Consider the following 72,089-nt stretch of genomic DNA (forward strand, 5'->3'; position numbering starts at 1 on the left):
CTTTGCACAACTTTGCTTTTAGAGGGAAAGTTTCAAAATATGTTTGTTCCTGCTATTTCAGAAGAACTTGCGTTTTTCTTATGCTAGGAATAATTGCTCAAAAAAAAAAAAGGAAGAAAAAAAAACACTGTCAGAAAGCCAAAAACTTTGCTAGTTATTCTTTGAATATAACCCCCACCCCAAATTATTCACACAGTTCTATTTCTAGACAGAATTTTAAAGCCTTGACTACTTCAAAAGGAGAATACTGCAAATTTCTGCTAATAGGTTATCTCCGTGAAAGGGAAGAGACTGGTAATGAGTAACCTTTCTCTTTTTCTTTTGCTTCAGAACATTTTAATTGTGTTCCAATTACTTCAACATATTTAATATACTTCCAGTATGTATTTGTACAGTATGCAGGCAAATGATTTTCCAAAGCCTTATACAATATAGTGAGTCATAAATGATTGCTGTTCCCACTCCCCCCGATTGCGCGTGAGTCACAAAGTGGTAAAGTCTGTCTCCCTGGAGCTCTGAGTGAAATCCACCTGATTTCAGGCAGTCGCTACAAAGCTGACAGATGAGTGGCATGTGGAGATCCCTCGGCTGAATGGTGCATGTCTGCCTACACATATCTTACCTGCTGTGAAAAAGGGGCATATTGCAGCCTTTTGGGGTGTGCCATGTCACAGCGATTTGCTGATCCCAGCATGTCGCGCAGCCTCTACGGGGACGCTCTGGCCACGGCTGTGCTCCAGCTGTGCACCCTGTCCCTGGGTTCCGGGGGTGGATTTCCTAACCGCTCTTCATCTGGCACTGAAGTTTCCAAGTTTTTGGGCTGTGCACGGGGACAGATTCCAGTTTGACTCAGTACCTCTGCATGGCAGTCACCCCCTCAGCTGCGTCAGTGGGGTGGCAGCAGCCGCCGAGTGGGTTTTGGCAAGTTGCTTATAGCTGTGCACACACAAAGCCTCTGCTCCCCACAAACACGTGACGTGAAAAGAAGTCCCTTGAAATCAGATGCCTCAATGTGGGTGGGATTTGCTTCCTTCCGTCCCTGGAAAATTAAAGCTATTTTCTTTCCACAAAGGAAGAAAATATTCTGTGATTTGGTGGTGTAGAGAAAAATATACCTTTGAATGTTTATTTCAGAATCCTTGTTAACCAGGCCACAAAATTGTCTTTGGGCATACGAGACTAACAAGTCCTTATCTTCAGTTGATAGAGTTTACCAAAGTATTCTCAAGGAAACTTTTTTATCTCTTAATGTATTCAATACATGTTACTGTCAATAACCAACTATTTGAATATTATCCTGGCAGTCAGGCAACATCACAGCTATTCCTGCCTGAAGTTTCAAGGGTGCAGATGTATCATTATTCATTTTTGCTGGTATATGAGAATGACAAGTTCTTCTTAATTTTGATATCTCCAAACATCTCCATAAGACAGTTTTAATAGATGATCTTTTTTCTGCTGATTTTGGTGAATATTGCCTTTCAGAAGCTGATTGATGAGCTCTAACAACAAATGAAGGATCAGGTAGGGTAGCAAAAGTTATCTTTTAAAATGCTTTGTAATGTACCTTTAAATAATTTTCTTTCTTCATTTGAGCTTTCTGACTTGCATCCCTTAATAATTTTAACAAAGAAATACCAGTCGGGGATCAAAACTGTATGCCTCTAAACAGATAGCAAATAACCTTTTCCATTAAGAACTTCATAGTGTAAAAATGTTATTATACAAATATTTTAACATTTTTATAACTTTCTTCAGATGAATAGTTGCACTGTTTTCAGCATACTCTTTGGGCACTTCAAATGGGATTTAGGTCACTTAGTTTTGATCATTTTAATGTTAGATGTCTGGTCTAAGAAACTTTCCTAGGTTCCCTCTACAGTCAGTGGAGAGAGATATTTGCCTCCGGAGGGGTGATTCATACCTCCTATCTTAGACTTCTGTCTCTCTCAGTTGACAACAGAAATGTAGCCTAGACAACTGTAGAACAGATTCCAATCTCTTAGATTAGGTGAGATAAATCATATTCTTGGCCAGCTTTGTGCATGCAAATTTACAGGATTGGAGCTAAGTTGTTTAAACACCTAAAGTAATTGTGGGGGCTGATAGACTAATTGATTTATTCAGAAGCTTTCTAAACCATGAGCCTGGAACAAAGAAAAATCATCTAGTTCTTTTATGAAAAAAAAAAAAAAAGGAAAACTATAGAAAATATTTTAATACTTGCCTCTCAAGTGTAACATGGATGGTAACAATAAAGAATCACAATGAAAAATGCCTATAGTGCATAAATTAGTGATAGCAAATGACAGTTAAGAAGTAAATTTGCTAAGTGTCTTTAGGTAATGCCCCAAACATAGCCTTGAGTTTTCAGCAGCTTTACATGGCTTTAGCTACGTGTTCTAATACAGTGGGGCAGAATTCACATCTGAGCCATTCCTGCTTCTTTGTCCCCAGTTTTCCCTTTCTGGTGAGTCAGCTGGCTCCCTCCAGGCACTCCCTTCAGTGTACAAACCAACAGGGTGACCAACCTTCCACATATCAAGAATCATGAAAATACAATTTAGTGCCAAGGGCAACAGGCTTCAAAATGTGCTCCTTTAGAATTTTGTAGATTTTTTCCACTGTGAATGCTAACTGAATAACCTAACCAAAGTTCTGGTCTATGTATCAGCAGTCTGCTTGACAACAGGCCAATAAAAGAGAAATGAATAAAGATTAGAGAAAGAGAGACCTCAAATTTAAATTATTATTCTTTCTAATACCTCTTTTTTTTCGAGCCTTAGAACTTCTTTCTTCTTTTTTTCCTTAGGTATCTCCCTCTTTCCTTTCTGACTCTCACTCCTTGGCTTTCCTAGTTTTACCTACAGTTTCTAAGAGCAGAGTTCATGCATTTGGGCTGGCTGAACGAAAGATCTACCAACTCAGAAATTGTCTGGATGAGTAGCCACTGTTATTGCTTGGGAAGAAGGGTGCTGCAGCTGCTGCTCTTTCTCTTTCACCTGTGTCTCTATCTATTTAGCTGAAAAAAAAAAAACCTACTAATGAGAAGTCTTTGCAAAAAGCATGTCTTCAATGTAAATGAGAAACCTTGGCTTGCAAGATGCCATTTGACTACCACAGAACAGCATGACCATGAGGTTTAGACTTGGATGCATATACATAGACTTAACCTGGAAATATCATAAAAAATGCATTTATAAGGCTCCTGATCTGTGGACCCAAGTCAACTCAAAATGTCACAGATTTATTCTTCAAATTCTGATGTGTTTTCCTAGCACCATACAGCCTGAATGATCATATCATGTGTACAGACATCACCTACAATATGCTGGCAGTTGCAGGGAAAAGCAAGAAATTTATAGTTTTAGTTTCATACACATCAATTCAGAACAGCTCTTTTAGCTATACAATGTGACTGAAGGCCTTGGCAAAAGGACAAGTGAGAATGGGTTTTGTGGTATCAATGTAAAATGTGCAAATAAGGTGTGATTAACTCACTGTGATTATTCAGACCTTTACTGCAAGGGTTCTGTGTATATCTATTGCACGTACAAATAATTTTGTAAATGAGGAAATACACTAGATTTAGTGCTTGAGACATTTCAACTCTGCCATGTAACCCAACACTGAAGAAAGAGGCCACTGAAAAGTTATTTTATACAGAATGTAAAGTGGATATAGTTTATATTGCGATAAACTGGTTAACTTAATCTTGACACTCACATTGCATTCAGGTCCCAGGCCTTGGCTTTTGTGCACATGCAGTTTCTTAGTCAATCTTCACTCAGGCAAACCTTTAATTTACTCAAAAATGGTGAAAGAAACTCTGAGTATTGTCCAGACGTGAGATGAAAACCTCTTTTCTGAAATGAATTATCATCCTAAAAGATGCATTAATTGCACATACAGTATTTTCAAATTTTCCTGGGAATCAAAATCCTTAGACTGCACTTCCCACAGACTTTTTGTGAATGCGATATGTTTTCCTTTCCTTTCACAGTTAAAATCTAAAAGGTGGCATGTGACAAGGTTAGGAGTGTACTTCATTTCTGATTGTTTTGTGGCACAACTGTATAACTGGAATAATTTGGAAAACAAGGCAGAGACTTGATGCCAGCTGGAGAGGCAGCTGACATGGGTCAGGAAGTCACTGCACGTTAGTGCTCCTGCTTACTCCTTGCAGGGTCTCCATTGACAATCTCAGGAGCTCAGTCTCCTCACGTGGGCACCTGGAGCCCTGTGGTAAAAATATGGAGGTATGTGGATATGCCAGGACACAGTTACCTGGGTTGCCTTCCTACATCAAATCTCATTAGACTTGTCTCCTGTCCACAAAAGTATTATTTTTTTTTTTTATTCCTGCCACAGATAATTGTTAGGCCTATAGGGAGTAGTTGGTGCACATTTGTGTGCCACGAGTCTCAGCTAGTTGTCTTTGAGTCATGCTATTTCTCACCCAGAAGAGAGGGTGGGTCTCTCCTCTGCTGATGAAAGAGCTGTACCTGGAGTGTGGAAAGAACCTCAACTTGAGGTGACATGTCTTTTGCCTGTATTTCTGCTTTAACTCTCGAGTTGTTAAACTTCCTGAAAAAAAAAAACACCCAGGTAAGTGAAGAGGAAGGACTGTGAGCGATTTAGGCATAAATTGTGGAATTTGGGAGACACGCTCATTTGCCACCGATCTGGTGACACAGCTCTCAAGCATTTTGTCAGGACACAAGCCTAGGTTTTCTGTAGTATCTTAAGCTGGTTGTGCATCAGAAACGGAATAACTGTATTAACACAAGCAAATAAATCCTGCTTCTTGCTGAGCAAATTGCCTGGGTGGGAGGAGCTTGGATTAAATGTAGGTATTTTGCTTTTGGTAGTCTGGTTAGCTCTTTCAGAGATAATTTAGGTATTTCCACATTGTAGTGTGAGAATAAGAAATATAAATATATATATTATTCATATACATATATAAAAATAAATACATATAATTGTGTGTTGATGGGTATCTATAATTGTTGATGAATGTGTTGCTATATATGTAATTGTTGATGTGTCCCTGCTGGTATCAAGACAATAATAGTGCTTGCCTCTCTCGCAAGGGGCTGCAGGATGTACTAAAAATTGTGAAAGACTGTCATGGTGATTGTAACCATGTAAATGTATATAACTGTGATGTGAAATTTATGATTTTTTTTCATCATTATTTTCTCTGCATGTACTGAATAACTTTTCTTCTAAAAGGCCTAAGGCAGAGACAGAATACTTCTTATATTAACATTGTATTAACGTTGTATTTTTGCTCATCATTTTTTCTTTAGTAAATAGTTTTTTTCAAAAGTAAGAGACTACTTCAGCAAAAGCTAGTAAAAGTGCTGAGAAATAAGAGCGTGAATACATGTTAAAGAAACATATGCACAGTTGGAGACATTCCAGAAGAAATCAGCAGGAATGATCAGAGATCTAGAAAACGTGACTTTTATTTTTTCTTTTTTTAGGAAACACTGAAGAAACAGTTTTTAGTGTAGATAATCCACAAGAATGTAAAATGTAACTGCAAAGGGGAAGGTGGTAGACCATTTTCTGCTAGGGAAAACACCCAGAAAAGTAGTTTAAACTCAAACAAGGAAAATCTTAAAAACAGTTTAGAGAACACGTTTTTCGGGAACGATTTCCAAATCTGTATTTCTACCCTGCTGAAGGTAAAAATCTTAAGAAAGAAAGAGAGAAAAAAAGAAAGAGAGAAAGAAGGGAGAAAAGAAAGAAGAAAGGAGAGAAGGAAAGAAGGAAAGAAAGAAAAAGGAGCTTTCTCTTTAGAGACTTAAATATTCTAGTTTTTGAAATGTAAAAGCTTTAAAACACAAAATTTCAGTTGCTGTCTCTGAGTAATCTTCACTGAGGTTGGTGCTGAATAGGCCAGACCGTTAGAGGCATTTCTTTACCTACTTCTTATGGATGCCAAGTGGGTATGTGTCTGTACGTCTGTGCAACCCAACACTTCTTTTCTTTAGTGCTTATTTTTTTAATGCTGACTTTTCTTGATGTAAATTTTACATTATTTATGAGAACATTTCTATTTTCATGACCATTTAATCTTCAGACCATTCTGTTAAGATCTGACCACCAAAAAACCGTTATGAGCATTCATTACTGCTCTGCATAGATGTTTGCTTAGAAATGGAAGTTTATAGTGTTTCTGCCCTTCAGCTTTCTGCTGGTTTCTCTGAAATTTTCACAACTGCCTGTCTCTGTCGTTGATGACATAGTAACCTATAGATCTATTTGTGTACTGATACAGGCATATTTTCTATGTACATAACAATATAAATAGATTGCCTTGGACTAGTTATCTCTTATCTAAAATGTCAATAGTGAGGTGACCAAAGGTACCACAGACTATTTCCTTTTTCATTTTTCTCTACAAATTTACCTCTTATTACACGACAGGAGCAAAGTACATACAGAAACAAATATATTTCAGTGTGTTGAAAGGTTTTATCCACACTTTGGGAGCATATATGCAGATGTCTCTAATAATTACCTACCCTTTGTTTATATTAAAAATAGAAAAGTCAGTCCAGAACTAATAAGTGACATAGCCAGTATAATTTAATGGTAAAACAGCTAAGGCATTATGACAGATTTTTCTTGCACTTATGATTAATCATTTTTCTATTAAGGCTGCTGAGAGCAGCATAAAAGCAATTCTCATCCTTTGTCACTGCTGATGTCACCAGTTTCATCTTAGCATTTTCAACAGACATCGTGCCATACACTTAGATTGAAAATGCAGCCCAAAGGCTGCTAGCAAAACTGATGCAAACCTGTTGTTAAGCTCTCCTCTGGAAAGATGTCACAGTTTGTCATATTGATTTTAATAAAATCTCTTGGGTGCTGGGCAAAGCTCCCCTGAAATACCTGTTTCAAGTTGGAAAGTGCAGTTGTCAGCATGGTGTCAAAGCAGAGCAGGGCTGGGAAAGGTTTAATGTTCTAGCTCCTGATATCCAGCATGCCCGTCTGCTCACGGGAATATATTTCTTAACATGCTAATGCTTCCCGTGCACAGCCTGTCTCCCACCCTGGCAAGGGAAAGTCTATCTCTGCCATTCCTGGCCTCATGGAAGGTACCGCTCATGGGCTGCAGAGCTCCTCTCTCCCAGCTGAGTCCTCGCCTTCCGCTCCCCTCCTGCTCAGCCAGCGTGCCTCTTACCGGGGTTTTGGCTCATCAGCCATCTTCAACAAAGCCATGTTCACAGCCTGCTCTTTTTGAAATCGTGTCCTCCCTGGGCTTTCAACATGTCTGAGGGATTGCTGTCCTCATTCTCCCTCTGTGTTTCTTGATAGGTTCCAGATCTGATGTTGCACTCCAGATCTGTCTCAACTAAAGTCTCATCCTGGCCTTTTTTTCCCCAGTCACATCATTTTCATGCTGCTATGACAAGCTACTGTCTGCTGTCTTTTCTCTGTCTGTGGTACCCAGATCTCTTGTCTGTTTCTTAATTTTTTAGAGAAACCCTTTTGGACTACTGCCCATGCTGCTCCTCATGCTTGCTTTATAAAGCTCTCCAAAGCTGATTTGTTCTTTTCAGGTCTTCCATGAAAACTCTTCTGTTTTAAGATTTCTATCAGAGTTTGCCAGAGACCACAAGGCCACACATGGAGAACTGTACTGTCTTATTGCACTGTCTTCTGCATCTCTCTCCAACAGTTGCCTCTTCTAGTCAGACCTAGTAGGTCCTGGGCTGACACTACATCCAGTTAATGTTTGGTGTATTGCTAAGCATCACCATAACAATACTGATGATATTCTTTGTGTGCTGGTCAGCATATATTCACATAGCACTTTCTTTGTCTAGCTGGATGTGAATTCAGGGTGGGCAACATAAAATGTTGGAAAAAATTCCCATTGGTAGAAGTGATGCCTTACTGACAGGGAATGTGTTCTCTTAATCTGACTATGACATAGGCGTTAATAATGTTTTCCCTCTTTCTGTGCTGCTGAGAGGAGGAAGGAATAGGAGAATGAATGTGCTTTTTGTTGCTTGCCTCAGACAGCCAGAGGCAAATGAAGCTGACTTTCCTAATCACATAGATACAAAGCGGGTAGTTTCCCACACAAGAAAACCACCTACATGACTCAAAACTCCTTTCTGTTCAAAAGCTTCTATTATTGCTTGTTTGGATAACTGGGAATTTCAGCAACACTGGATATGATTCACCCTCGACAGGGAGAAGGGCAGAAACATTGTGGCCAGCTTTGTACCACGGTAGGGACGGTCGAGTCACACTGTGAGGCATGTGGGTTACAGCAGATCCAGCTGCGATTCCCCAGCTGGCATGACCAACAAGGAGGTTTGTGGGAGGCTTTATTCTCTCTGCAATCTACCTCTTACTATTAGTTCAGTTAGGAAACGAAGGTCTTGATACTGGTTAAGTGCTGAGATCCCTGGCTCTAGTCCAGGCTTGTACTAGGCATGTGTGAGTCAGACTATTTCTTTGGAATTGATGATGTGCTTAAAACTTAAGCACATGCTTAAGTAATTTACTGAATTGGGACCAGAAATCTTGGCAGCTTGCAGGATTGAGCCCTAAATTAATCCAAGCATGTTTTTATTTTTAGTAAAAGTTCTCTCCCACCACTCCTAGCCCCATCGTCTTTAATAATAATTTCAGCTTTTTTTTTTTTTTTAATAATTATCTAAAATAAAAATTTCCCTTTAGGGTGATAATTCAAATTTTATCTACTTTTTACTTGGTTATAGATATCCTGCACAATTTTTTTTTTTTCTGACGGTTTACAAAAGGGCCATATTATGGGCATAACTCATAACATAGATTGGTAACATATGTAACTCAATCCAAAAGACAGCAGACTCAGAGCATGGACTGAGGTGCAGCTACCAAATTCAAAGAAATCTTCCATCGTGGCACCATGTACTATATCTGGGGTTTTTTTTCTGTTTACCTCTGGTTTCCATGCCCCTGTTGACAAGCTGTGAAATGTAACTAAGCTACCTTACATTATTGCAATTAAAGCACAAGTTATTAGGCTGACAGTAGTTTAACATTTAGGAATTCTGACAAAACAGTGTCTGGTGCAAAGTGTTTCAATGAGGAAGATTTGCATTCAAGTACAGAGATGGTTTAGCTGTTACACATCAAATTCAGAATGTTTAACTGAGAATTAGTAAAATACTGGCGTATTAATCAAAGTTGCTGTAGATTATGCTAAAAAATTCCCTGAGAATAAAATTCCCCACTTTGAAACTTATTTGTGATGTAGGAAGAGAACCACAAGTGAAATGTCCTCTGCTTACAGCGTTATGCCTACTAGTCAGTAGCTCTTTGCCCGACTCCCTTAATTCCCATGGTATCCTGAATTATCTGCATTGGCATTTCAGTTGGAAATTCAAAGGATAACAGACATTATGGAAGGCTGGGAAAATTTTCATATCAAAACCTAAGGACAGCCTTGTATAAAGTACTATGACCTAGAAGTAGAGTCTATATTTTTTTCCTTGAGTAAGGTGTAGGATGAAATGTTAAGAAAGGGCTTCTTTTACCAGAAAAAGAAAGTTCTCTTTGTTGCCTAGAGATAACATAAATTTTCAAGAATGTACATCATTGAGTAGTCTCGTGATATTATCTGACCCATTCTGTTGTCATAGTGTAATGACTCTGTATTGCTACACCTTTGAAGACAACACGCAGGCCTGGGAGTCAGTGCGGTACAGAGCACCCTCTTACTCATAAGAAACATCTTCTAAGGCATAGGTTTCAGAATCTTTTTGCTTTAGGTATCAGAATAATAAACACTGTACTCTGAAGTAGTTGGTTAGGTTTCATTTCGTTGCAGAGCTACATATATCACCTGAGTAAGTATGCAGGAAATCTGTCCTAAAGCCAGACTCCTTTGGATCTGTTTATTCGGTTTGAGTTAAAATGAAAACAACAGTATTGAGCAAGAGTTTTCCTGTCATACTTCAGAGCTGAACTTTTCTCAAATTGTGCAAGTGAAGTCTTCCATTTAGCTGTCCTGGAACACTTGAATTTCGTAAGGTTATGGGCTCTCTTGTGTTAGCCTGTCATGATTTGCAAACTACTGTGGCAATCAAAGGCCCTCGCCTAGATTTTTTTTCTGGTTCTAAACATTTTCTAATTCTTGCAGACTGATTCACACAGTCATACAAATAAAATGACAGAATGGAGTCTTGGTTGCTCAGCTTCTTGCTTATGCAGCCCAGAAAGATTTGGATGATTCTCTAAGGGGACCTAGCAGACCTCAACATGTATATAAGGACTGCTGAATTGCAGTGTCAATGAAAAGTTGTACAATCAGAACATGGGGTTCTCTTGCCCTGGAGGCTCATGAAGCCAAGCAGGTTTACTTCACATAGCATCCATCCTCTACTGGAAGCTGTCTCATATCTATTTGGCTCAGTGCCACACTTCCTTCTGCACCTCGTTGGCCATGCAAGTTAGAAACAAGCACCTCTAGAAAGGGAACTCCTAGTTTTTTTTTTTCCCTAGGCCATCTCTCCAGACTTCTGGCACACACTGAAACCCTGATTTCTGAGACAAGTCTATGTATAGAATCCACATGTTTATCCATAGGGAAAAACAGAGCAACCTTTTTTGTTTTGAAATACAAGTGACAAATTATACTAGTGCTAATGGGCTGGAAGAAGGAGATGTGAAGGATTGCCACCTTTTCAAAGGATGCTTCCTTTGTTAGGTATGTGGTAGTTGCCTTCATGGGATTTTATGGAGTTCTTGACCATCAAAGTCAGTGGTGCCTCTTTGATTCCTCGGGTCAACATACAAGACATGAAGAGAAAGAAATAATGCCCCCTTCGTGTTTTTTTTTTCTTTTTTTTTTCTTTTTTTTTTCTGGAAATATCCCCTAAAAAGCCCAAACACTGATTCTTCTAGAAACTTCACCACTTTTTAGAGTTTTGGGGCAACAATGATCTTCAGTCTCAACTATGACTGGTAGTTTAAGAAACTTCTTTACAGCTTCACTCTTCTTTGTGTTTAATACTTCTCAAGGACAAATATTACTGAAAAGATACTGTGTCATTTTGGCTTTTCATATGAATTTCTGCATACATAATACCTATAAACTGACAAGTCTGGACATTTTTACTGTACTGCATGCTGAAATTTGCGGGCTGCACGGACCAATACTCTTTCAATATACTGGTTAAGATTTTATGGTTATAACATCAGATACCTGTAGTCTTTTGACATATACGGAGTTATACCGCTTCACACTAACTAATAATCATCTGTGCCAGTTCCTTTTGCAAATGCATGCTGCCAAATAAAATTCAGAAGAAATCTGTATTCACAAATATGATTGTCACTAAATATTGACAAATGTATGCAAAGTTTTGGGATGGTAAAAAGTGGTCTGTAGTCTGCATGAAGGGTGTGTGTACTGATTTAGGAGTTGAGACTTCAGTGCATGGCTTCAAAAGGGCTGGTGCTCAAAGGCGATTTCCCTTCTTACCCTTTCCTTTGAAGCTTGCTATTGTTGCAAAGGAAAAAACCACATCCTGCAATACCTACAAAGAGCCTGGTTGTACCATCCACTGCTCATGTTAAGTAGTGTCTTATGTAAGAAGTTCCATTCTCTTCAGTTTAAATACTGATGTAAGTGAAGATTATCCAAAGCAAGCAAAGTTTGCAAGAGCAGGCCATAAAAACACATACACGCGCGGAAGCGTATTACAGAAACCAAAAGCTTGGTATTCGCACCTGGCTATGTTCTTTGAGAGCATTTTAAAGGGAAGAAAAAAGTTTTCTCTGAACAACAAGTGAATAAAAAATACCCTTAAATCAAAAAAAGCTCTGGCCCTCTTTATGAAATATGAGCTCATATTTACAATAGAATTAAGGGATAGGAATATTTTGAACCTATGGTGGAAGAAAAGGAGAGACAGGGAAAAAAGCTTCAGTGAGGAGCTTTAGATTTTTAGGCATTCTTGAAAATATTGGAAATGGCAGTTTGGAGATTTTTTTAAGCTAAGTGGATCTTGGCTTTCCTTGGAACAGAGACTTAACAAATTCCTTTTTGACTGTCATCTGCAAATCATTTGACCGCTGTTAAACAGAACACTCTATGTTGTCCTGATAACAGGGGGAAGGTTGGAAATAAGGAATTCCACCCTCAAAGCTGTTAAGGTAAGTCTAAAATTGATGTGTGTTGGATCAAAGGGTGGAATATTTTCCAGATGATCCTCTGTTTCTTCTGAGAAAAAGAAAAAAAAACCCAACAAAACAAACCCAAAAATAATTTCCAAGGTGTTAAGCTTCAACTGCTGAACATGGGGATTCAATTTACAATTTTGTGTCCTGCTAGGATGAAACCTAAATTTGCCAGTAAAAACCACGTTATATTGCTTGCTTGTTCTTTTACTACAAATGAAAAGTTACAGTCCATCAACAGCTATAGATGTCTGGTTTAGAAGGAAAAATCAAATGAGAATACCAATTGAAATTATTTTTCTGTAATGTTTGTTTTATAACATCCTTATGTATGAAAATGACAAGGCCAGAGGATGTTCCTAATTTAAATGAATTCTTAAATTTTATTGTCGAGGAAAGTGGAATCTTTTAGTATAGTCAGAGATTATACTTCTACGGAAGTATTAGTCATTACAGCCTTGGAAAGTAAATAGAAATGTCAGCACAAATCAACATCCATTTAAATTTCGATATATGCAAGCCACAGAGGGACATGCTTCTGGTATTTTATCTTCAGCCACCTAAGAACTTATTGTAAATGTGGTGAGTTTGTTGGCTTGTGTAAAGTGAATGTTATGCTCTCAGATCCGTTCCTAGGAAGCAGTGACCACACCAAACAAACAACAAAAACATCACCATTACCACCACCGTTAACTTTTCTTCTGCCTCAGTAAAACAGGATTATGGTGGGGAATGAACTGTGTTCTCAACTTCTGTGTATCACCTCCACAACTGACTTAAATGTAACTTATTACATGAAAGCTTCTTCTCTTGTCATCAGTGTTTCAAGTCTGGGATTATTTTGGGGGTGACAGGGAGTGCTGGTCACAGCCTAGGATGGTGTGCGTGTCCCTGGGTGTGTGACATGGGGAGAGAAGGTGCGCTGCGAGTACGGCTGCATGTCCCCCTGGTCCTTGATCACTGTGGCATTGCAGAAACTTCTTCATGCATGCTTGGCAGGGTTTTTAAATTAAAAATAAGCTTTTGACCTGTACATTTAACCTCTGTAGGTGCCTAATTTTCTATTATCAATAGATTTTCTGTTGTGGTTCTGTGTAAACCTCCAGCTCTAGTCCCCCCAGCCAGTCCTCTTTCCTAATATGCTTGTCTCCCGTCCATCTCTCTGTCCCTAACATGCTCATCCTTTCCCATGCAGCCATTTCCTCTCCCTCAACATTTGGCTCCAGCAGGGGAGAATGCTGAAGGCACAAGAAAGGCAGCTGCCCTGCTTTTTGGAGAACGTATTGACTTTCCTCAAAGGCTGACTTATGAGTTACAGTGGGGCATGGCTTTTTTTATGGTGGAAACAGAGAGGGGAAAAAGGTGCCTTTTCATCCCATTTCAATTCTATGCTGCAAAAAAATAGGGAGCTAGAGTTTATCAAAGAAAAAATCACCAAAATTTTTTTTTTGTGTAGGTCAAATGCCATTTCACATAGGCTCACCATTATTTTTGGAAGGGCACTCACAGATTTTTGGTTGAAATACATGAATCCTCAAAACCATACATCCACTGAGTTATACAGACTGCAGTGAAAATGGTTAATCAAGAATAATGGCAAAATAGGGCCTTTACAGGGAGAGTGTTGTTGAACAGTTACTATGTTTTGCTACCATTGAGAAAAGAGCCTTCTGTTAGTGACCTTACATCTAATTATATTAACAAAATAATAATTAAAAAAACCACCCCCCCCTAAACATCTAGTAAACAGTTGGCACTGCAACATACAGCACAATACTTCATGAATGCAGAGAAAAAGGGCTTCTCAAGATGGTGATATTATCATTCATTCTGTTAAGTTCACTCTTCACTGAAAAATGTGGGAAAAAATGAATTAAGAGCTCTAATAACCAGCCATCAGGAAATACAAAAATAAATCTAAATTGATGGCTATGCTCTGAGTCTATATGGCTTCCTTTGCAGAGAGTATCTCAGCCTGCAAAATCTCCAAACTCATTAGTATGGAATCCTAAATTCCAGTAAAATTCCCCCCTCCTGTTTTGCTTGATCTTCTGCTACTACTGACCTACTGTACAGCTCATCTCAGGGCTAATTCTGAGCCAGATATAAGTGGGACAGTTATTCCTGAAATCTGCTACAACCAGTGTCACCTTTTCCAATTTTAAGTTGAAACTGCCAGTACAGACAGCTGCAGATCTGTAGTTTCAAAATGAGCGTAGGGCATGCTCTTTCTCCTTATTCTCCTCAAGAGAGTAACGGTTATTTTCATAGTTATTCCCAAGAGTCCATTAGTAAATCTGAAAATCTCTGTGTTGGGGTCATAGGAAAGATTCAAACTGACATTCCTGACAAATGTGTCACTAGTAAGATTCAGTCTTTAAAAAAAATAATATTGACAAGTATTTAAAGTTGGCATTTCAGGACATTAGGTGTTGATTAAACATAGTGTGTTATCATGGCATTCTTTATCTGATTAAAGGAAAGACCTATGCACTTTCTAACTGGAGTGGAGACAGTTTCTAAGACTGTATTCTGTATTACTACCTATTGTTTTGCAGGAGGTTTGCTGAGGTTCATATAATCAGATAGCTATATTGGTGCATTATACGCCCAGGCTCTGAAAATGCTGCTTACAGCAGTGATATCATTCCATTCCCACTCCCAGTCTCTTGATGCTCTCAGTATGCACTTATATTCTCTCTAAAGTCTATGAACCTTTTTAATGAACACATCTGAATTTGTTTTCTTCTTCAGGAGGAGGTCAACTCATGGATTTCTGCTCAAATCTCAGTTTGCTTGATTCAAATTTGAACTTGGTAGTTTCAGGCAGCTATAGTTCTTTACATTTCCTCTTTAATTGGTGACATTATTTTCAAGAGGTGTTGTGTTCTATAGTGTGTTTACATTAAAGAGAAATATTCATCCTATGACAGGAGTCTCTTGTGATACTTAACATTGTACAAATTGTTGCAGCTATTTTAAATGCCGTCCTCTGTAGAATCAGTAAATGTAGTTTCAAATTGTGATTTTTTTTTTTTTAAACTCCACTATGGTAATGATTATAAAGAATCTTTTTTCCCCTTTAGAAAACATTCTGAGTCTAAAACAGGCTAACGGTTTATTAGTAATTGATTTACTGTCCTCATTACTGTATGGCATGTGGCAGTCGTTTTCTTGGCTGCTCAAACATTCAGGAGGATTAAGTACTGAAAAAATTCCCTTTCTAAAACACTAATGGTGATAAAAATCACTAATGTTTTATAAAGCATTCTTTTTCTGGCAGGTCTTCACATTCAGGCATTGGGAGTAAATCATATAAAATTAACAAATTGCAGTTGACAGTTTATTTCAATCAATCATGATTTACAAAAGGGAGCTGTAAGGAATCCAAAATAATATTTTATAGCTATTGCTCTACGTCCTTCTGAAAAAACCCCATCTGACTACATGCTTCTGCGAGGCTTGCAATCGGGTGTCTGTGTCTACATGTGTGCGTACAAGTGCATCCTGGGTCTGATTGTCTGCTTTCTTATTTCAGTTTTACCTCCTGCACCCAAGCCTATTGCTGATTGACTATAAGGGGTTACAGGGGGAGGTAAATTTTAATAGTAGATGAAGATTTGGAAGAACATCCGAATGGTATGTTTTATCCTACTGTGTGAGCAAATGCTTTTGGCATATAAAGTACCTCACCAAGCTGCAGCCACATATCGCATCTGGTTGATCAGGGTTCACGTTGTTTTCTCATATCATAAGACACCATCTCTCTCACTTCAGCTGATAGAAGATTTAAGGCCAGTAAGCCTCGTCTTTCTCTGCAGAAGCATAATTTCCTTCTCTGCTGAATAGTTCCCCTTTGGTTCCTTACGCTTACGGAAGATCATGTCCTTCTGCTGCGGCACTGGGGGAGAAACTGAATGGGGAAGAGGTTGTAATGGATATAGAGGGAGCTCTACAGATGTGGATATTATTGATTTTTGGAGGCTGCACATGAGACAGAGGATATTGCAGAAAGGTGATGAGACCCTGAAACACCTCAGGGCCAGAAGGTGCCAGGTGCCAGGCTTGGGCAGACATGGGATCATGCAGAGGGGGGCTCATGAAGCTGCAAGCATGGGCACAGAAAGGTTAAAGAAATTTTAATGCCTGTCTGAGAAAAATACTTGTGTACCCAGAAGCCAGCCAGGCGGTTGCTTAAGAATAAAGGCAGCAAAAGAGAGTTTTAAGACATTAAGGTAAGTCAGAGGTGGACAGACCACCAGTACGCTGACACCATAGTTTCCCTTGGAAGACCAGAAACCTAATATTTCTGGCAGAAGCCTGAATTTTGTCACCCAATTTCCTGGTTGTGGGGTTTTGCCTATAAGCAAGAAAGGAAGAGGAAAGTAACCACCACATAGTCATACTTCATTTCTAACAAAAGTGAATTAACTTTAAAATGGGATGCATATTTATATGAGCCAGAAGAAATAGAAACATCTAAACAGTATTATCCAAATATTTCAGCATTCTCAAAGCACTTTTGTTCCTTAGTTAACATCTGCAGTATCCTGACAGGCTACCCATCATTTATTTTCATTATTTGTTAATTGTCTCATCCAGCATTACCTACTTAAAAGTTATCTGCCTATTTTAATCTCTTTGTCTAGACTCCTGTTGTAGTCAGTGAGGAAAGACAGGTCAATTGCCCTCACTGTCTCTCTCCACTGATAGGGAGAGTTTAGATGGCTAATTTTGATTAACCCTCTAGCTTTTTGATGTAGAAAATTCAGTGACGGAAATTTCACCCTTAGCAATTGGTGACACATAAGATGCTGAAAGGGAAGGTAAGAAAGCATGCTGAAAATAAGATTGGAGAACACAGACACCGTTGTTCAAGTTAAAAAATATCTGTTAGTTTCTAAGGGATATTAAAAAAATCAAATCAATCCAACTGATAAGTAAATAAACAATCTAAGAGGTAGAAAAAATTATGGAGACCAGAAAAAAAATGAGTCGCTGTCTTATTTTGGCTGTCAAAAATTTACATTCTACTAAGTGTCAAAGGAGAAGTGACTGAAATCTTAGCATCTTAGATCAAACTCTGCTGTGAACTGAATTCATATAGCACTACTGAAGTTATGAGTACTGCATAGGTGTGAAGAAAAAATTTGAATCTTATGTAGTGTGGTGTGAGATCATATACTATCATTACCTGGGAACTGATATGATGGGAATAAAATACAGTTTAATGATGTGATTCTTAAAATTACTGGAAAATCTGGAACATGGCTTTTCTTCAAGAGTTGTGCAATGTTTGCTTACTGGTAAATGAGAAAAAATACATGCTGAAATTCTCAAAATTTCGATCTGCAAACAGCTTTATTGCATTTGGCAAAGGCTGTCTTTAGCTGTTTAAAATAGAGCATGCATCCTTCTGTTCTGGCATATGGAAAGGCCAAAACTGGGGAATGGAGCTTTGCATCCCGGCTGGGACTCCTTGGATCGCCAAGCGCAGAAGCATCTTCTCCAGCAATTGTAATTCATAAGGAAATTAATTGCTAGACTAAGCTCTGCTCTTCTTTCCAATAAGTTGGCATGAACTTAGATAATTTCACCAGGAGCAGGTTTGGGCCCTTTGGCATTACTGGCAGGCTATGATCCTTTACATTCTTTCTAGATCTTACTTTCCCATTTTTAATCTTCCTCAAAATTTAGCAGTTCTACTTTAAATGCTGGAATCCTGCTACCCATTACTATGGTTACAGTTCCTGAATCTTGACCCATTTCACTTTCTTTTGAACATAGAAGTAATAACATTAGCAAATACGACTGTGCTGAGCTCTCATCAAACAGGATACAACATGCTAATGCTAGCTGGCCTGTAGTAGATATCTGTGCAATACCAGTAATTACTCTCATTTAGTGTATCTACAGTTACTAGACTTGTCCTTCATGGTGCAATAAATGAAAAAAATTATTTATTCAAACTGGGATGCAAAGCGTATTTCAGCTAACAAAATCTACAAGTTAGGTTAGCAAAAGATTACCATAAAGACATTTATTTTTCATTAGGTATTATTTCTTCACAAAAGAAACTGCAGACTTTTAAATAGTTTTGTTAGTATTAACAACAGACATTCGTTAGAAAGCAACAAGATATTTATATGAAAATGCACACAATATTCACAGACTAGAGGTGCACTATACTGAGCAGGAGAACATGCATTTGTTATCATATGTTACTATATATGATACGTTTATAATTATTTTCGCCAGAAGATCCGAGGACATGTGTCAAGTGAAATGCACTTAAGTGTGGTGAGATAAATTAGACTCCTTCTCCATGGGTTCCCGTTTCCCTTTATAGCCACAGAAAGAGCAGCAGGGTAGTTTGTAGGGCAACTGTGTGCAGTGCTGTGACTCAAATGTTATCAGACAAAAGCAGTGCATTTTCTGCTGTTAAATGGTAACACATTGAGGGTCACCTCCTTCATCCCATGCATGCCCTCCTCTCCTTCTTAGTCTGTGCTGTTCACTGGGCGCTGTGCGGCCGGTATTTCTTGCTGGAAGGGCCTCAGGTTTGTGTGGCAAGTCAGCTCCATTCAGGAGCATCATGCACCAAAGAGAAGTCTGACAGCTGGGTGGAAAACTGGATGACTCTTTTTTGATGAGATTATGGAAAAAGACAAAAAAATCTTTTTTTAAATCTGAAGCTCACATTGTATATGTTGGTAGAGCACCCTGTTGTGTTTTCTTCTCTAAAGCACTTCCATCACATTATAAAATAGTAGTTTTTTGATGGAAAAAAGTGGTTAAGCGAACACATGCAGCAAAGTGCACTAAAGACCCTTATGTTTTACTTGCATTTAACATGTAGTCAGTTCTAGATTTTCGGTGCAACAGGATACGTGTTTGTGTTGTCATGGTGGTGAAGGGACTATGGAGTTGTTTTTGATAAAATCTACCCACATGCTCCTAAAATATGTTGGCAGTCCAGGATTCCTGCTCTGATAGCTTCTGTGCCAAAGTTTACCACGTTCTCATGGTTTGCATGACTTTCTTAGTTTGGTAGGTGCACATTTCCATGCCACAGTTGTCATCTTCCTCTCTGTTCACTTATGTGCACCTCAGGGACTTTGCCAAGAGAGCCTGGGGGAATGTGTGCACACATAAGGGATGGATTAAATCAGGGGTGCAAAGCTATTAAACCAAACATGCGATATGACTGCTGCCAGCAGCAAGATCTGGAAATGGGTCGATGAGAAGAAGCACAACAGGAAGATTGGTCTGAAAACGCTTTGGCTATAGCTGTGAGAAAAGTGTTGCACATCTGCCCCACAGATGGCCAGTGCTGGAAGACCATTTCTGAGTGGGAAGTATGCATTGCTGCTTCAATTTAGGATATTTGGAGGCCTCAGATTGAAGTCTGATTGTAACACATGTAGCACATACCAAGCTAGTTTTAATATAAAACTGCATACCTTAGGATCGAGCTGCCAAGTGAGTATTCAGGTTTATGTGCAAGCATACTTTGCTCACAGCAAAACCAACGTTTTGGTGGGTTTTCTGCCATCAATACGGGAACAAAGCAGATGATCAGAAGATTAGAACTAGCTGAGTTATGCCTGTATGTGCACCAAACCTACGTCCCGATTGCAGCGTAAACAGAGTTTTCCTGTCTGCCAGCACACAACGTTGGGTATTGCTAACCTGAATTTACAGAGAATATCCTTCAACGTGTAGCAGTAGGACATATATGTTTATGTTCAGTGAACTCCAAGGAAGAAACCCCAAATACTATTCCACAATAGGCTATTTCACAGAATGTTTTCCAATCTACATGCATATAAAAAAAAAAGAGGAAAAAAATCACAATGAAACTTTTGGATTGTGATATTCTTTCATGTTACAAATACCGGAGTAGACATCAGCAACCATAAAATGATGGACTAGGACACACCATACATATTAGCAAAACAAAAGGTTGTCTTTACTGTGAAAATCACACAGATGTTGTCCTAAGGAAATGAGGGAGCACTTTATGCATGAAAACTTTGGGGAAGGGTAGGAGAGACAATACTCATAACTTTTTACTTTGCTCCTGACAAACATGGGTTTCATGGATTTTTACTTTTGAGCTACTTAAAAGCATTTTCTATGCAACTCAGTATTTGATAGCCACATGTTAAACCAAGCACTGACAGCAGAAATGTTCTTATGGTACAGATTTAATGTGCTTTTTCTCTAAAGCTATCCTGCTGAGATTTAGGGCTCCCTTTCTCTTATCAGCATGCACATCATGGTCATATGTAAGTACCTGATCAAAAAATCAAACCAACATTTCATGATAATTAAAATTTCCCCTGGTTTCTGTCCTCCACATGGATATTGGAAACTTTCCAAATAGAAGAAGATCTAAACAGTGAGACAGGCTTCAGAAAATAACTAAAGAATGCCATTTCTCTCCTGAAAAGAGAAGTCTACTTTAGGAATGGGTTAGACAAACTTGTCAGGGATAGCCTAGGCACATCTAATTCTTCCTCAAAGCAAGCAGATAGACTACTGTATCTTTGAAGTCTCTTCCAATACTACAGCACTATGATACCTTTATTTGTTTTTGTTTGTGTTAAAGGGATTAAGGCTGCTTTTGCTGAGCATTATGCAGGATCCAGAACAAAGAGAGCTCTTTCTCTGATGAACTAACAGTTTCCCTGCCCTAAGGGTCTTAGAGTTCAACTACAGACAAGACTACACACATGAGGAAAGCATAAAAAAAAAGTTCATAATGACAATCACAGCAGTCCATTTGGCTTTTCATAAGAATAAGTTTAACATTTTTTTCTTATCTCCTGTAAGGCCATCTCTCATTTAGCTATTGTAAGTGATTGTTAACATAAGAGAACTATTATGAGCACACTAAGATTAGTGAGCCTTCTAATCTCCTTTGCGACAGAATTTCATAACTTTGAGTAAACTGCTGAGTAAATTTTGTCCCCTTCATGAATCTCACATTTTTCTTTGATAACTACCATTGTGTCAATGTAATTGTATAATTGTTAATGCAGATCCTAGCAGGGAGAGCCCATTTTTTCAACACCACTTTGAATAATTGAAATTCAGAGCTGGCCTTTCATTTTGATCTAGTATTGTAGACCTGCCATCAGTCTCTGGCCTACAGGCAACAGCGCTTAGCAGGAAATGAACTACAGTCAACATTAATTTTTTTTCTCCCTGTAAGCTAATGAAATTTGTAGAAAACAAATACTGTTTTGCAAGCGAAATCAGAACAATTTGTTGTCTGTGTAGAACAAAATTGAGATTACTATGGGTCAAGTGTTATTACAGGGGGACATTCACCAACAGAGGCAGGCAGGGGGTTGCATTCTTGTTGCTCTGGACAGTAGCTAAATGTTGAGCCATGCAGTGGCTGTAGAATCCCGTGACTCTGCTCCAAAGAGAAAAGAGGATTGCTGCTGCCCCAGGTCCATGGCACTGGAGGCCAAGGATGTTGGATTGGGGTATAGCCTTCTGTGTGGCAGAAACTGGGGAAAAAAATAGATGGTGTAATACAAGTACAGGGAGTTTCTAGGAGCATTTTAGACAGATGCAAGGTTAACAATCCAGAAAGCATAGACACACCTTTGACCTCAGGTTATGGTGTTTGATTGGGTCCTCAGAATGTTTGTCCTGTCTTACTTTCATCAGATCTGTTTTGCTAAAGTTTAGTTTTAGATTATTGTTCTTTAACTGACACCATGTGGTATCTGCATTCGATGGGAGGCTGACTGCCCTCTACATTGGTAGGATTTGGAGACCTGCTTCTCTCCAGAACTTTTACATAACTTTTGTATAGAGCAGAAAAAAGTGCTGAACCTCAACAACACTCCCACACCCATTTTTCTTGAAAGTAATATTGAGATGCTATAGATTAGTTTATTTAATCTAAATGATCTTCAAATCTTAAGAAAACTACGGTTGCAGTATAGCACACACAACATGAATATTTGCACTTTCTTTCCTGTGCTAGATTGGGCATTGAGTTATTAAGATATGATCAGCTAAGGCAAGAGATCTTGAATGAGTTCTAAATTAAAAATACATTTCCATATGTAAATGAGCAAACAGTTGTTTTGACAAAATATATTATGAGTTCAGCTTGCCATCACTAAAATAACCCCACCAACCCTTTTTCCTCTCATAGTCCCTTGAAATGCAAGAACACCTTATATTTTAGTTGTCATCTTAATGGTAGATATTATTATAAGGGAAAAAGAGCTAATATCAACTGCTTTTAATTTAGGCAGAATTTCTTTTACATGAAGACAGAGAATTTTTCTTCTGTAACCATTTTGACTGGAAGTCATAGGGCCCTTGCCAAGAAGTTTCAATTATGCTTTTAAAGTATAAATCCTATGAGTCTTGAAATTACAGGGTGTGGGTAGCGATATGTTAAATGTTTTACAAGTGAGGAGAAATTAGTGCATTTTGGCTTATCCTCAGTGCTGTTAAGAAACAAAACTGTTCTTTTGTTGTAGGTAAAAGCAGTTCCTTCCAAAGAAGTCTGTAAAAACTGGAAAGCGTTTTCTTATAATTCTGTGAAAATGACACACAGATAACTGCCGCCTGTGGAAAATTAAGCCAGTTGCAGAGCCTCACCCAGGACATGTTCATCAGGAGGACACGGTGTAAACACACCGTAGGATGTCTTGGCTGCTAGAGCAACCATGGAACTATTTGGGGTGTGTGTTGGCTCTACCCACCTAACACATTTCCCATGTGGTATTTGGGTGGGGGAAATGAAAAACTACCCCCTTTTCAGGTATGAAACTACTTCCTTTTGTCGGTTGGAGGTTAAGTGTATGCCTTCGTCGTTTGGGTGGAGAACACTAACAGCTGCAGTCAGTCTTGAAGAAGCGGGTATTTCAGTTGGGGCAGGGAGGATTTCTCCACACCTTAGAGCTGTTCATATAAATACTGATAGCGACAAAAGATGCTGTGTCAAGAGATAGTATAGAAGGCTTCATAAAGCCTTCCTTCAAGCATGGCAAATTACACTGCAGTTCTGCTGTCACTAATACTATATTTGTTAGTGATCAATAGCAAAATCACTCCTGTATGAAACAAATGTGATCCAGCTTGGCTGTGATCAGATGGCTGCGCTTCTGTGACATCAGCCAGAGTACACACACCAGAGTTTATTTTGGCATTATGTATTTTTCCAAAGACAGAAGAACAAATAATATCAGCTCTGGTGTTAAGATGGAATGATGAAGATGAACAATACCTAATCTGGTACACAGTCTGTTGGTACAAAGTTAACCCTTCAGCTATTTTTGAATAAATTGGAGCCAGTTGAATGTGATAATGTAGAATCAGCCTTTTACACCATACAGCTTTGGCTTTTTGAACCAGTATCAGGAGCCCTAAAGCCAACAGTTGCTGTCTTGTACACCTGTGGCCTCAAGTAACAAAACATACAGGTCCTCAAGTCCCATTTTTATGGGTACATAAATCAGTGCACTTCAGAATAACTGACAAACTTGTGAGGTAAATACAGCAAGAGTCACATTCAGGGTTGCTATTGACCCTTGCTGAAATGGGAACATGAAATCTTTCAGATGCCTCAGTCCTTTGGGCAGTCAGTGAGTTTATTACATTTCCTCCCCTTTCACTGTTGAAGTAGAGCTTAAAACCTAAATGCGTAAGAATGAGACCATACCTCTTCATTTTGGCAAGCTTTCTCTAAGAAATTTTGTTGAATCTTTCATTTTTCTTTAATTAGCACTAGCAATAATAAACCACTAGTACTTATCTAACCAAAGCTTTAGCCTTTGGAGTACTATAAGAAAGCAAGGGGAGTTTACTGTTCTCAAGTGAATTATTTTAGACTGTAATCTGTGGGAGGAAGGGAATAAATTCCTGTTGCACATCTGAATGCTGAAAGCAAAATTGTCTACTACTGGGATTCCTAAGCACAACTGCAAAATTACAAATCAACAACATCTTTTAATACAGCCATGACCTAATTAAAATTTGTACAGAGTAGTCTGCAATACTGGCATTGGAGGAGCTGATGAATGGTGGCAAATGATAAAATCACCTTCTTCCATCAAACACACATTACTGAGCTCAGTTCAGGGGTAACTTGGGGAAATGTCAGGCATCTGTGATAAACAGTAGGTGAAGATTAGGTAATTTAATGGTCTTTTCTCTAAAGTCTGTGAATCTAGAAGAATTGACAAGTAAAGAAGATGTAGACACTCACTCTAACCTTCATACTGTTTTTTTCTTTCAGATTTCTTTTTCAAGGTTATGTGTGTTCATTATTTATAGAACTACCAGGAATTTACCTGGATATGGTTAGATTTCCCTGTGAGGCTCAGGCAGCAATTCCGGACATTTCCCTGGAGCCCAGGGGAGCTAGAAGTACCGTGCACCACCCGCGAATAGAATGCAGACTGTGTCAAAGAGCAAAGCTCATGATCAGAAGCTACTATGAGAATTTGGCATTACCTTCTTTCCCCTCCCTCTCCCCAAGGTCATCCAGAATTAGATTTTGGTGATTCCTGTTTCCTAATCTTCTGTTCAGTAGGGCTTGTTTTGCTGCCTTGCTCTTGACATTTCACAGCAATTCAACAGGATAATATAACAGCTATTACGAAACTTCACAAATGAAATTTTAAGGTAATCTGAGAGATTTCTTTAAGCAGGTAAGATACTGATTTTACAATTTGTTTCACATAGATAGGGCTCTGTACAGGATAACGCTCACAGGGAAGAAATGATTAGGGATACATTAATGAATATGAAAGCTGTAGGATATTCTAGGTACCACAGCTCTTCAGTATGTGAACCCTATCTTTTGTCCTATTGTATTTACTTCTGATATCTGGTAAGAAAGCCATGATCCTGACCTAACAGAGGCATCTGTGTGTTCCAGTCGTGTCATTAACTGATTCTTAGAATTGAACACATCAAAACAATTTTGTGTTTGGTGTTTTTTTTCCAGACCATCCCAACTAAGCAAAGAACATCTGTTTATGCTGAAAGCTGAGCTCATATTTAAGCATATAGCTAGGCAGCAGCATTAATTTTTAACTTCTTTTATGAAATGGTGCAGCCTAAGTAAAGCTCAGTAATCCAGAAATAACCCGGAGATAGAACCTGAAAACTTGGCCCAGTTTGTTTCTAGGATATAATGATAAATCTCTGAATCTGAAGCCACTTCCCACCCTTCAGAGATAAAAAGGTCAGGACACATCCTTTCATTCTGCAAACAAGCTGACCCAAAGGCAGAGAAATGCTTTAAAAGTCAAATTTGAATTGCTACTTTTCTTAGGTCATGCACCCAGTTTTTAGGAAGATTTACTGTCAGAGTATTTAGATTATCTGACAGAAAAAGTGTCACTCTTGCTAATGTAAAGAGTATCTTTGTTCTGTCAAATGGCCAGTGGCTTGTCTTCCATTTTCTGTTGACCTGTGATATATACATGTAAAAAAATCAGCAGAAGTCATTTATACACCAAGAGGATACTCTGTAGAAAAATTCAGCAAAAAGCTTTGGGGCTTTATGTGTCAGACTAGGGCATCAGACTCATGTTGTATTGAGGCTTCTTATCTTTATCCCACACTACCTAGTAGAATAGAAATCTATAACAGGAGAAGTACCACAAATGCTATAGTTTACAATATCTAGAAGAAACAACAGAGGCAGAGGAGACATAAAAGGATAATTTTGCTTATACAAAATAGCAGCCTAAAAAATAAAACCAGGAAAACAAACAAGCAGATGGGGAAGGCGAAGTCTGCAAGACACAGCTGTGCAAAGTATTTAAATATCCAGATGCAAAGCAGTTTAAGGGTCAGGGACAAGGAAAGGACACAGAATGCTCTTAGCAGCTCTGTAGCATGATTACATAGTCTGCTTTAAAATTTCAAACACATTAATAATTGTTGATTGCCCAGCTTTCTGTCAGATTTAAATGGAAACTTAGATTTTGTTAGAAATACAAACTCCTGAGACTCCTGAGCACCTTTTAATATGGGTTTGATACTATTTACAGAGTAGTACAATAATTAATATGTAGGAAAATAGCTTTCTCAATTGGTCTTTACTCAATTCTCTTTGAGCAAAAGGAGTAATAAAATGTTCTTTTTTAGAATAGTCAAAATTGTTTTCTGAAGCAGTTACTACCCATAATAATAATAATTTACGCTTTTACTGTATACTGACTTCATCTAAGGGATTCAAGTGCTTTATGAATGTTAATTAGGCATCTGCAGGCATCTATTAGGCACCACCAGTTGCTAGATGATGATTTTGGTATATCATTAGCTCAAAAGACTCCACCTGCCTACTTTGTTTAGTATGCTGTAAAGGGGGCCGGGGAAGGGTATCTGCATACTGAAATGGGGGAAAGATGTCTTTTGCTCTAAAATGTAGCCGCAGTGGAAAGCGTTAACTTAAAATGAATTCCTGAATGAGATTTTATTACTGCTTTGATTATCTTCCTGGGCTTGGGACTCCCTCCTGAGCTGGCAGATGTCCCCTCATGTCACGTCAGTGGCTGAAAGACGGATTTTCATTCCTATCCTCAGTCATGTCTCAGGTTCTTCAGTCATTTTGGGATCCTGTTGAAAGCTACAGATCCATTTTATAATCCCTCTACAGACAGGTTCAAATGCTTCGAATGCTTTCTTGCTTACCAGGCTTCTTTCTCTATCTCCTTCATTGTCTTCCTATTTTGCCTTCATTCTGCTCTGGCCAATGGTATGATGACCAATGTGCCTGTTGTGGCCCCGTCCCAGCCTGGCCAGAGCAGAAGGCAGGCATTAAAGCCAGTTTTGTGACTTTGTCCCCAAGTTATTCATCCTTCCTTCGAGGGGTGAATAACTGCATTTAAAATGAGCCCCAAACTTGCCGTATTTTTTGGTAAAGGCTTCTAATCTCCTTACAAGGAACTTCAGAAGCAAGGTAAATAATAAAAGAGTGCCAGAGGCAATGAAAACTGAGCTAGCAAGTCACATGGGAACTACAGCCTAGTGTTAGCATGGTACTTGAACAAACACACTGCAGCAGCCTGCATTCCTCATAGGGGAGACCTGCAAAACACAAAGAATATTGTTTTCCTAAATTGTGATTTCACAATTAAGGCAAGAAAGTGCATTTAGATGTTGAAAACCGTATTACCTATGACTAGAGAGACAAAAAAAAAAAGGCCATATAAAAGCATTTTGAGAGTACTGTGTCAGGACGATCTTCTGATTACTAGCTGCAACTTTTAAATGGTATTTAAGTCTCATTTCAGCGAGATGGCTGGTTTTAGCTTGCAAGCTCTTTCTGTAGGACTCAGAAATATCGGTTTCCATTCACATACTCATATGTTTACATTAAACAAGGAACTATGTTTTCCAGTTTCTTTTGTATTTTTTTTGCATCTTGCCATTACAGGTGGGCTGGACATTAGAGGTCTGTTTCTTGCTTTTCAAGGTCTTTCATGACATAGAGACAGGAGGAAACCCTGAGACCCTGGTCACATCCTGAGGTCTTAACTATCATGGAAAAAACCATTGTCTTACAAAAATCACCCTATGAAAGCTGGTTTATCACTAGGCAAGTTTGGTTTAGATGGATCCAACATGATTAATATCATTGTACTGTGCATGGCTGGGTGGGTCAATTCATAAAAATTATTCATGTGAGTAACAGCTGCAGAATCAGCCCATGTTTTATAATTTTAAAAAATGATTTTAAAACTTGCAAACTTTGCTGGACCAGAGATTATCTTCCAGATGTATCACTATCAGTGTCTTAGATGTACCAGAGTGGTGGCTGGGCTGTTCTGTATCTTGATAAGGTGAGCAGCTCCTGAGTCTGTGCTGGTCTGCAGAGATTATATTGAGGCTGTATACCACCTAATGCTATTCCAGAAATCTGGGAGCTTCCTCTTGCTTTAACACAGTACAGACAGCCATTGCCATGCCCACAGGGGAGGGCTGGTGGAGCACACTGGGTAGCTGGGAAAAAAGCACTGCTGCCATCACATAGCCTACCGAGGTCCCCTCAATCTAAGAGTTGCCAGTCTAGTCCCAGGCTGGATCTTCCAGCATTACTCCCTTGCCTTTGCACCACACATTGCAATTGTCTCTGTGGGCTACTTTGCCCAGAAACCTGAGGTCAGAGACAGTGCTGCAATCCAGAGCCCAGCCCCAAGCCTGGCTCATCTCCCTGTACCTCAGCTCCCCCCAGCACAGCACAGCAATCCCAGCTCTCCCAGCATAGGCACGCTCCTCCTTGACGGCTCATGGTGGGATGCAAACAAATGAAGTTCAAGAACTCCTGCTCTACATGTAGCTGCAGCATCATTTCCTTGTTATGAAATGAATCATGCTTTCATTCTTCAGACTGTTACCAAAAAAAAAAAAAAGGAAAAGCGTGACTGTGAACTACATTCATTTTTCCTTGCATTCAAGAAATGAAGCTAAAGCCAAAGTACCGCTGAACATGGAACCAATTATTACTTTATCAGCTACCCAAAGAAAACATATCCACCAAGGAAAAAATACCCACATACATACCAGGCAAAGATACCTCAAAATCTGTAGACTCCTTTTTTTTTCTTTTTTTTTTTTTTTTTTAATTATTAAAATCCCTTGGATCCCACCTCTTTCTCCTGTTTCCTGTCATTGCTATAACAAACCTTTTTGGCAAGCAAACAAGATTTCTTTTGTTGCACTGAAAACTTTGCGCATGATTCATTTTTTTCTTAGAAAAAGCTTTAAGCCAAATATTATTTTCAGAGCCTTTTCTTCCTATGTCTTCTCCCCTCCCCAAATCCTTTTTCCTGAGGGATATCCTTGTTCATGGTAGCCTACTGTAAACAAAAGAAAGATGATATCAAAGTAATTGCTTGAAATATAATTGATGACAGACTTCTTCATGTGCAACATTTAGCAACATCTTTGCATGTACATAATGTTTTTGCACACTCAGTTAATCCTGGAAACTAATCATCCTTTGGAAGAAAAAAAAAAAAAAAAGAGGACAAAAGGAAAACCACACAAGTTCATTACTTAAAAGAGCTTGGAAGCTTGTAAGGTACATCCGGTGTTTTTCCAAACATGGTCTGTGTCTGCATCTCACCAATTTCTTCCAGCAGATTTTGGTGTCTCGCCCCTTGCATATTTTGTGTTTGAAAGGTTTTATCATCCACCTCTCCATATGCTGTCACATATTTCCTGATAGTTTTTTTTTCACAGCATACCCAGAAGGCTGCTTGGGGGCCTCCTGTTTTTTGATCAATCTGTAATATGTTTCGCTTTCATCCGTTCCTATTTGTAAGTCTGTTTTCTTGTTCATTTTTTATTGTTTCCATTCATGGTTTTTAAAATTGAAATAGGTATTGTAAGAACAGAGAGGAGTATTTCATCAGCTCTGGACACCTCCACCTTTATCTCTCTATATCCAGCTGGGCTACATTTTAGCAAACTACTTAAATCTCCCACAAGGACAAGTCAAGACAATTTGCAGTCACAGCAAAATGACCTGACCTTAAACTGCGTACTTGGGTTACTACTAGTAGTCTAGCTGTAACAACAGATAGACAAAAAGAGGTACAACTCCAAATCTTTTTTTTTTTTTTTTTTTTCATTATTTGAGACTAGAAGTGGCAAAAACATACCAGGAAAAAAGAAAAGAAAAGAAAAAATATAAAAGAAGGATTTTAAAACAATTTTACCCAATGTGTTTTGGTTATTTGCAAAATGTGGCTTGTGTTATTCGTCATTAATACTCTCACGTCTTCTCTTCTATAAAGCTTGTACCTTCTTCCTCCAAAGGCTACTTGAACTAATTTTTCTGTCATGCCAGAAGGACATCTTATCGAGATAAGACTCAGTGGAGATTGTGAGTATCTTTCAATTTATGGATTCCTGATTTGTGATGATTCATCATGGAGAAAATAAATGATGACTTGTGCTTAATTACAGGAATTAATGGTTAATGTATAAAGCCACATGATGTTTCTTTTGTACTTCTTCACTTTGCCCCTTCTGTGTTCTACTCATTCATATTCAGTCTTAAACTGAAAGTCTCATGCTTTGAGACAGTGGTTGTATGAGACTAAGTATAATGAGATGTCAACCTTGATCCAAATCTGCTTGTTCTAGCTCACTGCAAATAAATAATAGCAACAACGGTAGTTTGAAGACAGTGGGTGGGATCCTGTCCATGTAACTTAAGAACATAATTGCATTTTAATTACAGACCCTTAGGGTGAAATTTCATTTCGTGTAAATTTAATTGTTTGCTACACAGATGTCTGCATTTCAACTATTTATTGAGGTTCTCTTTATATTTATTGGAGAAAAAGAGACACTTAGAGGCAAAATTCTGATCCATTTTAGGATGAGATGCATCACTCCCTCCAAGGGAACAAGAGGAACTTTGTCGTGATGGAACACAGATGAGTTCAGGGGTTTCTGCCTCACTAAGCTCATGTTGTTTACATGTGGAAGGCAGGTCTCTAAGAGAAATGTGTATCACTGTGTGGCTGGTGCCTCAGATGATAGAGCTTTTGATAAGATTATGACTACCAACTGCTGATCTCATGACAATGAAGTTTTTGATGCTGTTGAAAAAACTTTGAGAATTTTTTCTGTGACTAGATGTAAGACTATCACAAACTTAGTAGCTGCAGAAGAAGAAAAGAAGCTCTTAAAGAAATTGGGTTCTCTGATGTTCCTGGAGACACGTAGTCTAATACTTCTGGTTGGGCTTAATACACAATGTATTATTTCATGACTAAAATAATTTTCCTTTGGAAATGTATGTCTTTCTCACAGATCCCTTTTTTTTCCAATAATAGACAAAACATAATTGGCACAATCTTTGTAAATCTAGTAGGATTTTGTGAAAAGCAGAAAACATGTATTAGGCTTACATGAATTTCTTTTCTCAGTCTGGAGTTCTGGCTGAGATAAAAATTTATAGTTGAGATTGTGGACATCTGAAAAAGCTGTGGAAATCAAAACTGGTGGGACCAAGGGGCAATATTACTGTGAGACCTGCCTTTTGTCCTGAAGGAAAGGCTGAAACCTTTTTCAGGGCCCTTGTTGCGTTTGTCGCAAAGTATGTATCAGCAGATCTGTCCAGAGGATCATTCATTATCCTTTGTTCATCCTGATCCTGCAATAACATCTTTGACTCTCTTGGTGATATTCACAAAACATGCAGAAGGTCATTTCAGAGTTATTGTCAAGTGTACAACTTTGCTTCAGACTTGTAAGAATCAATTAAGAATAACTGCAAATTCAATAACACCACACTATCATAAAAAATACTAGACGAAAAAAATAATTATGTATTGCTTTTAAAATGTAAATATTAAAACTACCCATATTCTCACATTTGTGTGGATCTAAATTAAGCTATTTTGAACTCAGCACCCCTAAATTAAGACCCTGCTAGTTGGAAACTTTTGAAAATCTGATCCTAAATGGCAATGAATTGTCTGACTATATCTCTCCTTTTCCTAAAACAGCCATAGTGCTCATGGTTGTTCTGTAGACCATGAAGAGTAGCAGTTTTTAGAGGACTTCTTTCTTCTTATATACATGTGACACTAAACCCTTTCACTTATTAATATGTTTTCTTCAACCATAGGTATATTATTTGTCAGGAATATGGAAATATTGGTTGGAAAAATACAATTTAATTGCATCCAATATAATTAGAAGGGCATGATAGCCATATAAAGACAGGGAGTAAAAATCACACAAGAGAAGAAAGATACATGGCTTTGATTTCATCCTCTAATTAATTGCATTGCCCAAAACCACAGCTGTATACCATGAAAGAAGGCTTAAAAGTGATTGTGTGTTGACAGTTATGTAGCTATTACTCATTTATTCCAAAGCAGCAAACTTATGTTCTGCAACAGCTTTTTCTAATATATTTTTTATTCTTTCTCTCTGTATTGTAAAATGAAATAAACACAATGGCAGCAAGTTCCAAAATATAAGTAAAATCTTTACAGACATATTTTCTTCTGCCATAAGAAAAGATGCACATATTATTTCTGCAAGACTTCACTCATTGAGGCCTGCTCAGAATTTGCCAACAAAAAATAACAAACGCAAAATTTTTACTCAGTTTAACAAATTATCTGAGTGATTTTGAAAAAAAGATGAAATGAGAATTCATCACTTTTTGAAAATATTTGTTAGTTTGAATTTTCTTTATCTATTTGTGGATTAATCTTACTAAAAATTCTGGTATTACTGAGAACTCTAGATTTAAAGTAACACAGTCTGCAGACATACAGTTTTCATTCTGCAGATTAAAAAAAATGTTACATGCTCAGTCTGCTAATAAGCTCCTCAGAATCAATGAAGTGAGGTGGTAAAAGCAGGCAAAACCTTACTTATTAGGAATCCAAGAAATGGAGGCCATTTTCCATTGAGAGTTTCCATTGAGAGGCTGAATATGGGACATGTGTGTAAACTGCAGCCCAGACAGACCTCTTATTTCTGGAAATATGTGATAAATCATGCATACCACTTTCTCTGGAACTTCACCAGTCAAGTCATTGTATTTTTTTTTTTTAGATTTTTGCATATCTATAGAAGGTGCCCGAAAATTCTGAGTGTGAGATTGTATTCCTCCAAAATCTGTAAAGCTACAAAAGTTCAGAGGATTAGGTTTGCAATTTAATCTATTTACAACTCAGTTAAAATGTACACCCATTTGAATTTTTCTGCGGGAAATACTGAGCATGACTCACTAGTTCCGTAATTTGTATTTTATTAAACCCTGTCAAAATATGATTTATGGCTAACCGAAGAAAGCCTTGAGACTCAAAAGCAGAAATCTTTTGTAGGTCCTACATGACAGATGTTAGTCTGAGTTTGTTTCTCATGTTCACAATCCATAATTTGCATGAGAATAAGCACTCTGATTTCAGCTAATTGATACGTGCCTCTAACTGTCATGTCAATCTTCTCCATGGCAGGGCAGACACCTTCAACAGTGTGAGTGCCATCCAAAAGTTACATTGCAAATGTAGAGCCGTGCTCTAACCTGCCACCAGTTTCAGCCCACTGCTGAGGGAGTTTCAAATTCAAGGGATCCTTTTTTTTTTTCCTCACAGCCCTTAGAACAACTGTACTGATCTAAACATGAACTAAATATTTCACACTATTCCTGAACGCACAAGCAGGGTTTGCTAATGTAGAGAAGATAAGAACAGTAGGACCGAGTCTGAAAATAGAGAGGGTAGGATGTCCCAGGCTCAGGTATTATTCAGTAAGGATGAAAAGGGCCTTTCTAAGCATTCGGGGAATCAATCATCTCTAAAGTATACAATGAATGGTAGTCCAATTTTAATTACTGGTACTCTAGCTATACAGCATTTGAAATTTTCTACATACTGCCTTGCAAAAGTGGGTTTCTGAAAGGATTCTCTCTGTAAGTGCCATGAGGATCCAATTAGAGGCAATTGCTTGATTTCAAAATCCTTTTGATCAGCCTTCAGTAGTGGCCCACTTCTGAATTCCTCAGGAGCTTTCAGCTTCATTGACAGTCCAGAAATAATGCCTCAGTAGGATGTCACTTGGTGCTCTGGGCTTTGATACACCCTCTATTCAAGCACCTGTGCTAGACATTATCAGGCCACAGCACGGGTCTTTTGCTAACAGCAATAAAGATGGCCAAAAAATAGAAGGACTGGAATTGTTAAGCACTTTCCAAAGCTTCAGCTTTTCAAAGGCAAACAGCCGAGTCCTGTCTTCAGAGAATTATGGTGTGTCTTCCTGATATCAATAGAAAACTCCATTTTTCACCTTTTTTGTATGCTTAGGAAATTTAAACTAGAAGTATTCATGATATAACATAGACACAATTCTCCTTTAATAGGAACTTACAGAATAAGCACTGCATATCTCCCTAGAAGAGTGTGATTTACATCATTATGTAAAGAGAGAGCAAGGAGCAAAATTCCGCTTTTCTTTTAACCATTAGGCAAACAGTGGGAATAATCCAAACACTTTTTATAATCAAATGGAACAGGTCAATACCATATCCAGTCCAAAGTCCTACTCTGTTCACAAAATCACATTTCCTACATTTTTAGTGTGTAGTTTGTTCCTTCTTCTAAAAGGCTGTGGTGATAAAGAGGCTGGGAAAACTTACAGATTTCTGCAGTCATCCTGTTTTCAAATGGACAATATTGGGCTAAACATAACAGTCCACAAATCAGAAGAATTCCAAGACTTCTGTCCATAGACTGGCGCTTTCTTCTGCCTTCAGCTGATAAGAGGACACCGTTTGCAGGATATTAAACACCCTCTAATTTGGATATAGCACTTGTCTGTGACCTCAGTGTCGCATATGTCTGAAATTACTTAGTGTTTGTAAGGAAAGAGGCAGACCATATGAAAAGCCCCTTCCTCTGAAAATTAAAATTAAAAAAAAATCAGTTGTGTGTGGCAAATACCAGCCTATAGTATGCCTTTGAAGATTAAGACTAGCTAAGCAACCATCCTTTCAGAAGTCAATGTGTTTTTGGAGTTTCATCTTGTGGAAAAGTAATCTTTGAAACATAGCATTCTTTTTTCACTTGCCTTTTTTACTGATGACGAGGCAAACCAAAAGTCTTGTTATTCTAAAAGTTTGGCAGGACTCTGCCATAGAACTTCAACAAAAATACATTTTTCAACAATGTTTTCCTTCAATTTTCTTAAAGTGTGAATGCTATACTATATAAATTTGTCAGGTGTTTGTGAAGTGTGTGTATTTAACCACTTCCTTTCTATAAAAACATATATTATTTTTACAGCGGATAGTAGCTTTGCTTTAAGGGTGTTTTAGTTCCAGTGGGAATGAAAGAACATGCTAGTCAGATGACTTAGTGTTGTCAATATTCATACAGCAACTGGTTTTAATGGAAAGAGCTCCTGTAGGGTTAATTACAGTAATAAAATAAAATAGTTAACGCTTTTGTAAGGTTTTACATCTTCAATGACTGTGATATCTAACCTACATGTAAATTAATGAGGATCCATAGAAGTAAAAGGAGCTATGGCAATTTACATCAGCTGAGAACGTTATAGTTATATTTTAAACTGGAGCTTATATAACAAAACTTATTTTGTGGGTAAACATTTCTAAACACAATACCAAAATGTAAGTGGAAAAGTTTTTAAGAAAATGCTTTTAAGAAAAAAAAAAAAGAGTTAGAATAAATGATTGGGTCAAAATCCTTCCTTTAAATAAGTTTGTGCTGGTTTAGCCATCATATCTACAGCTTGTTCTTTAACATCTTGGTCTTTCTTTGCGACCTTGTGGCAATCTAGTGTTCAGAAATAACCTCTGTTATAAACAATTTTAATTTGACGAGTCACATACTATTAAATGTTGTTTTTAAATGCATCTACCAAGCTAATGTGAATGGACTCCTCAACTACTCCCAACAGACTTTTGAAATAGCTTGTTTTCCCAATTCTTCCCTGATTTATATTAGTATAAATCAAGAATAATATGTTATAGAGGTATAAAAATTGCTTAAGTGAGCATCTAATCAAGGCAATACTGTGGGTTTTTTGGGAGGGATTACTTACGGTGAGTACATATACTGTAGACAGAAATGTTGTCTTTTTCCTAAAGAAGAATTTTAATAGATTGCTTTGTTCCTTGTATGTTTCTCAAAGAAGTTTAATACTGACTACTGATACATGAAAGAATTACATCTATGTTAGACTTTGTTAAACTCTATTTTTGCCATCTCAGTTCTATTAAATCATCTCATCTCAAGCACAGAAAAACAAACATTTAGTGGAACTGTACTGTGGTCTTTGCACCAGCAAAGTACTAAAGTACATGAGCAGTCACACTGACTTGATGAAGATGATTTCCTGAATTACATTTCCAATGGGGCAACTTGTGGATTTAAAAACATACCGGACTATAAGTACTTTTCACATCTGAGGTTTGAAATGTATATTTTGTATTCTATACTCTGCATCTACAATTAGAATATTTAATGAAATTTCCTGGATTCGTTTAAAAAATAAAGTTGTTTTCCCAGACTTTGTACAAGACAAACCTGGGCCTGTTTTCCCAGAAAGAAGGAAAAAAAAAAAAAAAAAAAAAAAAGAAAAAGAAGTGCCAATTAAAGGCTAGCTTCCCTACAGCAATACTATATTTGGTCAAGCTCCATGACTCATCTTTCCTAGAAATACTACAATGATATCACAAAGTCCATTTCCTTGCCTCTCCAAGTGCGTTTAGTCTCCCAAATACACAGGGAATTCAGTTTTCTGAAAGCCCTTTGATTTCTAATGCAGCAATGTTTCATTGTGCATTGGACACGAAGCAAAGGAAGTGTTAGAGACCTCTTCTCTCACTGTAGTGATTTTAAATCTCTGTTTTCTCCACTGGTTGAGCCAAAAGTTGTAACATTAACTCCAAAAATAACCTATGTAACCTTTGTATGGAGGTCTAAAATGACATAAGCAAACTTTTTTTTTAACAACCTTTAAAGATAGTTATGTAAATCTTTCAGCTTTGTGTAAAAAATAATCCCATCTCTGGACCAAAAAGTTTACTTGGAGGCTGGATTTTAATTTTTCATTCTATAATTCAGTACACCATAAGCTGTTATAATAGGAGCATTCTGGGATAAAGACAAGCCTCCGTGGTTTGCCCAGCACTGAGTATACATGACTGCTAGCAGGAACAGATTGCAAAGCAGACCTTTTTCCAGGAATAGCAAGAGTAGCCTGGAGAACTTTGGTATTATTCCTCAAAACAGTTTAGAAGTCCACTAGCAGGCCGCCTTTTGTTACTGAAGAAGCCATTGGAGCCTGGGTGGATCGGTGGGGCACTAGGTAGCTAAACTTTGTGAAACTGATAAGAGGCAATTATCTGACTGTATCTGTGCCGTTTCCCTTTATGCTTACTTGTAGAGAGAGGAAAGATGCAACAGTCAGGGAGTACGTAAACCAGAAATAGTGACTGTCCTTGGAGACCTACTGGAAGGGAAATTACAGCTGCAGCTTGCAGCAATAGGACTGTAATGTATGCTTAACAGGGGAAAAAAGGATTAGAGCCTGTTTGGCAGAACTGTGTGTTTTGTTCTAAGTCCAGTCCATCACTTTGAAAGAAGTATCTAATGTTCACTGATAGTTATGAAGCTAAAATGTACAACAAAATGGCTCCTGTTAAATAAGCAGATGAAGCCTTTTCTGGAATTTTAAAAAGTAGTCAGAATAACCACTTTTCGATGCTACCAGTGAGTGGAGATTATTTTTTTTCTGCATCCACTGTTTCACTCAAACTGAGAACAAATGGGTTTAGTAAGAGAAAGATACTGAAGATGTTAGTGTTGCAACAACAGTGTGAAATCTGTGTGGCAGACCACTGGGGGTCAAACAAAAAGCACAGCTTGGACGGTTGTCAAAGGTCGAGTGCTTACGTTTTGGGAAATAATTTCATGATATTAACTGTTGTCAGTTCTGTGATAAATACTGTGGAGTCTGCAAGAAGTTAGGGCTCTTAAAAGATGTGCAGGTCAATACAAAAAGCACAATCACTGTCATATAACGGTAACACCAGAAGATTTCAGCATCACCAGTTTACTGATGAGCATGGAGCTCATGGGCAATACAGAAGCAGCTACATAGCTGACAATAAATTGTTACATGGATTCTTTTATGAGGGGAAGAAACAAGATAAAACATAGACTTGATAAGGACCTTTTTGATCTATTCTGTCACAACAGGATTGTTAATGCCTAGTTAACAGGAAGATGCCTCAAAAGCAACTGAGCTTTTGGTGCCTGCAAAAGGAAGGTCTTTTCTTCCGTATTACAGAGATCACATAACTGTAAATGATGTACTAAACATCTATGTTGTGTTCATATCATTATGAACAACATTACTTGGTAGAGAATAACCAAGGAAGAGTTGTTCTAACTGGCAAATTGAATAGGATTTAAATTCCTTAACTACAGCCACCTAGGTATTATGAACTGGTCTAAGCTGTTTTCTAGTTTGCTTCTACAGCTAACAGGGAAGAAAATATTTAAGGCTGGGAAAAGGACCTGATGTTTGTAGATGCCTTTCTCTTTCCATTGACAGTGTTTGATATACCAGATGTGTGTGCTGCCATTCAGAGAAACCCGGAAAGTTTGAAGAAATGGGCAGAAAAGAACTTCATGAAGTTCAAGAAAGCAAATGCCAAGTCCTGCACCTAGGGAAGAACAACCTCATGTACCAGTACATACTGGGGACTGACAACCTGGAAAGCAGCTTTGCAGAGAAGGACCCAGGGGTCTTGGTGGGCAGCAAGATGAACAAAATACCCTCATGGCGAAGAAGCCCAACAGCATCTTGGGATGCATCAGGCAGACTATTGCCAGCAAGTCAAGGGAGGCGATTCTTCCTCTCCACTCAGCACTTGGTGTACTGTAGTACTGTGTCCAGTTCTGGGCTCCTCAGTACAAGAGAGATATTGGGCTAAAGGAGAGTTGGCAGCAAAGGCCCACTAAGGTGATTAAGGGACTAGAGCACCTTTCACACACAGAAAGGCTGAGAGAGGTGGAACTGTTGAACCTAGAGAAGAGAAGGCTCAGATAGATCTTATGCATATGTATAAATGTGTTCTGTAGCAGGACTAATGAAGATGGAGTCAGGCTCTTTTCAGTGGTGTGCCCAGTGACAGAATGAGAGGCAATGAACTGAGAGGAAATGAATGGAAATACAGCAAATTTTGTCTAAATGTAAGAAAGAGCTTTTTTGTACTGTAAGGGTGGTCAAACACTGAAACAGGCTCTTCAGAGTCTTTTTGCTATCTCTTTTGGTGGAGGTATTCAAAACCTGACTGGTCATGGTCCTAGGCAATGTGCTGTAGAGGACCTTGCTTTGACCAGGGAGGTTGGGCTAGATGATTTCCAGAGGACCCTGCCAACCTCAAATCTTTTGTGATTCTTTGCAAGGAGCTCCTACCTCCTACATCTGCAACTCAGTAACAAACTGAGTTGCAGAACTTTTAGAAGTTAGGGAATATGGCTTTCAAGCAGAATATCTTCAGCTTTGGAAAAACAGTCAAACAAAATTTGGACAATACAACTGATGGATTTTGGGTTTGTACTGCACCTTTCACACACATTAAGATATAAACTGATTATGAAGAATGAATGATTACTGAATTTAACAAAGTTTATCAAGCATCTCGGTTTATCAAGCATCTCATACTAAAGATGCTTTCAAATCTGAACTTATCGCAAAGACTAGACTGCATGCAACACTGCAAAAGGAATATTAAAAACAATGGGGCCATTCATATTTGTGATGGTTTCTGTGCATATGCTTGTACTTTGCATGGAACGGAGAACGAATTATTTCTGAGTGAAAGTATTTATCTAAAAGCAACTCAGGACCTTCACAGGTCCTAGCTGTGAAGGAAGGTCCACACAGGTCCACACAGACCTAGCTGCGAAGGAAACTGAAGACAGGGACAAAAAAAAAAAGACGAGATGTAATACTTGTCAATTTATGGAGTCTTTATATTAGCTGTATTTTACAAAGAGTATAATTCAAGGTCTTACTGGAATTTGCTAAATATCAAACTACAGAAGCACATATGTTTTCAGTTTTCATGTGAAAATAAGATATCATAGTACTGAAAACTTATAAAATACTGAACTACTGAACTTAAAAATAGGTATTTAAGACATAGGCTAATCGAACTACTGCAGGCTCTGCTTCACCAAACCCCTGCCTACCTTAAGGAGGAGGCAGGGGCAGTCCACTTTTCTTAATTAAATAATATCGGGGAAACAAGTGGAAAAATCTCATCTGAAGAGCTGTCATGCAGCTCAGATAGGTGAGACTTGTTCCCTATGGAACACAGGCAATTCTGGAACGTTGTCTGGTCCACCTGAATTAGTGCTTAAGGAGTATGAAGAAGGTAGCACATCATCTACCCATGGTGCAACTCCATCCACAATCAGCTGAAGATGGGATTACTCACAATTTGTTAAAATTGAGGTAGATTTTTCCATGTCAAATGTCTCTGGTTTATTGAGCTTACCTACCACTCTAGGTCGTAAGAACAAATATAGTAGACCTAGAGCTACTCAAATCAGCTCTGGTGCTGGAAGCAACATGTTTGCTTTGCCTAATCAGACTTTTTCCTTGCCCAGGACACCTGTGAAGCTCCATGCTAACACAGACCTGTTGCTTCTAGAAGTGAGGCTAGTGTACCACTGCACAACACTGCACAGTGCTGCAGAGAGATGTTAGCAAAAGTACTGGCTCGGGCATCCCTGAATGCCACTGACTGCACCATGTGAATTTCAGTGCTGCACAGAAACCTGACAGGCAAAAGTATTTATTGAACCCAGTCCTTAGTGTTTAACCAAATATAGGTTGTTGTCTACTGTCAATGATCAGCTTCATTTTCTCTATATTTCCAGCTTTTCACAGGAGCAAGGTTAGGGTCCTAGAGCCAAGAGTTTCTCTCGACACAGTTACTTTTTCTCAGCTTACAGACCAACGTGACTTCTGACATATTCTTTTTCCAGTGGCATTTTTGACAACAGCTGAACTATTTTAGCCATATCTTCCTCTAAGAGTTCAGAGAGAGATATCTGGCCTAAAAAGTTGAGCTTGAACTGCTGAATTTGACAAGTGTGCAACGAATGAGAACAGGCTCTTATTGTGAAATACTGTCAAATGATTTTCCCATAGCTGGAGCTGCTGGCTTTGCCTAGCTATATTCTTTTGGTTTATTGTGAGGCCTCTAATTTCATGCATTTCAATAGAAAGCAGTAACATAAGAGTTAACAGTTGATCTCTGGCTCTCAACAGGTGTAGGTGAATAAGTTGGTTCTTTCTTGATGTTTCCTTTCTTTTTTATTTTGCAACTAATTAGTGCATACTGGATGCTCTCTGTCATTATAGAACCACTTCTCTCTCCTTTCATATCACCATTGTAAATAAGTTTGTTTAGCCACGGTTAACCCTTACCACAACAGCTTAATTTCCTACCTTCCTCTGAACCACCCATGTGCTACAGAAAAGAGTCTATGTGGTTTCATCTTCATTTGCAAAAGCAGCTGGTCTCAACCTGTTCCTACACTGAGCATTTCATTTCATGCTGAGAGTGTTGCTCCACTTTTGTTTTATCATTCTAGGTTCTAAGAGGCTCCCAATAGACCACAAAAAATCCCAGCAATGCAATGGAAGGAACTAGCTCCTTAGCAGCAATCTATATGCCTTCAGACATCACTTTTCGTCTGCAGCACAGCATGAGGCTTTAGAGATTTCTGGCAATTAAAACAAGGCTATTAAGGGGCATGTCAGATAAAGTCTGCCATGTCTTGGCTATCGGAGGCCTCATTACCTGTGTTGTTCAAAGCGGATCATACTGTCTGCTCTGAAAAGACAGAAGCCTAAGCCTGCAATTACTTATCTACTTGCTTGAAGCCTGATAAGGTTTGGTTTTCTTCAGCACCTCATTCACTAGGAAAGAAAATTTTTTAAGATTTATAGTTTTCAGATTTGCATATTTTCAGTCTTTGCTGATGACATTATGACCTTTTTCATCTTTTTTGACCAAATTATAGACAACATATATTCAGTTGGTGTTCTGTTGCATGATGAAGGCATCCTCCCACCTCAAGCCTCCCCAGCAAGGGGTTCAGTTCTGGTAACTCTCATTTCTGCATCAATGCTGGGTTAGGGCAGCCCTAAGGTTTTACTTCAGTTCCCTTACATGTGGCCTGTAAGGCTGAAGAATCAGCAACGTGTTGCCAGCACTGCAGCAGGGGAAGGAGTTTGCTGATGGAGCAGTAAAAATGACAGTGTAGTAAATATGAAATCTAACTGTGAAGTGCTGCAGAGCTACGTGATGATAGTGAGTCAAAGAAGCAGATAAAATATAATTTTAAACCCTGCAGGATAATGGTAATGATAATAAGTGCAACGTACATCAGGAAAAAAATTGCCTCTTCTATACATAATTGGTGATAGGCTCTGAAGTAGCTGTTACTACCAAGAAAAAGGATCTTGGAGTGTCTCTAGTCAGAAATGCAAACCTCAGATCAGTCATCAGTAGCACTCAGAAATGTACTGCATGAGGCAAAGTATGAGGAACAAAATCAAAAATGTTAGGAACAAAACAAAAAGAGTTTCTCTCTCCTCTCTTTTTCTGTCTTTTCTCTTGCCCTCCTCTCCCCTCCTCTAATAGGTTATAGTCAAATGATAAAAAACAAATTATGAAAAGTATGGAGAAAAATATTGGCCAACTGTCATACAAGTCCTAAATACATTAGGACTGTACAGCCAGAAAATGGATGACTGAAGAAGGATATGATTGTTATCTATAAATTGCACTGGGAAAAGTTTTTCATGATTCTTACAATATCAAAAGTAGAAGGAACTATATGTGGTTACCAGGTGGCAGGAATAAAACAATTTGGAAAAGGTTCTTGTTCACACTATGTTTATATAAATTGTGAGACACATTGCTCTGAAACACTGTGATCATCAAACTTTAACTGGCTTCAAAAGCAAAAATACCTATTTAACAAGGGATGGCAACTTGGGTGCAGGGAGCCCCTGAGCAGCAGGTCACTGCAGCCCGAGAGGCTCCAATGAAGCACTGCTGTGCACTCACCCAGGTCCCATGCCTTCCGACAGGGACTACTACAGGCCATAAGTTTTTTCAGGGTAGCCCAAAATACCAGTTCTGCTGTCTACTACAGCAATATATTCCAATTCTTGTATGTGTGCCATGGATTTTACATCTCATCCCTCTATTGTGGTTTTTTTCCCTTTAGATTAAGGATGTTGAGACCTAATATGAGATACAGAGTGCCAGAAGGTGGCAAATTTTATTTTTGGCCAAAAAAAAAAAAAAGTAATTTCTAATGTAGGCTTGGAAAAAAAAAATAGTGAGCTACTGATTATTGCATTCTTTTCTTAACAAATGCTGTTGTTTTCAGTTCTGAAGGTCTCTTGTCAAATCTCAGTACTGACAGGTGACATTAACAGAGTACCTGAGCCACTCAGCACATGCAAAGCTGTTATCTAATTTTTTTCAGGGGCTCATCCATTTTTACCAATTACAATATCATTTAAACCCACTTTTTTTACTTAAGTGGAAAAAATGGCTTATGACCCGAAGAGAAAGTGTGTGTGTGTTTCTGAGAAAGACACTGATTTAATCTGTGTTAAAGATTAAAGACCACAATCTCTACCTCTTATTCACAGGTGTTGTGGTTTAATCCCAAGCAGTAACTAAGACTATGCAGCCACTCACTCAGTCCCTGTCTCCCCCAACAGGGTAGGGAGAAGAGGGAGAAAAGTAGGAGGAAAAAAACTCATGGGTTGAGTTAAAGACAGTTTAATAGAACAGTAACAGAAGAGGATAATAATAATAAAGATAAAAGAATATACAAAAAACGTCATACAACACAAGTCGCTCTCACCACCTGATGATTGGCTGTCCAGCCCATCCTGAGCAGTAGTCATGGATCCCTGCCCCCCAGCCAACCCCCGTTTATAAACTGAGCATGACATCTGTGGTATGGAATACTCCTTTGGCCAGCTTGTCCTGTCTACGTTCCCTCTCAGCTTTTATGGGAAGCTGAAAAAGTCCTTGACTAATGTAAACATCACCTAGCAACAACTAAAACAGTATGTATTGTCAGCATTATTTTCATACTAAATCCAAAACACAGACGCTACTAGAAAGAAAATAAGATTAACTCTATTCCAGCTGAAACCAGGATGGCAGGTATAGTGCTATTCCCTTTGGCAAATAATTTGAAAGGAAAGGTTGTTTAAACTTCTGGACAAGTCACCAAGACCGGTTGTAAACCTCTGCTTTGCCACAGACTTCTTGTGTGTTGCTTCATAACTGAAAAATGAGGATACTACTTCTTCTTTTCACTCATTTCCAACAATTTCTTTCTCCAGCCACTCAACACTATTTCATTATGTGTAAGAGTAGCTTCTATCAAGACAGAATGCTGATCTTGTTTCAGGTTCTTAGGTATTGCTAAAATACCACTGATGTGAATAATTAAAATAAGTAATAATTTCTTTCATACTTTTGCATTTCAAATGTATTAATTGAATATTTTTCTGTCATAGGGCAGAGTAATGAATTCTCTACTGTATTTACAGTATTGCAAATGATACACAGGACAGCTGAACACAAGCATCTGAAATTTATCAGAAATCCATTCAGCCATGTTTTTTGTTGTGCTGGAAGAATGATACATTTGAGCAGTTCTGTAATTTCCTCAGCTTCTTGGATATAAATTAATTTAAAATTTATTGTACTGAGAAATATTTATTCAAAGATTCAGGAAAACAATGTAGAATGTAAACCACTAAAGCCACCCTCAGGTTATATATTTATATTCTATTAACTTTGTACAATAACTCCAGGTTTTATCTGTTTTAATTTAATTCAAATAAAGGAATGAAATGCAGCTATTCTGTTCTGTAAGTTTTAAGAGAATAGAAGCAATAAAGTATATAATCTAGCACATTTGCCTCTTTTGCTTTTATGTGTTTACTTCATTTTTATGGAGTTTTGCATTAACAGCTTCGTGTATTTTTCTGTGTAGTCTAATAGTGATTTAGCTCCCAGTTCTCTAAAAGCCTTGACAGGAGGCACCTGACGAGCCCCACTTGAGGCCAGGCTAAGCCATGTTTGAAATTAAGTGAAGTTGTGTATGAGTCTATGCAGTCTAACCCTTTCATTAGCACAGTCCTCCCATGTTATTGAGTCTTGTGGCCCATCACTCCATTTCTGTGTCTCACTGAGGATGCAGTCCTCAGTGCAGCAATGTTGAACTGCTGCAGCCCAGCCTTCACGAGGCAAACTCCTTTCTGTGTTTCCAGAGATGATTGTTCCCACAGCAGCTGATATTTCTTGCTTCTCCTGAGCTTTGTCTTCTTTACTTTACCTCTTTTGATGCTTGTCTCAGGAGCTTCTTGCCTGCCTTTTTCCAGATGCTCCAGACTTCCCCATTTAAACGTCCCTCCATCCCTGCAGGTCTGTTTGCCAGCAACTCCCATCTGTCTTTCCTCAGAGCCTGCCCCAGCTTCCCCATTTCTAAATTAGAACCCAGACCAACATCTTCCTCAGCAACCATGCCTCTGTAGCTCTTTTTTCTCCTCCGTGTCTTGCCTGCTTCTTCTCCTTGGTCTGCAAACAGCTTTTCTCCTCCAGTCTTAAGTGGTTCCATGCTCCTCCTAGGAGCTTGTGGTGGGGAGCAGGAAATGTGGCAGGTCATGTCTGTGACAATGGCTTTTGTTGTCAGAAGCTCTATTCCAATATCAACATTTGCCACAAAATATACAAAGTTTGGACAACAGTATCATGGGCCTGATCCAATTTCCATTGAAGTCAGTGGAAGTCTTTGCTCTGACTTTGGTGGGTGCTGGATCAGGCTCTGATGGCTGATGACTAATGCTCGTTTCATTGTATATTTCATAATGCAAATATCCAGAGAGGAACACGACCCAGAGAAATATAAGGTACTTCTTTTGCAATATTCATTCCCAACTCTTGGCAACAGCAGTCTAACACAAATATTGTTTTTAAATGCTGTCCAAGGAGCTTGTTTATCTCTATTCTTCACCTAACAGCCTAGAAAAACAAACTTCCAGTTTAGAAATCTGTTTGACTAAGGTGACGTTTATATGAAAACAGACTCATTGAATCCTTGTTAAAATAGAATATATATTATCTTTTACTGCCAAGTTTAAACTATTTGCTACCTGGGTTCCCTTCCTACTTCCAGTAAAGCTGTCACTTGCAGTACTCAGGACCATCGCTTTGCTGCTGATAAAACATTTTATTGTGGACTGCGTCTTAACCTTAGCTGTGCAAGCCTGCATATTTATCATGTTAATCCCTGCACTTGGGGTCTGAAATTAGGGTATTATCTTGACCAAAATAAATAGCAGTTAGAAAGCCATTGACATTTTTTCTTCCTTCTGCAGGCATATTCCTCATCTAATTTGGGGCGTGTACTGTAAAAATTATTAACTATTCAAGTTAGTATCAACTAACTTACAAGTAAACGATATAGATGTTTTTCATCCTTAATATTCTATTGTATTAGTGAGAAACACTTGTCTGTGGTGTGGTAGGACACAACGTGAATATGAATGTGAAATCTACAGCTACTTCAGTAAAAGGCATAATGAAGATAGAAAAAAAAATAATCCAGGCTCTCCATACACTCAGAGTTAGCCTCAAGTAATTGACAGCTAATATCTTTGAAGATTTAATCTCTACTGAAGATGCTTCTGGCCCTCACAGGTTATTAAAAAAGAAAAGAAATAATTATGTCTCAATCTTTGTCTCCTTAGTTCTCTATCTATAAAATGGGAATAACGTTGCCACCTAATCTTAAATTGATGCTTTAAAATTAAGTGGATAACGTATCTATGAAGTACCGTCACTTAAGGGCAAGGTCACATCCAGGATATAATTAATAAATTTACATATTTTGCAGATTTTGGATTACCTACGCTAAAAAAAAGCTAAGAAAAGAATAACTAAGTCCCAAGAAACAGTGTATATCTCATCATTCAGTGGACTGGGGAAAATAGGATTTTGCAGTGTGATAGTATTATGATACATTTCATCATGAAGATTAGCACTCATTGCCAAGCTAGGCTCACACTTTATATTTCATGAGTGCTTGCTTTGTATTCTTAAAATCCTTTAAACTTTGAGTGGAGTTGCTCAATTAGTAGATCAGAGAGAGCCCTCGGGAGATGTCACCTTGCCTGTTCCTTGGCACCCCGCTCCTGCAGGTTCCTCAGGGCAGGGTGGGAGCTGCCATGCCCAGGATGCAGCGGCCTGGCAGCAGAGACCCTCGCTCCCCAGGACTCTGCAGGCAAACACATGCCCATGCTGGATGCCGGCTCTTTCCCTGTGCATGCACTCAATGGCTTTCTTGCATCAGGGCATAAAACCAGAAACTTTGGGCATTCCAGATTGAAAAAAAAAATGCCAATATTTACTGAATTTTATTTGTTGTGAATATATCTTAATCCATTCTCCTAAAAGGGAATATAAACTCATAAATACCTATATTAGTACTGAAATGAAATAGGGAAGATACAGGTGTTAATATATGGAATGTGTGCATATGTCTAAAGTATTATTGTACCCTTAACTGTGAATTTCAGTGGTATCTGTGCAACGCCAAAGTATAAAACTTTGGTATATAAAATACTAAACCTGTAAGAAGATGGGCCTGTTTTCCCCATGTAAGTTATCTTTATCACTATAAATTCATCTTAGCATGTTTTCTTAGTCTTTTTCATGAGAATAAGATTTGTCTAATTTATTACATTGATTACACAATGATGAACTGCTTTGGCCTTTTCGATATGCTGTTATGGGATTGGTTATCCATTCCAGTTCATTACTGCAAGCTACATGGGTTTAAATACGAAAGAAGTGGAAAAGGCAGCCAATAAAATGACATAGCTGTAGAAAGGTTAAAGAACTATGCAGCGTTCGACTAAAGCTGACAAGCATTGAAGTTTGGATTTCTCATTCTTATGACAAAGATGGTAATGGGAAGAGAAAACAGCAGTATCTAATCCATTTTTATGACAGTGATTGTAATTAAATTGGAAAGGATATAAAAGCAACCTGTTCTTATTATAATTTATATATCCTTATCTAATGTCCCTTCCTCGATTATTCTAATTTAGAATCAGTACACCAGTGTAACCTTTGGACAGTGATTCTTTGGGAAACATGCAAGATGACATGTAAAGAGCACTGAGTTATAAAGTGGCTTATATATTTCCAAAGAGATCCATATCTACTGATATTAATATTCTAGACTAGAAAAGGAGTGGTTTAAAGTATAGATAACAATTTTACTGCTTGATGTTCCCCAAAGTGAGCACATATGTCATATGAATCTTTTGTGAATCATTATTCACAGCATTTAATAGGATTGATCTTTACTTTGGAGTGACCAGTGATTCTAGATTCAGGACTTTCTGTCTTCCATTAACTCAGACATTAACTTTTCTTAAGAAAATGGACGATAAAAGTGAAATGAAATGATAGGAATCAATCATTTTTATCAGTATGGTAATATATAAAGGAACCTGCTTCGTACAGAACTGAATGAAAATATAGGTCTGGCGAAATATCACACTATGAAAAAATTAATTTTTTATTAAATTAAGGTTAAAAAAAAAGGCTGTCCACCATAGAAAATGTAAGGTTTTAATTAAACTTATCATTGAGATCTATATATTAGCATAGTTTATTTTTCGTAGACTAAATAAAGGTCATGTTTGGCTAAGTAATTTCTTGTATCCCCTACACAGACAGTTCTAAATAATTCCTGAGAATTAATGACCGACTGGCTATCATTTAAAGCCTCAGTCATGCAAAAATTTTTAACATATGCTCACCTCTAAGTGTAGGTACAAGAGATTATCTGTGCTGAATTAGCTCTGCATCTTGCAGTAACCAGAAGCAGCAGCTTATGGCTGAGCACAAGGAGTAAGATGTCTATACAAGTATAAGAAATATCTGATATCGCATGAAATGCCAAACACAAATGACATTTGAGAATGGCCCTTAGATACTGATTCAGCTGAATTTTTAGAGGTCCTGCTGTTCCTAGGCATATCGTATAGCGCTATAGCTTTTCCCCTCTCACGGGTGTGTGGATCATCCAGTTTATGTCAGTCCAGTCCTCAGCCCAGTGTTGCTGCTGCTGCCCTTTGTCCTCAGAGTTTATAACAGCTCAGTACATTACTGTATGAGGACCTACCAAGTTAACTAGAAACATTTTGGAGAAAAGCAATTTCATTTTTATCTGCTATTTAATGTACTTATCTTGTATTTAGTCTTGCAGATCAGTGTTTGGGTTGCAAGCAGCGATATACTAACTAACATTTCTATATTTTTCTATTTAAAAAGGGATAGTTTCCTTTAAAAGTTTCCTATTGGTAAACACTTTTCATGATAAAAAAACATGTATGCCTGTGTATTATTAAAAAAATAAACAGATTTCTGATTACTTTTCAAGTTCTGCTCAAATCTTTTTTCATCCCAGCTGGGGTCATCGCTCTGTTTCTGATACTGTGATGACACTGTATGCATATGAAAGGTCAGCACAAACAGTTTAAATTTGCAGGGTGTGATGGATAATAACCATTTCATCAACAGTTTGTCTGTTTTGTTCCTTTATAAAGGTGGTGGGCCTCTGAGAAGATGACTGTTTGCTTTGTCTGGTACCAACAAATTTTTGAGGGAAGATGTGCTCCCTGAAATCCTTTGCACACACAAAGGAAATGGGATGAAAGATGGGAAAATGTGAAAATGCAGTGAGCAAGGAGATGGAGCACGCCAGAGTCTGGGAGATTTTAGAGAAGATCATGAAGTGTGTTTGCAAGCTGAGCTTCTGAGAGGTCGGAACGAGGCTTTCTAGGGTTTTTAAAGAGACTGTATGGAGTCTGTTGCAACACAGAAAGCTGTTGAGGTGCTGATTTCAGATCAAGTCTGGTGGAAGAACTCACCTGCAAGAAAGCAGTGGGTAGGGAAGGTCCATCCAAGAGCCCTTTGTGTTGTTTTGGGGTAACACAATAATGAAAAATCCTCCTCAAAACTCTGGCCTGACCTGGGGCCTTATCAAGCTTTTCCAGCTGAATTAGTGTGCTTTGGGATCCTGAGATCTAAATGTCTGCAGATACTGGATCATCAAAGAATTAATGATGCAAGTGTGATCCCTAGGGTTATGTGGGTCAAAACCACTGTGAACTGTACAGGCTTTTGCAAGGGAAAAGGGGAGAATACAACTCCTATACATGCGTTTTGGTGCTGTGGACTCTGAGGCAGTTTTGGATATGAGGTTTGACTTTCAGGCTTGACAGAAGGCCACAATTTAAGTTGAATTTCCAGACCTAGTTCCTGCAGGTGATGACTTAACTAACAAAGAGGCAGGAGATATAGTGCTGTTGGGATATACTTGCTAAATGCACCATTACTATAACGATTTGCAATTAGACACTAATCACCATATAAAATGCTAATAGAATAAATGTACTTGATATTTTTTCATGCTCCTGGCAAAAGTCCTCTAGGCATGCCATTTTCTCAAGGGCATGCTGAGCAAAAGCAGACTCAATAAAAGAGTTGGGGCATGGCATTCACTTTCTGCTATTGTTTCTCTTTTGAAAGAGAATTATTGGTGATTTGAGGATTGTTTTAAACTGATGAAAGCATTAGATGTTATTTTATTCCCAGTTTCTGCCCATGTGTCCTGCTGTCTTCTTTGTGTCTGCAGCAGCAATTAGATATGGGGCTATGGCTCTGCTTGTCAAAATAATGATCCAGGTGGAAATTAATATTATTTTGTTATTGTCAGATTACATTTTAGTCTGTTTGATCTTCCCTTGTGACAGGAACAAGCATTTAGCATGAGGATTTAGGGAAAGAGGCAGAGAAAAGGGCAAGATACTTCGTTTGGCAATGGTCTTTGCTTATGTCAGCTTAAGTTAATTTTCAGTAGTAACCTGATTTAGAAGGCAATAGCAGAGCAACTGAAAACCTTCTGCTTCTCCTCGTGTGCAGCCACCAGACTTGGTCATTGTTTTTTGTATGATGCAGGGCATCTTCCACATGTTTCTCTGCAATCTGGGAAAAAAGCGGATGTGTAGGTCCTGATGGCCTTTCTCCACCCTGCCCAGTCTGCATGTGCCCATGTGCTGGTACATGCACCTGTGTATATGCTCTTCCTTTGCTTCACATCTGAATATTTGCGGGCTCAATAGATTCAGGGCTACGTTCCCATGCAAACTCTCTCTCTCTAAATAAACCATATTTCTTTTCAGTTTCTTATCCCACATTTTGATTTATTCCTTTTGTAAATAGGCAGGTCAGCAATCTCTGGGTGCAGAGAAGGTTTTGATAGCTTTAGCTGGTTTCTATGTCAGTTAGCAGCCCTGTATCATGTGTCTGCCTGGTGAGAAGGAGGAGGACTCTGTACCTTATCTAGACACCCTTTACCATCTGTGGTTGATGTGATGACTAACTGGCTTATTCAGTTCTTACTCTGACATGGGAGAAGACAAAAGGAACAATATTTATGGGGAAAAGTAATGTCCTTTATTTAATCTGTTGTGCTATTTAGATTGATTTCTCTTAATGTTATGTATTCTTAATTTCAAATAGAAAATTTAGTTACTTCTAGTTAGAAATTGTGTCATCACTGGCACACTGTTTATGGATATGAGAAGAAAGGTAGAAAAAGATAAGCCACACGCTAACACTTTTCATTTCAAATCCATGGCTAAACTACCACAGCTGCTATTACACCTGGGATATATGGGGGAGTAAAAGATCAGTGTCAAATCCGCTAATCTTGTGATAGCAGATATTTTTATGATCTTTCTGAATTTTTATCATTAGATTATTAATTCATTCTTTCATGGCTCTGGAAATATACAAGGAGGAAAATCTTGCTGTATGTCCTCTGTACTGGTTTGCTGATTCTCAAGACATTTAAATCTTTGTAAATGATTCAAAAGGGATAGAATTGCATACTGGTCTGAATATTATAAGAATTTGGTTATATTCAGTGTAAGATTGAATGTTTTTTAGTACTCCGAGATATACAGCAACTCAGCAAAAGATTTTCTTGGATGTATTAGCAATAACATGCCACTAGCATAACTTGTTATGTAGTGACATCATTTTTTTGCTTATGTGAATTCTAAGGTTACCATAAATCTTCTAAAAAAAAAAAAAAAGAAACTTAGATTAAGTAATAGGGATAAGAGAAGGTCAGTGTTTGTTAACACTTTTGCTTCTCTTTGTATTACTAATAGCTGGTGATTTGCATGATGTGTATGTCACTAATATTTATTATTGGCTTGTGGGAGTTCTGCTTATTGGTAACAACAGATGCTACGGCACATTACAGGTGGAACGAGATTTTAAAGAGAAAACATTCACAGGCATACATATAGAAACTTCTCAGCTCTAATTGTTTTCCCTTGTTATGTAACTTCAGATAGATGAAAACTCAGATTTTAAAGTGTTTGGGACTGCAACTCTTATCTTTCATGCAGCTGGCCCTTGTGTGAATCCAGATTTCTGCATTTTGTCCCTACACAAGAAATTTTGAAAGCTTGGCTCCAAAATAAACCCAAATACCAGCAAGGTGAGTGAGACAGACAGGTGAAGAATCACAAAGTCTGAAATTCCCTGGGATCTGCATGCCTTAAGAAGACATCCCCACCCAGGATCTGTATCTCGGACTTCTTTCCTAGCCTCCTCCCTTGGAAGGTGGGATTTTTGACTCCTGTCAGGCAGCGGAAAGGCCTGAAACATGCTTGCCTGCTTTGTGTACGAATGCTCAAGCTGTTAGTGAACTACTCTGTTAAAGGGGGACTGTAGCTGTTGCTAATACCAGCATGATTTCAAATAAAGTATTGGATAATGTTGTGTTTTGCACGCAGTCTGATTCAACTAGATCAAGGTGAGACATTGCAATGACATCAGTGCCTGCGAGGCTCTGAGCAAATGTAGAAACAAAACTTTGCCTTCCTTATGTATATATGGACTTTGGACACCTTCAGGTTTAGGCACAATAAATAATAAGGCTCAGTTTTGGATGGGTTTGCTTCTATTGTTTCTCATTCTTCCTTCTTTTTTTAGTTTTTTAAAATCTGGTCCTACATCTCAGTGTTCAATTGGAATCATAGCAGTAACAATATTAACTGTTTGAAAAATATATTGTCCTGGGACCATTTTTTTTATTTTTGTGAAAACAACAAACCACAAAAATAAGTCTGTTACCCCTACCTGGTTAAAAAAAAGTATTGAATCACTTTGACAAATCCACGTGATAGTGGTGTATCTCACAGAGTTATTCTGATGGTTAATTGCTATATTTGAAATATCTGCAATTGTTATGATGTTTTCAGATACACAATGTAACACGCAACATGCAAGTGGCTGCAGTTTCAAACTACAGCAAGCTATGTCAGAGCTAATAAGTGTTGCAAGATTTAATCAGCTAAAGAGATTCATGAGCTTGAAATACTATAGTAAAAATATATAGTCAAGCACATGTTATAGCTGATAATGCCCTCTAATGTGGAGTTAATAAATGGTCAGTTAAATAAAAAGAATCCAAATGCTATATATATTCTTTTTGTTATCTTCTTGCTTTGGCTGCATTAATTTGTAGAGTTTTTGGAGTTATATTTAACGCCCACAGAAGACAAAGTCAGACTTTCCATTCACTTTAAAGGTAGGTGGACTTGTTTATTAGTCATTTTAGCAAAACCCAGTGATTTTCCTGTCAGCTTTGGGGAGCTAGTGATCCTAGATTGCTCTAAGAGACATTTTGAAAAATGTAAAATGTTAGAAGATGTTTGAAAGATGTAAAATATATGTTGCAAAATCTTAAAAAGGTATTTATGAAATCACCTCTTTTTTATAAATAGGCAAGAACCTACAGGGTTACTTATGCAGAGAAAACTATATAATTTCCAAACTACTGCTTTCATTGCCAATGAAGCAGACCAGTAAGATAATAGATTTACAAGTAACGGTAACATCTAGCAGTAAAAGAGATTTCAGAAATCTGTAGCCTTCAGATGATTCATATGTGTTGTAAATTGCTTGGAGGAGAGTCCACTTCTCTGTTGCATTTCTGGAGTGCCTCAGCACAACAAGGCACTCACTGGTGCTTGAAACTTTATATAGTTTTGCAGTATAAATACTAACAATAATGCCTATGAATTGTTCTTCTAAAATAAAAACCATGGGAAGAACAAAAATTCTCCATTTCATTTGAAATAGATTAATGCAGCATGAGGACTTCTGTACCTGTGTGGGTATTTACTCAGTGAAAAAGAAAAGAGAGAAATTGCTACCCAAGTTTTATAGGAGACATCATAGCTTTTGTTTGTTGTGACATTAGATGATCTGCCAGCATGTTTTTGTTTAAATGTATTTTCTTACATATGTAAATATGTGATGGGTTGTGCCCACTGAGGTTAGATTCTTCTTGAAGCTTTGGAATGAATCAAATATGGTTTGCAAAGTTATAATTTTACATACTAAGATATGACATCCAGCTGTCTGTAGGGCTTCACTTTGTTCAGCCAAGTTAGGAAACATGGATTACCACAATGAAAAAAAAAAAAAAATCAAGATGATTTAAATGTACTGATGTAATGTTTTTTCTAATGTGCGGTTAAAGGAGGGGTTATGTCATGATGTACTAGCCACTGACACTATCACATGGAAAATTAACTTCTGATCAAATGCTTCCAGATCAGATATTATAGGATTACATTAACTTGTGGATTGTCTCAGTGGCGTCTCTTTTAGATGTAGATCTTCAGATGTCTTAATTTCAGTCAGTATTTTTACTGGATACAACAGTTCAACAGGGTTACACTCAGGACTAATTTGTTGGGTTGCTTTAAATGGCTTTCTTGCTCCATCAGAAAGCATCTGATATTCTAGCTCTTATTATTATGAGTAAACCAATATGGCACAGCCATGTTTGCTAAAATTAGACCTAAATGAGGGCTAATTAACTTATCTTGAGTGTTGAGCTTGGTTATACTGCTACTGATACTCAACTGAGTTTGAATATCAAGCATTAAGAAGTAACTTGAGAGAAGTTTATTAACCCAAACTTTGATTTGGTACAAAAAAACTTTGTATGATACACCACGGTCCAAATTTTTCATTTTATCATCTAGCAGTTGTGTTGTAGTAGCCAGGAAGATGTGACAATATAGGGGAGCAAATCTGTAGTGAGGAAGTAATATTTTTTATTAGACAGAGGTAGAAGAAAAAGTTCATCAATGCAATAAGAGTAGCAGACAGGGTTTCATTTTCTGAGTCCTAACTGTAAAATACTCAATGAAAACAGCTTAAACAGCTTAAACCTTGCTTATATTGAGATTTTGGCACCTCGCTTCCAACTAATTCTCAGCCAGCAGCCAGACCATCCCTTTGCTAGCCCTGTCTTACCTTGTACATGAACCACTGGTTGGACTGGATACCTCAAGCTAGGTGCCCATGACCATGGTTCAGACCACCTTAGTCTGAGGAAGGATGGGGGGGAAGCTTCATCTTTTTGCATAATAGCCTAAAGGGTAAAGTCTTACTCAGGAAAGGGAAGGGATTCCACTGCCCCCCCACATTCTAGCAAGGATGATCTTGCTCCTCTGAAGTGCTATAATCACCAATATGGGGTATTTTGCTCTATCTGCCTATGACATTTGGTACATTGTGCAGACAGCAACACAGGAGTCACAGGTCTGGAAACCCAGTCTGAAGGTAGCCTAGGCTGAGCACAGATTGTGATAGTCAGGGCACACATTTGATGAACAGTGTTCTTGCATTTAGATTCATATTCCCAGGACTGTACAAAAAAGGAACCGTTTATAGTCTGATACTCAAAGTCCATACGTATTGCAAGGAGTGGGATCTAAAACACTACCTGTAGCAGACTTTTCCCTGGTCTGCCTCAGGACTCCGGTATTCCCTCCTCAACAACAGGGGTAGACACTGGAGTTAGGGCACTCTCCCGCAATCCTCCTTAGGCTGGGTTGGGGAGATCAATGTGCCCAAATCTTCTGTCTCTTGGTCAAATGAGTAAAACAAAGGCAATTATAAAAGATAGTGACTAATAGGAGGGGACAGAAATCCCCACCACACGCCCCCTTCTCTTTATAAAGGCCCATCTGTGGTCTGTGAGTTAACCTGTTGGGGGGCCTGAGTTCTGGCAGGGTGGCCGTGCTCAGCGCTACCTATTTGTTCCTTCGACATTCACCAGAGAAAGACAGAGCTTCATTTAGGTGTCCTTACAGTGCCCTCCGGAGGTCTTCAGGGCCACCTACAAGTTGACTCTATAGAGAACTTGTACCTACACAGCTGTCCTCGAGTTAGTGGAGCTGGTTGAACTCTGATTTCCACTACAAAACATGGTAACTGAGAACTTTTGTTAAAGCCATACAGAGTCAGGAACATTCAAAGGAAAAAGGAGCAGGATTGTAAAAAAAACAACAAAACAAGAACAACAACAACAAAAAAAGCAAAGAGAAAACTCTTCTCCCAAGTCTGAACATTGGGAGAAGGGGGGTCAGAGTGATGGGGAGTGTGAAGATAAGTGAAACTTGCAGTGGAAGGAGGTGAAAGATGAGGAATAAATGATATGGAGGTGCATGCTAGAAGGTGAACAATGAGTAGTGGGAAGCAGGGATAGGAAGAGAGAGTCCTCATCATTCACATTCAACCAGGTCATTAATGTGCTACAGGTATAATAATAGGACTCTTGCTGATGGATGCCTTCTGTATAGATCAGTAGCCTGATTTACACTACAGATGTTTTGTATTTTTCAATCTGCTAGTGTTTGTCTATATTAAATAGTTCACTGTCCTCTCTTGTAAGGTAAAACTAACTCTTAATGAGAGCAACAGGTCTAATTAAATGGTCTGTCTTAGGATTTGCTATTGTTGTGATTAATTTCTCCGAGGTGATCAATCTTAGTAACCAGCTCAAACAAACAAGAAAAAATAGTAAGTCTTAGGTTGAAATTACTTGGAATTTAATCAATGCGTAATGGTTCCCAGATGAGACTTGTGCACTTTCTCATATAAGTCCACAGTTTGTTTGTTAACCACAGCACAGTTAGCCCATCTTTGTCTAAGTGAAAGGATAGCATTTTTCATGCAGTGAAAAACATTTCACAAAAGCAACTGAAAAGCCACTCATCCCTATGCAGACCCGGATAGGGATCTGATTGTTTCCTCACTCTAATCAGGTTTGTATCAGATTTGCTGCAGGTGAACTGAATAACTGAGAAATAATTTAGTGTGAAAAGAAAATCTCAGTGGGATGGTGGTTCCCAGTAACGTAAATGGAACCATGGTAAATGGAACCATGCACGGAAGAAGGTAAGATTTAGGTGCCTACCTCCCTTTTGTGTTTTTGAAAGTCTTTGTCTAAGCCCTTGTTCTTCTTCTGGCTTTCCAAGGAAGCTTTATCAAACAATCTGACAAAGTAGTTGCATTGTAAAATAGTCAAGTTAGCACAGCTCTGTAGATGACAAAAGAGCTGTGATAATTTTTGCCTCTGTAATGAGCTTTTCCAGTCGTACTTTTGTTGGCAGTGGTAGGATATGTGTGTGGGTGTGGGGGTTTTTTGATTGTTTGGTGGGTTTTTGGTTATGTAGTTTTTTTCCTTTGCATTAGGAAGCCTGTTGTATGCTTCATATATTTAACAGCTGCCTTAAAAACAATGGACTGATTTTGTTCTTAGCTCCACTAGTCTAAATCTAGAGTAATAGCCATTGATTCACTTAAACTGTAAATTCAGAACATTTGGTAATCCACTTAGCTGAGAGAAGTACTAACATTGTCATTTTTCCTGCTGCATATAAAGCTTCTACCAGTTCCTCCACCACAGCACACTACTGCCTGTGATTTCTCTTCTCTTATTTTGGCATCGCTTCATACTTCTTCAGTGAAATGAGTTTCAGCTTACACCAGAAGGACGCAAAAGGAAGGCCCCTTCCAGTATCCTTAGGGAAGGCAAAGTCTATTTGCAGAAAAAATGCATAGAGTAACAGGAAGACTAGTTTGTTTACTTTGCTGTCTTCGCACAAACACTTTCATAAATATAATTGAAGAGGAAGACGTTGCTGTTGGCAAAGTTCTATCCAGTTCAAGTGTCTAGAAAAGTTTATGCTTTTCCCCTGATCTATCTGTTTTGCAAGCTTTCATAGCACAGACCAGAGCACACATGAGTTTCAAGATGCTAAGAAGAGAGATACATATAGAGCACAGGCTTTGATAGAGAAATTCAATGGAAATGCCTGCCCCTAGCGACCTTTCAGAGAGGAGGGAAGTCTTGCTTAGATCTACACTTGTGCTCCTAGGGAAAAGGAGTCATTGCTGGAAACCAGAGTTCAACAATAGATGAACTCTCACAAAATGAAGGAAATTGTTGTCTTCTGCCTTCCAGTCTACTCCTGCTAAGGGAAAACATACATTTCTCAAATTAGAGCTCTTGGGCTTTTTCTACATCTTGGTAAAGAAGTTTGTCCGTCTTCTTCCTATTAGCAGTTTCATGGACTATTGCTTTTCTCTTTGTTGGTCCATCCTGAGACTGAGAAAACTGTGTCTGTGGCAGCTGCTGGCATTTGTTTGGATTGAAAAGTAATATCCTGAATAATAGTCACGTATTTTTAGCCACCTTTTAATATGATTTAGCAGGTGGAACCAGGAAAACTACCACCATTTGAACCAACACATGCTGTGCAGGCCAGGGACAGCTTTTAGATTATGGCATGTGACCTTTTTAGCTAAAAGGTTTTCTCTGAGATTTCAGGGGAAGAGCAAGCAAGGGGTGATGGGCCATTTTGGCAGAGCCTGTAGCATGGCTGTGGACAGGTGTGTAGCTCGAGGAGAAGCATAGAAGCACTCTTTCTGTCTGAGCTATTAGGAATGCAGTAGCTATGTCTTCTAAAAGCAATTTTTGGAAGATGTAGCCTAGCTGCTGAGGTAGAGGGTGGAGAAAGTTGAATCATGGCTGCCTCTCTTCCCTGCTCTCACAGGGCAACAAAGCTGTAATTTTGCTTAAATCCCTATGCAGGCCCCACTGAAACAGGGAGAAAGTATTTTCCATCTTTGTCACCACTTCTGTATAACAGCCTGCTGAAAAAGGCACAAATATAAAAGAGAGAGAAAAGATTATGATTTATTTTCCAGCATGCTCTATATATTGAATTAAGTGATGTTTCTCTGGGAAAAAAAAAAACAAAACCAAAACCAAAAAAAAACCCCCCCACCAACAACAAAACAAAACCAGCAACAAAAAAGACCTCAAACCCACACATTAAATAATATACATCACAGACCTAGGAAAAGAACAGGAATTTTTTTCTACCACAATTTTGAAGCTTATTTTCATTTCCGTTTCAAACAAAATACAAAATACTATTCCTGAAATGGATGTCTAATAAATTTATTGCAGATGTACATGGCATTTCAATTCTGTATGACTGAAATGTTCCTACATTTAATTCAAGAAAATAGCTATATATTGGAGTTAGAATTTGGTTTTAAAGTGAATAATCGGATGTTTTGATATTGGCAAGCTCTTTTTCCTTGGGAATGAACCATAGAACAATGTGATTGAATTTTGAAGTATTTTGATTTTGACATAATTGTATTTTCTGTTAGAGAACTGCTTAGCTGAAATTATTCTGACGGCCTGGAATGGTGTTACTTGAGTAAATAGAGTTCAGTAAATAAACTAGTCACTTGAGTAAACAGACTGTTGGCATTAGTAGGTAGTTCTTCCCACTAGAGAAGAAAATATTCCTTTATGCCTTCAGTTTTCCAACTATTTCATAACAGTGGAAGGATAAGAAAGTTCAGAGTACCAAATCCAGAGATAAATGTGTCGTGTAGCGATTTGTAGACCGTTTTGTTCTTATTTGTCCAGTTTCCTGCTCTTCTGCTCTCCTCCAACCCAGTCATGCTTGCCATCCTTACTTGTGTCTATCCACCCCTGTTCCCTCCTGCAACCTTCCTGCTCAGATATAATGTCACTTACACTCACTCTTCACAGCTCTGAATTTCTAATTAAGAAATGATTTACCGGCAAACAATGGTGTCCATAGTCTCAGTTCCCTTGACGAGTGGCACAGCAGACAGAAGAGCAAGCAGCCTATTTAACCACCAAAGTGTGTCCTTTGCAGAGGAAAGTCATTCCCACTTGCTGCTAAATGAATATCTCTGTTTCTTTCAGTGTCCGCAAACTAAAACTTTCAAGGAATCGTGGTCTCACCATGTTTTGATCACTTTTCCCAAAGGATAACAAATGGTATGTGGTTGCCCACTTATGTTTCTCTGTCAGCTGGAAAGCTTGGGGTATTGGAGCATATTGATAAAATGGGGCTTGCTTCTTTTTTAAAAAGCAGGGTTAAACAACTTAGTCTTTCCTATGCTCCTTCTGAAGGGAGGGGAAATCTCTCAGTATGGGACAAACATCCATTTTCCAAAGGTCTAAATTTAAGGCCAGAAACTAAAATGCAACTGGAAACTGAGGTGTTAAACAAAAAAGTGTGAGCATACATTTACTATCTCCATCGTTACTCAGTAACTCAAAGTTTTTATGGCCTCAGTTTACAAAGGCCACATATAGAAAATCTGCAGCTTCCCCCAGGTTCTCTTGGGCCATTTACTCACTCCGATGACATCATTTAGGTCACAATTAGCCCCTAACAAAATGAGGCTCCGCAAATTATCCTTTACATTCAGCAAAATGCAGATGGGGGAAATAATTAGTCATGTATTTCCCCTTTTGTGAACAGCTTCCTTGTATTCCAGGAAGGGATGTCACCCTGTAAATTAGTCACTTGCAATCTGTCATTTCTGATCCATACTGGTAAAATGACTGTCCAGCTAAACAATTTGCAGAACGCTTGAAAACCTTTGTGCTACTATTGACTGCACATGAGTCAGATTTGCAACTGATTGCTTAATCAATCTACACCTTGGAACCTCTGTGCTGTTCCTACTCTGCTTGGATGAAGCAGCAAGGGAGCTAAGCCTGATGTGCGTGGCCTTCTGCACTAAATGATTTCTTGAGGTTTCTGACCTCTAATCATCCTCTCCATTCCAGGAAAGCCAAATGACCCAGCTGCCTGTTTTGTGATCCTCTCCTGCATTTGTACTGGAATCTTCTTCCATTAAATGCAGCTAAATCCTTTCCTGGGTAATGTGTCTCATCAGAAGAGGGCTTAGCTCACAAAAAAGAACATATTTCTTAAAGGATAATTGTGGAAGTTCAAATTGTGAAATCACTTGGAGGCATACTAAATAATGCTGAATTAATCTGCCTTCATAACTAACTGTGCCTGTCCTTTGTTTGTACAACACCTAAACTTGATTCTTCTCTAGAAATAATTTAGCAAAAATTAAATCCTATATATGATCTATAAATAAAAATAGATGTCTAGCGCTGAGAGCAGGTCACTGAGTGTGCTTTGGTGACAGACCACAGTAGGTCAGATAAAAAAAAAAAATTAACGGTCTTGAAATTATGATCATCTGCAGTGAAAATTTGCATCAGGAAATCCCCTCTCAGGCAACGCTGTAAATGAAGAAATTCTGTCATTCTGAGGGAACTCCCACTGAGTCCTTCCCAAGAGGGAAGGGTGGGAGCTGACCACAGCCAGCTTTAGACAATCCATCTGTTCCCCATCATAAGGTCATTTCGCCATCCTTGCCTTACGTTGCAGCAATGTTCTGCGATTGAAGAATGTTTACCACTAAGGTTATCACATTGTAACAAAGCGTATGGGTACTTTAAGACCCTGAGAAAACAGCTGTGCCTGCTCTGTTGGAGGAAAACGTGCAGGTGCAGAGTATTAGTCGATGTTTTAAATAGATTCAGCCCAGTAGGAGTAGCGATGGACTCTGTTGGAAGAAAATGAAGTGTAGGAAGCAGGATTGTTTTTCTGGAAGCTAGTGCCTTCTAACCTGCAGTCTGTTAAATTTGGTGATGAGAGATCTGTAAGTTACCTTAAAGTGAACTCATGAGATGGCAGTTAAAAACTAAGCTTTGTTCAATTATTCCTGTAGTTCTGTTGTCCATCCCACATCTCCCCCTGAAAATCTTGTATTAAATTTCTTCGTAAATTTGGAAAAAAAAAAAAAAAAAAAAATATGAACGCCTGATACTGAAAGAGAAAGAAGGGGGAGAGTGTGCACCCCTGAGCTGAAGAGCAGGTGGGTGCTTAAGGGCTTGGATGCCTCTTTCTCCTTCCACCATCAGTAAAGCCTCCTGCAGAGGCCGCCGAGCCGCGCTGCGCTGCCGGCCGGGGCCGGGAGCCGGGGCCGCCGCCTCCGCTCCGCTCCCGCCGCCGCAGCCCGACCGTGGTTTTGTCCTGCCACCTCGTGGTGTCTGGTGAATCGGGCAGGTGCTGCTGAGACGGCTTTGTGGAGGAGGCAGTGACCGGGTGAATCGTCCCGGTGTGCAAAAAGGGCTCTCTGTCAGGGTTTTTCTTCTTAACGAATCTTTAGCTTCCGAGCAGCCACTGGGATTGCAAACTTTGCCAAGTCAGGATAAATCTCTAGTCCAGTCTGCCGGAGTACATCTATTTCTCCGCAGGAAAGCAGAAATTGAAGTAGTTAACTGATAGTTAGATAAGAAAGGAAAGTGCAAAGCAAGACAGAGACAACTGAAACTGTCTCTAAATCCAAGGGCCTTGGGCAGGGCAGGAGGGGGGGGATGCTGCAGTGTTCAGCAGTGCCTATGCTGAATGGCTGGCAGAGGCCGGTGGCAGACCTAGGAAACAATGAGGAGGAAGGCAGAGGTTATAATTTTCAGCAGTCTTTTGGTTTATGTCAGACAAGTTCATTGGCTGATGTTTGCAGCCACTTTGCAACCTATGATACAGAAACTCTGACCATCTGGGTTCATGAGACTAAATTAAGAAATGGGATAAATGAGGTAAACAAGAACCAATTAAAAAAAAATTCTATTGGCAGGAGAAGAACTTGCTTCTTTGGCGGAGTTGTACTGGCTTTGTTCTTCTGTGTTTTTTGGATTCAACCTAACTGGAAAGAGGATAGGAATACCTGTTGGCAATATCTTGGCAGGTTCTAAGTACCTTCTTAATCCTTACCACATTAATAAGAAAGTGGATATAAAAAAATTAAGAAACACATTATAAGAAATATACGAGTGAATGTATGTTATAAGAGGAGTTACTTCTGCAAAACTATAAGGATATAACATTGCTTGGTTATTTTCTTCAGGTCACACCTGTTCAACTCCAATTGCTTTACCGTATGTTGAAGTTATGGTTGTCGTTTATATATAACCTCTGTATATACTGGGAAGAGTTTCATACAGAACAGAAGTAGATGCATATAGTCACTTGACATAGATGTCTAGAACTCCTAGTTCAGATTACAGAAGGTAGAGAAGATAATCCTCTTTGTTTCTTCCTCTGTTTTCTGAATGTGGTATGTGGAAAGGCAAAGTAATGATGTTAACTTTGCTACCCCTAAAAAATGGGAAAAGTGGTGAGGATAAGGGACTGTGCTGAGAGCATCCATGACTAACGTAGCAAGGGAACAGTGGGAAAGGAGACCTGCTATCGTTCAGCCTGATCTTCCCTCCTTACTGAGCAAAGCTCTCCATTGACTTGAATCTACTGTTTGCAAACTACCAGAGCTGGGAATGTTGCAATAACTTTCATAATTTTTTTGAAAAGTGTGATGAACTATTGATATTTCATTGGTAAAATTGTTCCAGCAAAACAATCCTTCTGCCTTTTACTACCAATTGACAGACTCTGGTACAGTTCTGTCAGTTGTACCTGTCAGGGCTAATCCAGAAGATGTTGGCTGAGACTTTCAAGAGGTATAGGGCAATTAGAAGCAACATTTTTAGACTCCATTCATAATGACGGCTAACAGTAGTTGCTGTACCACATGCTATTGTCGGAGGTGACCACTGATATGAAAATGAGGGAACTCCATTTCAATTTCAGTGAAGTTTAGGTGCATCCTGGGAAAATAGGAAGACATGAAGCTGTGTATCAATCAAACAAAAATCCTAAACCTTAGCACTTTTCCAGGTTTATGTAATGTCCTTTTTAATGTCTTAAATAATGGAGACACTAATGATGATATGACTGTGAAAGGAATGGAATTTGCTTGCAAATATATCTTCTCTGGTGTTCAGCTTACTCTTTTCTGAGAATTGCTTGCATCTCTGTCTCTTCTCTTTCTCCTCATGGGGCACAAACCTTTTGATCATCCTTGTTCTTGTTGCTCATCTTTACTATAAGCCTGCTTTCTTTCCTTTTCTATTTTCCTGCTTTACCCTTCCTGAGAAACTTGTCATCCATACAAAAACAAACAAGGCACTGCTCTAAATGTCATCAGTACAAAAAACATTAGTCCTGTAAGAGGTAGAAAAAGGTTGGGGAACATGAAAAAAAAAGACAGATCTAGCTTACTAAAACTCAGTGTAAAAGTTAAAAGACGTAGGAACACTCAGGTGTATCATTTGGAAATTAATGTGTAAAACAGGACAGGAGATACAGGAATGACAGGAATATCAGAGAGGTGACTAAAAGCATTTGTGGAAGACAAATTGTAGGTAAGATAAGTATCCCATGGAGACGTGAGGAAGTTTGTTGATAATTAAAGTTAATGTGAAAGCTGTCTATAGCTGATAAAAATCAAATACATGCCCTTCCTTCTAGCTATTGCTAATACATATTCTGAGCTTACATCACTAAATCCAAAAAGCAAGATTTGACATAATGATGATTGTTCATACAGCCACAACTCTGACCTTTGTGATATGATTTATTGCAATATTTTGGAAACAAATATATTCTATGTCCTAACATTCACTTTTGTGGGAACATAAACTTTTCAGAGACAAGGGAAGTTCTAGCTTGGCTTCCAATGCTCTGGCAATGATTATGATCCAACTCATACAAAGCAGAGAAAAGAAAATGAGTATAACCACTACTTGAACAATACACCTGATGTTAGGCTTCTTCCTGTCTCAGTTTTTTCATAAGCGGTTGCAAGACATTGTGATAAAACAGGCACAAGATTTGTGATACTTTACCATATTTCTTTGTGTACATTATTTTCATTGCCAAAATATCTTGGACTTAAGTGAATGTATAGAAAACATCTATTGCTATAGTATACCCTTTCATGTGTATATGTGTACATTCAACTTCATGTGAATGTAACAGTCACAGACAGCTGATGATGACTTTTGTGTCTACTCTACTGCAAAAGGTTTTAAAGAGAGATGTTAAATAAACATATAGTCTCTTTTTTTCCATGAAACATAGAGTATATTTCTCTAGTACTAAGAATTGTCCTAATATCTTTTCCTTCGAGTTCAATAGCTTTTCCATTGACTTCAGGGGGAATAATTAGATTAATATGAAAAGTATTTAATTTTAGTAATATAATTCCTAGATACATACATAATCTGAAATAATATGCATTATAAATATACCAAAAATATTATAAATTTTCTATTAAGATGCAGGTTTGGGCCTGTAAAATAAGGGTGTGGTGGGTTGACCCTGGCTGGACACCAAAGCTGCTCTACCACTCCCCTCCTCAGATGGACAGGGAAGAAAAAAGGTGACAAATAGCTCGTGGGTTGAGATAAGGACAGGGAGATTATTCAGCAATTACCATCACGGCCAAAACAGGCTCGACTTGAGTAAATTAATTTATTTTATTACCAATCAAATCAGAATACGGTAAGGAGGAATAAAACCTTGTCTCTGCCACTCCTTCCTCCTCAGGGGGAGGACTCCTCATACTCTTCCCCTGCTCCAGTGTGGAGTCCCTCCCATGGGAGACAGTCCTCTGTGAATTTCTCCAATGTGAGTCTTTCCCATGGGCTGCAGTTCTTCACAAATTTCACCCCATGGGTCCTTCCATGGGGTGCAGCCCTTCAGGAACAGACTGCTCCAGCGTGGGTCCCCCACTGGGTCACAGGTCCTGCCAGCAAACCTGCTCCAGCGTGAGCTCCTCTCTCCATGAGTCCACAGGTCCTGCCAGGAGCCTGCTCCACTGCAGGCTTCCCACAGGATCATAGCCTCCTTCAGTCATCCACCTGCTCTGACTTGGGATCCTCAATGGGCTGCAGGTGGATATCTGCTCCACTGTTAACCTCCATGGGCTGCTGGGGGACAGCCTACCTCACCATGGGCTTCAGTGGAATCTCTGCTCTGGTGCCTGGAGCACCTCCTCCTCCTTCACTGACCTTGGTGACTGCAGCATTGTTGCTCTTGCATGTTCTCACCCTTCTCTCCAACTACAGCTGCCCAGGTTTTCCCCCCGCCCCCCTCTTAAATATCTTATCCCAGAGGTGCTGCCACTTTTGCTGATGGGCTCAATCTTGGCCAACAGTGGGTCCGTCTCGGCACCAGCTGGGATTGGCTCTATTGGACATGGGGGAAGCTTCTAGCAGCTTCTCACAGAAGCCACCCCTGCAGCCCCCCCGACACCAAAACCTTGCCATGCAAACCCGATACAAAGGGGAACATGCAAAGATATCTACATCACAGTAACATCTGGAGGAATTGTTTTGGTTAAACTACTATTGAATCATGGAGGAATTAGCCCTGATAAAGGATTTTAATCATGATTCCATGGGCTTAACATTTGTCTACTCTTCAAGATCACATTTGATTTTGGTGGCCTTCTGGGTTAGAAAAAGAAATGACAGAGGTTGTTGGAATGATATGCAGACTTTTCTGCCAACTCTTGATTCCCAGAGCAACCCATGCTCAGGTAAAGAGGGTCATTACGTCAATAATTAGCTTGAATTTTCCGGGAAGAAAAAGTAATGTACATGTTGTCAGGTCTAAATATGCAATGGGAACAAAATTCTGCAGTTATGCCAAGACTAACAAGTGATGGAAATGGAGATCTATTTTTAAGACAAATAGGATTGTTTAGTACCATTATTCAACATATAATCTCTCTTGTCTTTTGATAAGTTTTTTTTTTTTTTAATTGAACTCACACATGGTTTTAATGTTCTCCCATATTAATCATAACCTTTACTTCTGTCTTTATTTGCAACTTTTTTTCCAACGTATGACACATGCTCTTTTAATACATTTTTCTACCCTTGTTTTCTCCTTCTTAAACTGGATTCAGCTTTATTGTATTTTATACAGATAGAATATAGACACAATAATATGAGGAAGAAATATTTTGACAGAAGAAAGTGAGGTTTAATATTCCTCTCTCCTTGCATTTTGTTTCAACAAGATAGCAGCTCTTAAAATAAAAACTACGGCTGAATTTCTTTTGTTACTCCCAGTTGCTTTATTCCAGGCCCACGCTGAATTTACTACAGCAAAATCTAAGATTGCTGAAGATGGTGTTCATCAGAAAAGTTGAAAATGAAGGCTCCTGACACCACAGAGCAATTCTTTTTTGTATCCCTAGTCACCTTTGCAAACCTTAATTCAATTCCTCAGTCAACCATCCTGTGTAATGAGACCTGGGCTGGAACTTTCCATATTGATTTGTGTGAACTCTCTTCCTCTTGGGACTTATTTATTCTCTTTCTCCTGATTTCACTCTCTATTTCTATTGTTTCCCTGATCTTTATGTCTCTGTGTTTTTTTGTACTGCTCTATTTTTTCCCGCTGCTCATTGTGATAAGAATTGAGGCATTTATTATTTTTTTTTTTTTCTAGCTGTCTATGTGAAAACACCTCTCTTCTATTCAAATGTGATTTTCATGCATAAATAACTTTACATTGGGGTAAATTTAAAAGGAAAAAGTAGCTGACATTTATGTATAATGAGGGAGCCAACGAACATTTAAATTTTTTTTTTATGCTGTATCAGAGAATTCTAGAACAAATGTTGAAATATATCTGTATTTGCTCAGCCTGTTCCTAGCAGTGTGAGATTACTCAGTTCCTACATGCCTACTTCATGTGAAAATTGGTGCAGTATTTCCAGTTCTTTCCCCCCCTGCCTCTGTACTGCATTGTTAAATGTAGGGGTTTTTTTCCAAAATGTATCTGATATCTTACATTTATGAGTCCACTTAAAATAAAATTACCTTTTTCATAAAATAATTTATTATTTTGAAAGTGAAAACTCACAATAAGAATTTTTTTTTTTTGGACATTAGAATATTATTACAACATTTGTGAAGGTTTTCAAACTGTCAGCCTCGCTAAGAACCAGGATCATCAAGTAGATGTAGTTTCAATTCACCCTCATCTTCTGTTCCTTTCTTCTTTTGTATGCGTCCATTCTGTGATGTATATTGAAGTTCTAGATACTTTGTATGCGTATGTATTATTTCAAATCTGTGCATTCCAGCAGTAGGTCTTTGCCACTGAATTTTCTTGACAGTTACTGTTATTAGTTGGTACTATGGTGGTGCAAAAGTTCTGGTAGTGGATTGAGAACTCATTGTGGTAGGACCACTTCAAATACATCGCAAAACCATATTTTTTGTTCTAAAATGTTATAGTCTCTCCATTGCCCTGACTAAGGTACAGTACTATGTGCTCTCATTTCACATAATGTTTCTGGTGCATTACAAACTGGGGGGGGGTCTCAAAAACCTTGGGCCGCTTTCTGACTGACAGCAGCACAGGGAAGATAGTCCTTCTTTTGTGTTGGGTGGTGTATCCATGAGCCAGCAAAGAATGAGAGTAGAGAGCAATGCCTAAAATGGTAAAGGAAGGGGAGCAGGAGAACAAGTTATTAAGGAGCAGTCAAGAGGAATTACATTTGCTGAGGTTTAAAGAACAGACCTGTGAACAGATCTAGGAGTTAATCATGGATTAACACTGCTGGGATTGAGGGAGTCAGCTAAGGCTCAGTGAAGCTTGTGCTGGGTAGTGTTTAAAGGCATTATCTCACAAAAGATGGGCATTGCCATGGAAAATGTAAGCAAGGACTGCAATTATTTGCATTAAAGCAGCATGACTAATCTGCAGGTTTTGCTGATCTGGGGTAGGACTGAGGTTCCCAGCCTGATGCTAAAAAGGGTTTGTGTGAATTTGCTGCTTGTGGATTGTTTCTGACTGCCTCTAAGGTTTGTGTTGTGTGACCCCCTCGTTCTTACAGAGTTAAGCAAAGGGACTGGATGTACACGCCAGAGAGGATTTTTGTAGATTATAAAGGATTATAGGAGTGTGAAGGAAGCTAGGAATCCAGTGAGCTTGCTTGCATACAAAACCCTTTGTGTTTGACCCTTTTCAAAGTATGTAGAACTGTCAATCTACAATAAAGTTTAAAGCAGATTCTTCTGAAACATGATTTTTACTGATTATCAATCCATGTTTTATTTACAAATCTGTCTACTGACTAAATGTTTTTCCATTGGATATAGTTTCTGAATACTAATTAATCTAAAAAAAGCAGCAATGCAGTGGCTTAGCTGAATGTAGTTGTGTATGAGTGCTGCAGTTCTGAGTTTTGGGTTAACCCTGGACAGAGCTAAAAGCATAAGCACTGTGATTTTCAGATGCTCTGCCTTGGAGTGAGCCCCCATCATCCACCTTCCCACACTGTACCCTCAGGCTCTGCCTAATGCTGCTGGCAACAATTCTCAATAGATGTTAGAATTCTGTGAGAGACCTAAAAAATGATAATACAATCATTTACAGAAAATATATCTTTATCTACTGATATTTCAAAGATATATATAATGCAGCACAGCACAAAGAGAATATATTTTTTGCTATCAGTCTTGAATTGTAGTATGTATGTGATACTATTTAAGTTAATGTAGAGATATTATAAAAGGGTGGGAAGTACCCAGCCAAGGAAGGTGGGATTTTTTCACCACAAATAAGCAAACGCTTTATCTGAGCAGTCAGTTCTCTGATGGATTTCTGACTCTCTCATTTTCTGCATTTTTCATACATGTATAGAAAGGTGTCTTCCAGGGTGCTCAGCTAACGCAAGAATTTTTATCAGTTCTGAGGAGATGATACTACATTTAAAGTAACTATAGGAGACAGTAGAGATACAGAATAGGAAATTCTTCTGTCTCAGCATGGGCATCTATAAGTTAGCTATCTAACTTGGGGCTAGCTGGGCTACATTCCCTTCCTGAGAATGATTCATCTCAATATAAGATAGATAAATTAAACAGTTCCAAAGTTAGATGAGTCCCACGCTGAATAAATATATTTGTTGTTTGTCCCAAGATTTACTGTACCAGGGATGGCTAAAATAACTCTCTTCCCTTTCCTCTCCACCCCCTCTGTTCCCAGTATGTATTTGCTGAGAAAAGGCACAAGGACTCCTTTTGAATGTCAGTCTTGTTCCACTTTTGCCCTTAACACTTGTCAGTGTCTGAATGGCCGTAGACCATTTTGAATACTGCTGGTTATGATATCCAGTGTTTTATGGTCTGCATGGCAAAATTTATCCTACAGAGAGTTTTAAGAGCTGCTTCTCTGGAAGTCCTTGTTTCTTTCTGCTACTCCTTGATATAGCACCTTTGAGGTATTTATACTCTGATGTTACAATATCTTAAATGTTAGATATGAATGCATTTCCTGAAAAATACCTGCAGTGACTAACAGGGCATATTTCAAGACATGTGCTCTACCTTCTACACTTCTACAGCGGGGCTGGCAACCCTCAGGAGTGATTTGCCATGGAGTTAGGGAAAGAAAAGTTAATGGTTCCAGTAGGAAATTGGTCAGTTTGGAGATGTCACCTTTCAGAGAAGGGAGATGCAGCTGATCAGGTAGTTGTCTCCTGCAAAGCAGGGTCTCCTGGTTGCCAGTGGGAGCCAGGACACCACTGACACATCTGTGTCAGAACAAGGTGCTGGTCACCTCTTTAAGAGTCTCCTCAGTGCTGTCTACAGCTGTAGCTCCCACATAAAGCTAAATTTGGAAGAGGCAGTGTTGCTTCTAATCACCAGGCCTGGAACAGACCAGCAGAAATCCTTTGTGTGCTGCCCCTGTCGCCTTTTCTACAGGCTCACACATGTGGTGATGTCTATTTCATGGAGATTATCTATGTAAAATAGGTTTGGCCAAAGTTTTCCAAGCTGTCTAATTGGTTTGCTGTTGTAATTTGCAAATTACTAAGAAAAGTCCAGACCTCGTAGTATATTTTATTTTGTTCATAGTGTATGAATTTTATAGTACCGTCCTGTTATCTAAGAACTGAGGTAGAAAAGAATAGGGGTAGAAATCAAAGGGAATATAACAAAACAGAAGATTTGCTTCAGATATCACACTGTAAACATGTTTATTGCACTGTCCTTGTCACCACAGGTATATGAGCTCCCACAGTGTAAGCTGAAGTTTATGACCTTTATAATAAATTACAGAAAACAAGAGGGGAGATAATAAAATAAAGAACATGAATCCTTCAATGTTGTCCCAGAAGGAATTTCTCTGAATGTGTTTCATTCTTTACTTCCTTTCCTCCCTGTCTGCTTCAGTTCCCAAGTGCAGGAATCCTTTCTCATTACAGCAGCTGCTCTGATGAAACGCATTGGGTGAGGAGGATATCTCACTTCTCAACAAAGGGGAACACATGCAGAGCTGTACCGCCTCTGATCAGCATTGCAGTAGCCTCCAGCTGTCGATCATTCTCATTTGTTTAGTCATTGAGCTCAGCAGGATTACTGGGGTGCTTAAAGTTAAACAAAATGCAAATGTTTGCAAGGTCAAGGCCCAAGAGGCTTTTAAAAAGCACAGATTGTTACTTGCTTCTGCCAGGGCAGAATAATTTGGGGCACTTATTACTCAACATGAGAAACACAATTGTCGTTGTCCCCAGTAGTATAACTAGTAATAATAATCAGAACAATCTGTTAGTTCAAGGAAACTAACAGAACTGTAGCCCGAAAGGCCCAAGCTTTGTCCTTCAATTTGTAGTTTAGTACTTTATCAAGATGTTAAAGTCACATTTATTTGCAATGTTTTCTCTAGAAGGTGATTAAGCAGATTCCAGGCTCCAGAGCAGTGTGAACTGTTGATCTTCAGCCACTTACTAGTGTTTCAAATCTTGGAGAGATCTATGTCTCTGTAAGTGGGGTTTTTTTAAATCCATTTTGGACTTCTTTCTTTCTATTTCTTTTTGTGATGAAAGAACTATTTGTACTGCTTACTGTTGATCTCAAACTATCTTATTTCAAATTACACAGTTGAATTAATTTGTGGAGAATAATTTTCTGACAGATTTTGTAACTGGATGCTAATAAATTCATTCTGTGCTCCGTATATCAACCTTTCTCTTTCCTAAACTTAATTGGGAATGTTAGACTACA

The sequence above is a fragment of the Numenius arquata genome, chromosome 9 (assembly GCF_964106895.1).
Source record: "Numenius arquata chromosome 9, bNumArq3.hap1.1, whole genome shotgun sequence".
Classification (NCBI taxonomy): domain Eukaryota; kingdom Metazoa; phylum Chordata; class Aves; order Charadriiformes; family Scolopacidae; genus Numenius; species Numenius arquata.